This window comes from Sciurus carolinensis, chromosome 10, assembly GCF_902686445.1.
Source record: "Sciurus carolinensis chromosome 10, mSciCar1.2, whole genome shotgun sequence".
NCBI classification, from domain to species: Eukaryota; Metazoa; Chordata; class Mammalia; order Rodentia; family Sciuridae; genus Sciurus; species Sciurus carolinensis.
In genome coordinates, this window is record NC_062222.1 from 104,465,829 (window position 1) to 104,537,917 (window position 72,089).

The following is a 72,089-nucleotide window of genomic DNA, read 5'->3' on the forward strand; positions in this document are numbered from 1 at the left end:
AAGTAAACTCGGAGATCCTTGGAATTTTTTGTCTCTTGTAGGAACTACTGACTTTGAGAATAAAGCCATCACAGAGACAAGCACTGCTAAGAGGTGGGTAAAGATGGATTTTCAATGAATTCACTTGAGCATATGAGTCCAAACAAGCTTACTCCTGGCCTTTTCCGTAACCTTTTTATTCATGTAGGCCAGAATTTACCTTTACTTCTTTAAGCCACTTTTAATTGGGTTTCAATTCCTTGCAAATAAATCAGTGACATGCAAAATACTTAAGTAATAATATTAAATGATAAAAACCACATATATTAAGAATTTCTAGTATTATCTCAGATATTAAAATGTGCAAAGAGAAAAAATTTAAATGAAAACCAAATGTAATTTTCTTTGAGACATAGAATAATCATTTTATTAATGACTTTTTTGATCTTCAGATTTTCTATAATAAACAACTATTATGTTTATAATAGTAAAAGTTCTGAATCTAATTTTATTTAAAAACTATTTTATGAATTTTGTATTTTCTTAATATACTTTGTCTTAAATATGACTTTGCTTGAGAACTTAATCCATTGGATTTATTTTTGCTGCATGCATGATTCTGAGTTCATTCAAAATGACAAACAAAAACTTGGCTGGTAGCTTTTTATTCCATATTCACAAAGATTTATATTTTCTATCCCAGTTGCGAATTAAAAAAAATCTGCACCTCTAAAAACCTAAATTTCCTTTTCCTGTAGTTGCTTATAGATTATTTTTTTATCGCTTGTTTTGGGATATTCTTGTGCATATACCTTTTGATTTCCCTTTGCCTTTTAGAATGTAACAGCATGAATATACTGTTACCTTAAGTGCGTCAAAAGCAATAACTTGTGAATATCAAAATGAATAGTTGTGAAGGAAGTGGACAGTAATTGCTATTTTAAGTGCTACTACTACTATCTATGTAAAAAAAATCAGGTTTTTAAGACTTTGTGTTTTGAAAAAACTTGGAGAAGTCACAATCATGATGTGTATTGGTCCCTATTTTAGGGATGACCTACAATTTATTCAATCTTATATTACAATATAATCCAATATTGAATAAACTTTCAATAGATAGAAATAGAAATCTAAATAGATAGAAGCTGATACTGTCCAGCAGCGTCGATTTGGTGCGGGGGACAAACGAGTAGTGAGGCTCTTGAATTCGGAACGGTTTATTGTTGAATCAGGAAACCCAGGAACCCTGGCTCTCAAACCTGGAACCTCCAACCTCGAACCTGGAACTTGAACTCCGAACCCTGGTGCTGGAGGAGAGCCGGCTTATATCCATTCCAGGAGGTGAAGGGTAGGGCTGACGCCAATTATGCAAAGATTAGGCGAGGAGCTAGCTGCCCAATCATGGCAAAGGTTAAAACGAGCAAGCACAATCAGGAGCACTTGGGAACACTTGTGTACACGTTGTGTGCGTGGACTTAATTGAATACGGCCAATGATAAATCACCTGGGTGTGCTTATGTTAATCAACCTCCTCACTGCTGATGTGATCAAAACAACGTCTGGCTGGCCGCCAGGCGCCATCTTGGCAAGTCCGCATGGCATAGCCCCCAACAATTCCCCCTTCCTTATATGAAATGAAAAGGAAGCTGGCAGGGATCGTGCCTGTCTTAGGTCCCGGGAATCAACATCCTGTCCTTACCCGTCATCAAAGGATACCAAAGCAGGGTTGGCCCTTCTGTCTTAGGTTGGTACAGTGTTTTCCCGTGGTTACTAAGCATACTAAGCCATATACTGGGAGATTGTCCTGCTACAAGGGCAGCCATGGCCTGTTTTATGATCACATTATAAGCCTGTTGACTGGCTTTGAGGCGTTTGTAGATGTAGAATAGAATCAACACAAGCACACCCAAGCTTATTAGTGTGAGACTTAAGGGTCCCCCAGATTTGGTGCCAAATTGTGCTAGCCCGTCTAATGCTCCTGTGATAAGAAGCTGTATGATTCATTTTAAGTGAGGATTTTACACTATGTGAATATTGTAAATTTCTGTGCATGAATGGTTAATACATAAAAGTATATGGAACAGGGCTGGGGAGATAGCTCAGTTGGTAGAGTGCTTGCCTTGCAAGCAAAAGGCCCGGAGTTCAATTCCCCAGCACCGCAAAAAAAAAAAAAAAAAAAGTATATGGAACATTAATAAGCAAGAAGCATTTGGATGTTGTGATGCTATGTAACAACTTATTTTTTTTCCTTCTAGTACTGGGAAAAGAAATTTATTTAGCTTAAAAGTTATTTTCTTCTAAATATCAGAAAGCTCTTTAGTTAGATAAAGAAACTGAGTATTCTCTGGTAGCTTTTCAGGAATATTTGAAATAGGTGGAATTGGAAAAAACTGCACCTATGAAAATTTTGCAAACTACAAATCTGTATTAGAGTTACAGAAATATAGTTGCAAGAGTTTCTGTATTAACGTTAGCTTGGATCATTTCCCTGAGATCTGTATAGAAGTTCTTTTGCTCTTATAAAAAGAAGTAATTAGCCTGACATGAACCAGTTTGGGAATAGAACAAGGTTAGTGGGTGGTTTAGGAAAAAAGGGGGTAAAAATAGCACTAGCAGATCTGGACCAGACCTAGGACAGAAAGATCCCCTTGGGGATTCCAACCAAATCTCAGTGTATCTTAGAAAGTGAAGTGGCTGATCATTTACACTAGAACCATAGTCTTAATCATTCTTGAATTATTTGTAATTATTGTCTTAAGACCATATGGTTCATTTCATTGCATATGTTCCATCTTCTTTCTCTCTTTTCTCAATTAATAAAGCTTCAGGGATTGTTAAACTAACCAGGAAGAATTTAAATGCATTCAGTTCAATAGAAAAATATTTTTGAGAGCCTAGTAAATGTCGGGCACAGTACTCAATGAAAAAGGTGGTTTAGACATACATTGACTCTCACCTGAAGGCACCAAAGTAGTATAAAGCAATAAGGTTTAAGCAACAGGAAATGAGTTAATAGAAGGTCACTTTATTCAGTCCTCAGTGTTGCAGGATTCAAGGGCTGGGGAACAGTGGAAGATTGTTTAGGAGGCTGTGCTGGAACTGAACTTGATAAAGACAAAGAGTTTGTGATGCAAATAAAGAAAGTGGAAGTGATTGGGTCTGAAACAGGGATGAGGCTGGAGGAATATTCTAGAATCAGGGAGAGGGATTAATAAAGGCATGTCAAGATCCTGTTGCTGTTAGGGAACAGGCCAGATAAACAACTTGGCTTCTGTGATCCTGTTTCTTAACTTTAAAAGATAAATAGTATTTATTCCTCTTCATTCAACTCTATTCTTTGTTTAATTTAGAAGTTTGCAGTTTTTTTTAAAGACATTATATTTCTTTTACATTGAAAGCCTGGACTCAGACTGATAGTGATGGTTTGTAATGATTTGGTTATATAATCATCTGAAGTTTGAGATTCTTGATTAATTAAGTTTTCCTAAGCTTTCTTGAAGTGTCTCTGTGTGTTGCTATTTTCATATTTGTATATTTTTAAGTTGTGCTTCAAATATCTTAGCCCCCTTTATTACAATACCTAGATATCTTAGTAAACCAAAGTGTATGTGTATATTTTTAAATCTTATTTTTTTTCCTCTATTTTAATTAAAACTTTTGGTAGACTTTAAAAAGAGGTACGATTGCAAAAGAAAGATTAGGAACCAAACAAGTGAACCAATTGCCGAATAATTATAAATGTTCCCCTACTTTGAATATCATCTGTGACTTTAAAAATTTCAAAATATACTTGATATCATATGATGTCTTTTCATAAGTAAGTAGGACTCACTCCTAGCAGTACTAGTGGTAGAGAGAAGAAAGAAACTGGGTCAAATAATATGGGTACTTTTGTAATGTTAGTGAGCCAGAAATGTCAAAAATTATTACATATTTCTGAGTTTGCCCAAAGCAACAAATCTCTCAATCCCAGTTTGTCTTTTGCCAGGCTCTATGTTCTCCTTTTCTTTACTTTCTTCTTATAGCCAGTGCATAGGGGATATAACCTTGGCTGTTTTAGAATTTCACAGTTATCTGTGGATCTCTTTACAGATAAAGAAATTTTCTCTGGGTAACTTTGTGGAAGAGGTAATTCTCTATGGCCAGAGTGATGGCCACTGCTTTTATTTCGAACCATTTTTCCTAATACCTCAGATTCTATTTTCTGAATAATTTAATTACTTTGATACTGTAAGTGGTACTGATGGTGATGGGAATCAATCAAGGTTGAGTTTCTTTTCCCTGGATGTGAAGATTGAACCCAAGAAAAGCATAGAAATCAAGTTAAGGATGGAAACAGACTTCTCCTGGGAGGAAGAAGGGGACCCAGAGTTGGTATCCAATGCTGGTATTTATTGTAAAAGAAAAAGATCTGAATACAGCTTTGATTGGTAAGAATTTAAGGAAGACGGAATCAGGCAAGGGACCAGGGGAGAGTGATGGAGATTTAGGGGAGCTCAAGAGGGTGCTGAAAGGAATACTTCCTGGGCGGGGATCAAGAGCAGTGGTTCCATAGACAGGGCAGTGGTCATAAAAAAATGCAAGAATCTGTAGCCCCAGGGAAGGACCAGTGAGGGATAATATTCTGCTGAAAGTTGCTCCAGTCAAGTGCTGAGGATCTGCATTGCCCCAGGGGACCAACTCTAAACAGCAAGATTTGGAGTGCCATACCTGGAAGTGGTCTTGATCATGTTATTGAACTTGATTGTCTCAGCTGTGCTTTAATACTTCACCCAGGCTTCCTCAATTATTACTTGAATAGTATCAACAACCCACTGCATTTAGTGATCTAAAACCAAAGTCTGGGATATATACCTCAGGCTTTTCAGTTGTCTTATCTTGTTTACCAATATATCCTTATCGCTAAGCTCAGTGCATTGAACAGAGCAAATGTTTAACAAACACTTGTTAAATAAATGAATGAGAGACACTTTGGACATCTTGATGGGTGGGAGAAGGAAGAAAATCTCCTAATTATATTTTGGGATCATAATGAAAAATGCAGAAATCTCCAAGCTGAGCAGGGAAGGAAGGGGCCATCGCAGGAGCAGTTTAACTTGGGCTCTTTCTTCTCTCACCACACAGATTCTTTTCATCCCTCTTCCCAGGCCAGGCTGGCATGGTGTTATTCATCTTCACATCTGGACCATCCCAGCAAGTCCTTCCTGCTTACACCACTCTCTCCTATGGTCCTTTTAATTAAAACTTGCAAAATACCATTACTGAAAAGCTCTACAAACTAATTTACACTACCAGAAAGTGAGTTTGACATATTATTTTTGCCTAGATGTATAAAGAATTAGATTCTAACAAAAAAGATCAATCTCAGCAGATAAATTTGAGGACTCTGAGTAAAATACATGAGCAGGAAGTATATTCCAGAATCCTTAAGATATGTTAATTTTAAAAATTTAAATGATATGGAAAGTCTCAATTACCTATTGCTGCTATAGTATGGCTTCTTAATGTTTACAATATGGAAGTAGGAATAAAAAGTCAAAATCCTATTACTCAGAAATACTTGTATCATTTGGGGAACATTGTTAAAAACTTAGCTCTCTCTCTGTCTTTCTGTTTGTACAATATGCACATGTAATTTACTTACATATGTTAAGGAAATGATGTACTGTAAAATATATTTCTGTGTCAGAAGAAAAATAAATGGAATTAATTTGTTAGCATACATATTACAAGTTGGAATTCTAAGATTGATTATGATTTTCATAGAAATCTCATTATGTTCTTAATAGAAATTAATGTTCTCAAGCTTTATGCATGTACTGAAGGACTGTGTTGATCACTTGACACAGCTTACATTAAATTAAGAGAGTGTTATGCCTAGTAAAATTATTTTCATGGGCTATACATATTAAAGTTCACATTTATTAAGTTTGCAAGCCTCAGTGTTTCTGCTGAATTGAAATAAATCAGTAGTTCAAAAGTGATTTGTTGATGGGCATAAGAAGTGATGAACACAGGAACAGCAAAACTACCGTTTAGAACAATATAATAATTTTAAGTCCATCAGTTCAGTGTATTATTGTTTCACAAAACAACTTGGTCAATGTCTTTATTGTTGCAAGGAGTGCCCTTGAACGGGAGGGTGGTAGGACTCAAAGGAATTGTTTGAAGAGAATGGTAATGGAGACTGAGATCTTTGGAAGTGCTTCAGTTTCTGGTGATATAAAGGTCTGGCGGAGAGAAGAGAAGCGTCCCTGTAGATGAGAAGACTATTGACATCACTGAGAATAATGACAGAATTTGGAGGGAAGCACAGTGTTCTGAGGCAAGATATGAATTTCAATGCTTTGAATAGTTCCTCAAGAACAATGTTAAATAATATTGAAAGTTAGGGAAATACATTTTGTATTCCTAACTTTAATAGACATGCCCCCAGTGTCCCCTTTAAACATTGTGTGACATCTTTTAAAATCTTTTAAGAAAATATCTTATTTCTACTTTTTAAAAGTCAGATGGAGATATTGTTATTATCTATGACTTTTAGCATATAGTTATAAGATCACATATTTTTCTCTTTTGAACTTTTATATTCATTGATATTCAAAATATATTTCTGTAACACCAGTTCCTATCTTCCTAGTTTTATCTTCTTCCTTCCCTCAAAACCACTATATCAAGAATTTTCCTTTTTATTCTAATTTGTGATTTCAATTTTTCCACTTGGATATTTTCTTTTACTTCTTTAGGTTTACTCTATGATGAGATCTAAGTGAGTTCCATATTATACATAGGGTATTATTGAGTAATGTCAATTTTCATTAAAAATATTGTCATATACATGGTACTAAGTTACAGTTAGGAGAAAGAAGTTGTGGTGTTCTATTGCATAGTGACAACAGATAACAATAATATATTTCTAACTTTGAAAAAAGCTAGAAGGAAGGATTTTGAATGCTTTCATCATAAAGAAATGTGTTGAGAAAACAGGTTTATTCTGATTTGAATGTACAACAAATACATATACAGAAACATCACAGGTTGCCCTGAAAATATGTACAAGATTTTTGCCTGTTAAAATTTTAAATTTTTTAAAACTAAATTTTGAAATATCATATTATATTATTATTATTATTATTATTATTATTATTATTATTATTATTATTATTTTGTGGTGTTGGAGATTGAACCCAGGGCCTTATGCATGCAAGGCAAGCACTCTACCAATTGAGCTATCACCCCAGCTCAAAATAACATCTTATTAATTCGTTTGCAAAAGGAAAACCATGCACAGTAGTTATTTTTAAAATGTAAAAAAGTTAGTGAATAAAAATATTTTGAGGACATAGCACCATCACTTATATAACATGAAGGCGCATGGGGCATGCGCGCACACACACGCACACAGTTTTCCTTGGGGCTGGGGTTACAGCTTAGTGGTAGAGCATATGCTTAACGTGCATGCGCTCAATCAATCTTTAATACAAAAAAAAAAAAAAAGGTACAAGTTCGCCTCTTGTTTTATCAAGAAGCCTATTGCTAAATCTAGCCTTACAGGTAAAATTTTTGAATTATTGATTTTTTTTTGCAGATTTTGATTAATTATGTTTTCTCATTAACTTAAAGGAAGGCCTATTATAACATAAGAACATAGAGTAAGTATTCATGGGTCCAGGGCAAGAGTCTTTGTCTTACTTGTTTGCCAGTAATCAAAGCTGGGTAAAAGTATTCCAAATTTTCTTTAAACAAAAGGAAAAATTATAATATAAAATTCTGCCATCTTATGTTAACTTATAAATTACATGTTTATCTTTATTTCCTTTTATTCATTTATGGAAGTTTCAAAGACTTTACTTTTTATCATTAGTAGAATGTTAATGACAGCTCACAGTGTTTCAATGTTCAATATTCTTTTCATAATTATGTTCTTAATATTCAGAAATGAAGGCATTATATTCTTTTTTTAGTCCTTGTATTACTTTAAGAAGATATTTTTAAACATTTTATTGATGCATTAATTTTTCACATTTATGTAGTACAATGTAATATTTTGTAACATGTATACATTGTGTAATGATCAAATCACAATAATTGGTATATTTCACCATAAATATTTATCTTTTTAAAATTGTAAACACATTCAAAACCCTCTCTTCTAGCTATTGGAAATACATCCAGCATTGATGTTCATCCTACTTCTAAGCAATAGAGTACCAGAACTTACTCTTTCTATCAATCTGAGTGACCATTGGTGGACGAATGGATAAAGAAAATAGGAGATATCTATCTATCTATCTATACATACAATGAAATATAATTCAGTCATAAAAAATGAAATCCTGTCATTCAAGACACATAGATGAGCCTAGAGGACATTACATTAGTTGGAAGTAAGCCAGGCAGAGAAAGACAAATATTACATTATCTCACCCACATGAGGATTAAGTTAATCTTATAGAAGTTGAAAGAATAGTGGTTACCAGAGGCTGGAGAGAAGAAAGAGAGGGGAGTTGAGGAGAGATTGGTTAACAAGTGAAATATTACAGTAAGACATTTCTCTTAACATTTTGGTTGCATTTTGGTTTTTATAACTTTATATGTAGATTAATTGCCCTGACATCAGAGAATGTACTTTTCCCTTCCACTTTGGGGAATTACTTGACATTTTTTTGTAGCTTAATGCAGGGTCATGTTTGAAATTTTTTATAAGCATTTTAAAAAGTATATTCTTTATGCAGTACAAAATTTTCTCTCTCAGAGCTATCCAAATAATCTATTATTCAGATTTCTATGATCTCTTGGGTTATTCCACTTACTCGTTTTTATCAAAGACTGAAAAACATATCTCAATTATTCTACTAGCAGCCTGTTTTTCTGTTTCTCTTTTTATTTCCAGTAGTTTGTATTCAAATGTTTCAACTGAGGAATAATTTTACCTACCTTAGATACTAGATTTTCCTTGCTTTGCATAAAAATAGATGTATTTTTACCACAAGACCATGAAAAGTACTGGGCTTCACTTACCTTTCCTTCTCCATTGGCATCATATTTAGAAAACAATAGACAAGAGAAGTTTAAGTGCTTGGGAAATGGCAGAGTTCAGGGATAAAGTTTCTGTGGAATGGAAAACACTGCCCCCTGGAGGTAGGTTGAGGAGGAGACCTGGCCCTAAGCAGGTTTGCTACAGGTACTATATAAATGTAGTACCAGTCTTCAGTGTGCAAACATCTTCCATCTATCCCTCTTGTTTAGCAATCTCCTTTCAAAATCATGTATACAAAAAGTTTTATTTCATGAAAATAAGTATTCTTTGTAGATTTATAGTTAACCTTACTACACATAAATTTATAGCAAAACTTTCCAATCTTCAGAGTAAGAAACTTTGGCCTCTAAAATAGAAGGTGTCCTATTTGAGGAGATGTAACATCAGTTTCTATTATTTGTGCAGTCTGTTTTTATCTATGGCATAAATTGTTCATTTGGAAATTATTTAAAACCATGGATATATTTCTAGCACAATCATTATTTAATATTTACTGACTCGGTGCCAGGATCTATTAAAAAATTTTGATACCCTGAGCATATTAAACAGAGAAAACAGCAGCACTCAGCTAAATTTTAACTGCTATTCCCCTTTCCTTGGAAACTTACCAAAGCTTTGGGAAATGCCATAATTAGTCTTTAGCAATATATTTGTACTATTTAACTAAAACATATGTATATTACTTATTTATGAAGTATAACCAATAATCTAGGTTCTCCTTGGTATTAATGATGAAATTTTAAAAGCAGGATAAATATAATATTCAATAAGTATTTTGGACATAAAATCTAGCAAAAGCTTTCTCATACACCTTTTCCAAGTTAAGGGCAAGACTAACATGTCATTAACTGGTTCACAGTGGTTTAACAAACATATTTGCACATAACAAGCACTCTGGAGGTGAGAAGGTCATATTTGTGCAATATCTTCGTCATGATGCTGTTAGTGTCCTGGATCCTTTTGTCTTCCTGGTGTGCCTGTTAGTGGGAGGACTTTTATCATGTTTTCATATAATCACAAAATGACTGAGGCATCGCAGCATGCTACTTGCTTTGCAAACAAAGAGGGAAAGGAACAAAAGTAGGAAGGACTGGTACCCAGGAAGGGCAAAGTTTTCCTGAAAAGCCTCCATTATATCTCATGACCGAATTGTGAAGCACGTGCAATCCTAACTGTACTTTGCAGGAGGGAGAGGAGGGATATCTTTACATTGCCATCGTGAACAATACCAAGTTTTCTTAAGACGAAAGGAGATTTGGTAATCATTAGCAGTTTTCACAGGGACCTTTCTTCTTATATGAGATAGAGCACTGCTGAACATTAGGTAAATTTTTTTTCTTTTTTTAAATTTTTCTTTTCTTTTTTTTTTTTTTTTTTTTTTTTATCCTTGCCCTGTTAGAAATAGGCAAAACCGCTGTGAGTGCACAAAGCACCTTCATGAGAATACAGCAAAGACAGGTATCCCTGAGTGAATGCAGCCCTATATTAGGACACATAACTTTGGAAATGGAGCTTGCTTAGCTTTCAGCTCCCACTTATCTCTCTTTTTCAAAAAATATTTTATTAGTTGTCTATGGACTTTTATTTAATTCATTAATTTATATATGGTACTGAGGATGGAACCCAGTGCCTCACACGTGCTAGGCAAGTGCTCTACCACTGAGCCACAACCCCAGCCCCAACCTAACCTCTTATACAAGAAATCTTTGAACAGAAATCAACCCACACAGGTGTATGTTGAAACCCTAGGGACAGGATGGAAGTAAAATAGAAGGAGCTTAATTGTGATTGCTTCGGCTTCATTGACATAGATCCAGTTCTTTCTAAGTCTCTGCCATGCTCTCTTAGAAGATTTGGTGAGCATGCTCAACAGTAAAAAGGTTAGCAGTGACTGTGAAACACATATGAGAAGTATTTAGAGTTCTAAATGAAACCATCTTGTGCCTTGTAAACTTTTGAGAGCTGATGGAAAAAAGGGAGGGTATATAAGCAAAACTTGAAGTTTTGGAAAACGTTGTCAATGAGTAGGCTATTAAACAGACAGAAGAAACACACACTGTACAAGTATGCAAAAGATGCATCCTGAGGAGACAACATCCTCCTCTTCAGCTAGAAGGATGTTCTGTAGTCAACGCTGCTGAACAGGCAAACACTGAGGCTGTCATCACCCATCCTTCTCTGTCCTTCTGCCAGATCTGGGTTACTTTTTCTCTCGTATAGAATAATTTAACAATCCAAAGGAGGAACACATGATATCTCTCAGCTATGATTGTATTTACTCCATCTCCCGTGTTTGATCTTGATAAAGACTCTGTCACCATCATTCTAAATGTGATGGTGTTTGCAGAACATAAGATATGATCTGTCTTTAAATGGAATGCTTGCCAATCATCCTTAACTGCTTTCTCTTAAGGTACTCTGTCTTTTCGGCAGGGTTATCAAGAGTGAGCTCAGCTCATTCTTTGAAGGTGTCAGATCTTATATTACCTCATTACTCCTTACCCTGTCCTGCACTCAGCTATGGACATTTTGCTCTGTATTTTTTAAAAGAGAAATTCAACAAACAAAATACATTCTGAGTAAGGAAATATCCTTTATGATGATGGAACTTTATCATCAAAGAATCATAAAAGGAACTTTAAAAAGTCATTTGGCTCAGTTCTTATCCCACATTGCTCATTTGTCAAATGATCTGATAGACAATGTTCTTTTTAATATTTTTACAGTTGACACAAATCCTTATTGACAATCATTTTTGTGTTAATCATTCTTTTGGATGATGTTTTCCATATGTCCTTTCACTCATTTATTAGTCACTCATTAGTCAAGAGAATATTCAACATGTATTTGCTTATTTTTGCAGCATTGGGAATCAAATCCAGGGCCTTGTGCATATTGGGGAAGCACCCCACCACTGAACTATACCCAGAGCCCCTTCAACATTTATTTTGTCCCATGCAGGTTTCAAGGTACTGGTGTATGATCAAGGAATAACAAGTCACTTTTATACCTGAGGAAAAATTCCAGAAAGTTCAGTATCTTATCATGGATGAATATGGAGTAGTTTACAGGAATAAGAATGGCAAAGTGAAAGAAGTGTGAACAAGAATGGAGCTTACCCAGAATTGTCTTGCTCCATTTGCATACTTAGCTCTCACTTCAAGTTAGGTTTTCTGAAGCATTGAGGTGGGAATGAGCCAACATTCAGGAGCTCAAAGCTTTGTGAAGTGTATGGACAGCAAATTAGGAGAGGTAGGGGCCATTCCTTTCATTTCTGAAACTATACTCATAAACTTGATCCACGTTTACACCACTGCAGTTTCACACTCTCCTTATTAGCCATCTACATGTGTCTTTGCTTCCAAAGGGGTTAAATATGCTATTCTGGCATATTGATTATTTAAGTTAAGGACGTTTGGAACTAAAGTGGTAAAAAAAAAATATATCATTTTGACCTTTGGGCTGTTTCTTAAAAGCAGAAGACAAAACTTCCACATTTAAAAAAAAAAAAAAAATTCCCTACACTAAAAGAAAAGGCAACAACAACTTTACCTTCAAAGACAAGCAGTTGAAACTGAGAAAATACTGTAGATTTTGTTATCTTTAGTTTTAAAGCCTCCCCACATAACGTATTTGCTTCATCTGAGTACTTTTGTGCAATCCAGTACCGCAAACTTAGGACATAAGGAGGATTTGGTTCAAGACCACTGCAACAAAGTGCATATCATGATAAATCAAGCTACAAGAATTTTTTTTTTGTTTCCCAGAATAATACAAATGTTGCATTTATACTGTACTATAGTCAATTGATAATGCAACAGCATTGTGTTTTAAAAACAATAATTAAAATACTTCATTGTTAAAAATGCTAATACTCAATGGAGCCTTCAGTGAGTCATATTTTTTCTGGTTCAGGATTTCTTGTCAGTGTTGGTGGGTGCTCACTGATCAGAGTGGTGTTTGCTGAAGGTTGAGGTGATTCTGGCAATTTCTTATAATAAGACAATATTGAAGTTTACCACGCAGCTTGACTCTTCTTTACACACACACAAACACACACTTCTCTGTAGCAAGTAATACTCTTGGACAGCATTTTACCCACAATAGAACTTCTTTCAAAATTAGAGTTAACCTTCTCAAACCCTACCATTGCTTTATTACCTATATTCAGGTTACATTCTAAATACTTTATTGTCTTTTCAACAGTGTTCTCAGTATCTTTCCCAGGAATAGTTTTCATCTCAAGAAACCCCTTTCTTTGTTCATCCATAAATTGCAGAAATTTACTCTCATTTTAGGCATCACTTCTATTCCTAGTTCTTTTGCTGTTTCTACCCCATCTGCAGTTACTTCCTCCACTGAAATCTTGAATTCCCAAAATCATCCATGAAGGATGGAATCAACTTCTTCCAAACTCCTGCTAACATTGATATTTTGGCCTCCTTTCATTAATCACAAATATCCTTAATAACATCTGAAATGAATCCTTTCCAGAAGGCTGTCAATTTACTTCTTCCCAATCAATCAGAGAAATCACTATCTTGGCAGATAAAGCCTTATGAAATAGATATTTGAATAATAAAACTTGAATGTCAAAATTACTCCATGACCCATGGACTGCAGAATGGATTTTCTGTTTGCAAGTATGAAAGCATTAATCTTTTTCTACATCTCCATCATAGCTCTTGGATGACCAGATACACTGACAACATGCAGCAAGAGTTTGAAAGAAATTTTTTTTTTCAAGCAGTGTGTCTCCACAGTAGGCTTAAATACTCAGCAAACCATGTGTTGTCATCTAGGCTTTATTCCATTGGTAGAACAGAGACAGTGGATTTTGTATAATTCTAAAGGGTTCTAGGACTTTCAGAATGGTAAATGAGCATTGTTTTCAACCTAATTTTTTCCACTACATGTACCCCTAATACAAGAGTCAGCCTGTTGTTTCAGACTTTGAAGCCAGGCATTGACTTCTGCTCCCCAGCTGTGAAGGTCCTGGATGGCGTCTTCTTCCCACGGAAGGATGTTTTGATTACATTGAAAACCTGCAGTTTAGCGCTGCCACCTTCATCCACTGCCTTGACTAGATCTTCTCCATAACTTGCTGCGGCTTCTCCATCAGCACTTGCTGCTTCACCTTGTACTTTTCTTTTATAGACAGAACTCTCCTCTCTCATGAACCAACCTCTTCTAGCTTCAAACCTTTCCTCTGCAGCTTCCTTACCTTTCTCAGCTTCCACAGAATTGGAGAGAGTTGCTAGTCAGTCTTCAGTTTAAGGAATGTTGGGTCTGGTTTGATCTTCTATCCAGACAATTAAACTTTCTCATCTGTGAGGCTGATTAACATCCTTAACATTCCTGTGTGTTCACTAGAGTATCACTTTCAATTTCCTTCAGTAACTTTCCTATTGCATTCACAACTTAGCTACTCTGGCCCAAGAGGCCTAGCTTTCAGCCTGTCTCAGCTTTCAATATGCCTCCCTCACTAAGCTTAGTCACTTCTAGCTTTAGGCTTCAAGTGAGAGACTGTGACTCTTCCTTTCACATGAGCACTATAGGGTTATTAATTGGCTTAATTTTGATATTATGTCTTAGGGAATAGAGAGGCCTGAGGAGAGGGAGTGATAGAGCTGATCAGCAGAGCAGTCAGAACACATGCTACTTTCACTGATTAAGTTTGCCATTTCTCAATAATAACATCAAAGATCTCAGATAACTGTAACAGGCAATAATATTTAAAAAGTTAAGTAGTGTACAAATTACCAAAACACAACCCAGAGATAGAAAGTGAGCAAATGCTGCTGGGAAAATGATGCAATAGATTAGCTTCCTGCAGGATTGCCACGAACTTTCAGTTTTTATGGAAGGCCACAGTTCAGAAGCTGGGGAAATGAAGTGCAATAAAATGAAGTCTGGTCACATGTGAGTACATTCATGTGCCACATAGCAGTGCTTTGGTCAGCGATGGACTGCAGATAAGACATGGCTCTCAAGAGCCTCATACACCTCAGATTTCAACATCTCTTGACTACATTGTTTGCTCTTGTGCTTAAGTTCATCTCATCTTGCTTTGTCCATCATGGCTCCTAAACATAACAAATCCACTGCTAATGTTGCTGGTAAGAGGGCATGTTGGTGATTGACCTGAAAATGAAGTTAAAATTATTTAAGTATACAAAGGCGGGAAATCAGTGGGGGTTATTGTTGGACAGTCAGGGATGCTGTATTCCACCATAGCTTTGCTCTTGAAGAACAGAAACAAAGTGACAGGAGCAATTGTGTTTGCTTTGTTGAAGGCAATAAAACTTCACAAAAACTCGAAGACAGCCTACTTCAGATAGAGAGAAACTTCTAGTGACCTGGACTGAAGATCAGATATAGAGCATGTATCAATCAGCACCACGACAACCACAGACAAAGCAAAGGGGTTATTCATGATGTTGAAATAAAGGCTGAACTTGACTGTGGTGTTGAATTACTACCAGCTCTGGGTGACTTAAACTATTCAGAAATCACTATTCATCACCTAATGAAGGTGATTGGTGACACTATTACAAGTGCTGATGTAAAGACTAATGAAGATATTTTGGAAATTCTAAATAAACTGATTGTGGAAGAAAATTACTTGCCCGAGAAAATCTTGACTATAGATAAAAATTCACTATGTTCAAAATAGATGCCTGAAAGAACTTTATCTGTAAGGAGACCAAGTCAATGCCACATTTCAAAGCCTTTTAAAAAATTGCTTCAAGCATTTATTTATTGGTTCAGTTTAGTTATATGTAACATTAGAATTCATTTTGATGTAATTACAAATGCATGGAATATAATTTGCTCTAATTCAGTCCCCAATTCTTCCCTTTATCCTCCTCTTCCTCCCTCCCCCTGTTCCTTTTCTTCTACTCTACTGATCTTTCTGCTATTTATTTACAGTTTTTTTTTTAATTGTGTCTTCTGGATACACACAATGGTAAGATTCACTGCAGTATATTCATATATGTACATGGGAAGGTTAGGTCAGATTAATTCCCCTGTTTTTCTCTTATTCCATCCCTTCTCCCTCCCCCTAATTCCCTTCTCTCCCCCTAAGCTTTCTTCACAGATCTTTCTTCTATTTTGCTGGAATCTCTCCCACCCTACCCCCAATTCTCCCCCCAAGCCCCCTTATTTTGGACTAGCTTCCACATGTCAGAGAAAACATTTGACCTTTGACTTTCTGGGTCTGGCCTATTTCACTTCCATGCATTTACCTGCGAATACCATAATTTCATTTTTTTTTTTTTACGACTAAGTGAATAAAATTTAAGAAAGAAAGATAAATTGTGAAAACAGCAATGTGAAATGGATCAGAGTATACAATGAGACAACAACTTCAGCAATAGTGAAGGAAGTAAAAGCGATGGTAAAGTTAGGAGGGTACCATTTATTTTTAAGGACAGAAATCAGCATAAGCATTAGCTTAAGTGTAGGGTAAGCACAATTAGGGAGATAAATGAATACTTTTCTGAAAGCTTAAGAGTCAAATAAAAAATATGGGGTATAAACCAATCTTTTGGATAATTCCCACCATTATCCTCATTAAAAAAACAAACTGAGATTTGCAATTTTCTTAGTGTATGGGATCTTGTGGTTCTGAAAATGGCAAGATGGGTGTGTGTGTGTGTGTATGTGTGTGTGTGTGTGTGTGTGTTGGTTGCTGGGATCAAAGCCAGGGCCTCACATTTGCAAGGCGCTCACATTTGCCAGGCCAGCACTGTACTACTGAACAATATCTGTCCCCCCGCAAGTTGTATTATCTCCTTGAGAAGGACTGAGGAGCTGTGCTTCCTAAGATGAGTAAAGTACCAACTACTTTTGCATTTGCTGTGTAAGCCCAGAAAGCCTGCCCTATTGTTACTTGCATTGGCTCGAATCTTTCACCATTTTTTCTGCTGAACTGTTTTGGTTTGCCAATGAAACATAACATTTGAATTGTTTATGGAGTAAATTAATTATTAATTGTAAAATTATTATTTTCTATTGGTATATGACATTTAACTGTGACTATACCATACTTGTGGAAGTCATAAAGAAAATGGCAATCATGAATTCTGAAATTACCAGCATTGCATGGTTATCTAGATGATCTGGGTATGTTGTTCAAATATGTTATTATTATCATCAAACTAAAAATAATTTTTTAAAATTGGTTTAGATAACTGGAGAGCTTGCAAAGGTATGTCTGCTTCCCACTCACATCCCACATGGGCAAGGGATTAGGTAACCATTGGAGGGATGGGCTGGCTGGGAAATAAAAGCTATGAAAGGAGTATATTAAGAAATAAAGACTATGGAGAGCAGTGACAGAGGATGGGAAAGCAGTGACTGAGACTGGGGATCTCTGATGGCCTCATGGCTGTGGCATGCCCAGTGCCTGGGAATGTTTCTGTGCAAGGACACAGGATACTTAACTGCTGTGGCAATGCCCTGGATGAGGAGGCTCTGTGCAAGAGTCCTATCAGCTCTGACCTTGATCTCAGGCACATAACTCCTGGGAATAGAGGAATTCTTATGCCAGACAACCACAGTGATTCACCAGCTCTGCTTCTTCTGAGCCTGCCCACTTTACAGCAACTTTTAACAATGGACTTTCTTGAGAGCTACACAAAGCTCCTAACATTGTACTTTGCAACTGTGGATTGCAACTGTGGAAAAGCTACATAGATGTCCCAGTTTCTGTAACTTTCCTGAATACACAGAATTATGCTTGCATAGTCTTTAACCTGATAATGAGATGTATATAAATAAAAATTGCTGACGTAACTCTTTAGATCTGCATCTCCATCAGAGAGCAGAGCTCCACCCGATCCCAACTTTATCTTCAAAATCTTGTTTGTGAATCTTTATTTTTCTAATCCCCCTTTACCCCTCACCCAAACTGCAAGTTTGGCCATGAACAAAAAGGCAAAAATTACATGTTTTCAGAGCAGTGGCATGATGGGTTGAGCTGACCAAAGGGGTCTGACATCTAATTAAAAAAAAAAAAAAAGCTCACGCTTTCTTTATTTTTATCAGTACAGACCAAAGGAGATCAATAGGGATCTCCTTTAGGGGGACAGGATGAGAGTGGAGATGAACAGGTTGTTAATGCTTGGCAGGTCATATCCATCTGCAGCAGCTGTGTTTGAACTTGGAGCTGTACGCTAGGTCAGGGTGCCAACATGATCTGGGCTTTGTTGAACCCGGGAATTTCACCCAGGAGTTCCCAGAAGAGTGACTTCCCTGCCTTAATGACTCAAATATTGCCCATTGTTCACACAGGGCTCCCAACATCTACTAACATCTAGATATTGATGAAATCAAGTTAGAAAACCATTGAACTAAGAGAGATAAGAGTTGGTCAGGTTTACTTTTAGTCCCTCACCCTGTAATTTGGCAGCCAATTACACTTCTCCACAGTTATAATCATGTTGAATCTTTCTGCTTTGTAACCATGGGCAATTAAATTTCAGTTGTGACTGTTTCTTCAGGTTTTTTAATTAAGACCATAGTGTCTAATTCCATAGATGTTTCTATTTAAAATAGAGTATATATATATATATAAATATATATACAGAGAGAGTGTGTATATATATATATGTATATATATATATATATATATGATTTTTTTCATACGGTTTTTAAGTTGTGGCATAATTAATTTTCTTCTTAAACCAACCTCACTTTTTATAGCACTATAATTTGTATTCTGTGTTTTGCCACCTCCACAAATTACCATGTAATCTTGGGCACATCACTGAACCTTTCTCTATCTTGGATTCCTTCTGTGTAATATGGATATAGTAACAAATGCACTTCTTAAGATTTTTAGGACAATTCAATGAGTTACATCTTTGAAGCTGTCAGAATAGTGCCTCAGCACATAAACATTCAATAGGTTTCAATAGGTGCAGCTTCCTAAAATGCTGGATGCTTTACAGGGACCATTCTCAGGAGATGAAATAATTTCCCACTTCCCTTAGACACCCTTGTCTTATGTTTTTCTACCCAATTTTGCATAAGAATGGCTTTTCCATAATCACATCTAATAATTTCTCCATTTCAACAGAAATTGGCTACAATTTATAAAAGTGTGAAGGGATATAGAATTCGAAAATAATCTAAAAGTTTTAAAACAAATTATAGAATATTGAAAGTTTGTTTTTAGGACAAATAAAAATGCTTTTATATCATGTTGAACAAATCAAACCTAAGGAACAATATGCTCTACGAAAAAATTTAAATTTTCAGACATTTGAATAAATTCATCATGACTTACAGCTGTAAGATAAAAAAGTTTGAAGACATTCTTCAAAATTTATTTATACTTTCATCTCCTTAGGCTAACTTTACAGGTTTAATTTTAAAAGAATTTTTTTTTTCCCTCAAGGAATGGTAATGGGGGGAATAGAAAATGAAGCATCTTTCCTAGGACATCAAGAATTTGAGAAAATGAGCCACCATGGTTCCATAAAATGACAACACAAGGTCTTTATTAACAATGGGATTATCAGCTAGTGCGTATTACTTTTATAGTGAATACAGTACAACAACTCCCACTCTCATGAAATCCTCACATAATCCTACAATGTAAATATAAAGTATAAATGTACATATTTTGCAAATGAAGCCGCTGAGACTCAGTGAAGTTGAATAACTTGCTCAGGAACATGGTACTGCAGTCTACATCAATATGCATTTTCTTGCAGCATTTCAAGAACATTTTTCACAGGATTTTGTTTTTGTTTCTTATTACTTTCTTATAATCCTTAGAATTGTGCGGGGGACATAGCTCAGTTGGTAGAGTGCTTGCCTTGCAAGCACAAGGCCCAAGTTTCAATCCCCAGCACCGCAAAAAAAAAAAAAAAAAAAAAAAAAAAAAAATTGTGTTGACTTTTTAGCCTCGAAAGAACCAGGACTACTTCCTTTAGGGCACCATCTACATCACTTCCTAAATACTTTCTTGGGCAATGCCAGTAGCTAGAAGTCTACTTTCCTACAGTTCCTACAGTGTAAGATCACTTTCATTCCCCTTCAATCAACCAGTAGAGATCTTCCTGCAACATTGTCCTATGAGTTTGGTTCATTACAACCAAAAGAAACTAAAGTTACCCCCAACCTTGGAAGATTCATCAACATTGCTATATTTTAGACCTAGAATGTTCCTCAAAGAATCATGTGTTAAAGGCTTAGTCTCTAGTCCATGGCGCTACTGGAAGGTGATAGAACTCTTAAGAGGTGGAGCCTACACAGGTTTCAGGTCATTAGGGGAATGTCCTTAAAAAAGATGGCAGGATCTTGGTCTCTTTCACTTTCTGACCATGAGGTAAGAAGTTTTGTTCCGTCATGTGCTCCTCATTATGATGCCCCAGGTCCAGAAGCACAGGGACTAACTGATCTTGGACTGAACCCTCTAAAACTATAACCTGAAACAAGCCTGGTCTCTTTATAAGTTGATTATCTTAGATATTTGTTACAATAATGGAAATCTGAATAATAGTCACTTCCCAATGATCTAAGTTTTAAGATCTATACTGTGTCTTATTTATTTTTGTTTTGTTATTATTAATATGGTGTTTTGTGTGTCAAGAATGTTCAAAAATTTACAAATATTATTATTATTTTTCAGTCTTCATAAGTTAGTACTCTTATTAGTCCCATTTTAAAGGCAACAACACTTTAAAGGATATGGACTTGCCTGAAAATGCCAGAGCTTTGCAAATTAACAGGTATATACAACAGAATCACAACAGCACTAAAAAAGACAATTGGTGTAATTCCACAGCTTAGGCTAAAATCTGAGCACTAATGAACTGACAACTTCACACTAACAGTTTATCAGCTCTCACAATGAAATCTATAAATGAAATCTATAAATCTCCTGTACAGAAGTCTGTACAGGAGATTAAAGGAGAATATAGAAATAGTTCAATGAAAGAAAAGGAACTGGATCTTTAACATCATCCAAGACCCCTCTACTAGACTTTGCATATGTGTATATGTCAGGTAAATTGTAAGGAGAAATTTTATTGCCTCAATGAAATATGGAAAATTACATTGAAATATTGAACATTACATTGAAATGACTAATTTCTTTGCTATTAATCTACTTTTATTATTTTAATACTCAGAGTTAAAATAACCCCTTCAGGTGTCATTGGAAAGAATTTGTTTCTATTGGATATAACTAAATTATACTGAAAGTCATCTTGAAAGGGAAGATAAGTAGCCTTCTATTCTTGCCTATAACATATCACATCTCAATAACAAGATAATTATTTTATTATTTTTTTTGATAAGCTACTTCTTCTTTTTCAAATCAACTATGAGTATGAAACTGATTTTCTTCTCGGACAAACCAGGACCAGCCCCCCTCTACCCCACCTCCCCCCAAAAAAATCAGATGTAATTTCAGCAACTCAGAGATAACTTTTCGGGTCATCCTTCTGTTATTTACAATTATAGTTGATCCATTTCAGATACTTTCAGCAGCAAACAAAGCAGTTGACCTCTACAAATTGGGAAAAATGAAGATGAGAATTCTGTCTACTGAAATTATTTTCAATCTTTCCCCAATAAACAGTATTTCAGAGACTTTGAAAAAATTTGATATCTCAGCAGATGATACTTCAATTTTAATTGTTACATCGAAGACAATGAAAAAAAAAAAGAAAAATACCTATTATCTCAAGTACAAGGTCACCAGATTTCTCTAAAAAATCTTTCTGAAATAAGTATTTCAGAAATCAAAAAAATACATAAACTGTCTTCACAAGAGGAAAAGATTCAGACATTATTGAATGAGATCATTAGTATAATATCAATGAAAGATAGTTTATAAAATGTCAGAAATATTAACAGAAACTTTCAGCATTAAAGAAAACATGGATTTTTTTCTTTCCTGATCATAACATTAATATCTGCTCAACATAGAAAACAATTTTTTCATGAGATTGGGAATTGAACCCAGAGCCTTTGTGCATTCTAGGCAAGTGTTCTACCACTGAGTGATATTTTCAGCCCTATAAAAAAAATTTTAAGTCACAGAATGAGAGTTAAAAAAAAAAAGAAAACCCCTAGTCCTCCCTTTTTTATTATTTTAAAAAGATAACCAGTTACTGTTTTTGTTGTTGTCTTCTAGTCTTCTATTTCTATTCAAACATTTTATTTTTATATAGTTGAAATAAAAATTGCTGACACTTACTGAAAAAAACACATACAACCCTCTAAAACTATCCCAAAAAATTTTTATTTTAAGTGAAGTTCAATAATATCTAACAATCTGAGCATTCATTTTGTGCCAGGCCTTTTTTAAAGAATCTTTTGTTATCACCCCATTTAACCTCTATATTGGTGTAGATATTGCAATTACTCCCATTTTACAATTAAAGGAACAAAGGAAAGTTAAGTAATCAGCTCAAGATCATGCAGTTGTTATGTAGAGTAGAAATATCCTCTATGATAAAATTAGTTTCCAGAACACAATAATTACAAAGAATTTAGCATCCAGAAGTGTTGCCCATGTTCCCATTTTAATTTTTTCAAAAATCCCTGGTAGATTAGTGGCAATCATTTGTATTTAGAAATCCAAAATGGGGTGTCTCTCAAATACTCAGAGAAAAGAAATAAGGCTAACCTATAAAACAATTTCATTAATAAGCAACACAATGCTACCTGAGCTTGGATGTCTACAGAAGTCATTTTAAGGTTGTTGCTTTGTGACTTGTGATTACTACCCAACCAAAGATAAGATCTTCTGTTGGTTCTGTGAGCCTCACATTAGACTAAACTTTTGACACATCATCAATTTTATTTGTTTTTAAAATTCATAATGGAGACATTAAAATTCTGATGGTGTATATATCCAATTTTCAGTTGGTTTGAAATACCCTCTTTGCTTCCCCTAAGTTGAATTTTTTTTTTTTTTTTTGTGGTGCTGGGGATCGAAGCCCCTAAGTTGAATATTTTAACTTTCTTCTAACTGGCATATATAAGAACTAAAAATAAAAAGCAAATTTAATAGAAAGTATTTACACAGCTTTGTTATATGCCAGAGATAGTCCTAAGCACTTCACCTATTTTAACTCGTTTAAACCCATATTATATTAATGCTGTTAAACAAATACTATCATTATCATCAGCACTGTAGAGATAAAGTTGGCATGGCCCTGAGGATAAGTATCTTCAAGATCACTTGCCAGGGTAAAAGGTAGAGCCATTTGGTAGAATCACAACTAAACAGTCTGGACAAAGAAACCAAGTTCATAACCACAATGCCCTACAATCATAAAAAAAAAAAAATTATAATAAAAGATCATCAGAGTCACAGAATTATGTCAACTCTTAGGAGACTGATTCCACAATATTAACTCGTTCACTAAGTGTTACTGCATGCCAGTTTTCCTGGACACCAAAATCTGGGAAGTATGTAGATGGTTCATTACAGTGTGATGGGCCACATGCCAGTGTAGAATATATAGGAAGGACTTCAGGAGAAAAATTAGGACTAGTTTGGTCAAGAAAACTTTGTAAACTTTGTTGGGGGAGGTGGGGGTAGATTAGACAGGAGGAATATCTGAGGAAAATAAGTGAACTGCATGAAGGACCAACAAATTTACTTTTAAAAACCTGAATTCCAAGGAGAAATTGGTGATTTAATACTTCAAAAACATGAATCGTTTTATCAAGATCCTTGCAGGACACACAGAAGTGGTAATTGAGACCATTTAATATAGAAACTATTTTCAGAGATGTGGGGAGAGTTAAAGGCACCAAGAGAGATGAGAAGCATTAGGGACTCCAGCAACTAGTAGCGGTTACCATCTTCTATCTGAAGGGACAAAGTTGCTGTCCCTGGGTACCTGAAAAATCTGTAATAGTGTGAGAGGATTTGCCCAGTAGGAGCCTTGACTAGGTAGAGGAACACAGTCACTCCCAAATATGAAAGAGATAGTAAGAAATTGGCAAAATGAAGTCTTTTCTAGAACTTTCTATGAAATCACTAAAATTGGCAACATAAACATGGAAGTTGTAAAGATCTTGTGCAAAGCTGGAAACGCAAAATTCACATCACTTTTAGTAATCTCTTTAGTTGTGCCTACTGCTTTGAAAGTCCCAACTAAGGTTAACTTATTCCCATGTACAGAACCCACGCTTCATTACTTTTTTTCCAGAAAAGATGTTTTGGTTTTTGTCTTTAAAGCTAAGGTAAATAATTTTCAACCTTTGGACAACGCTGTGTCTAGTTCCTCCTCCTTTTCTTACTGCTACTGTTTTACTTCCATCTTTTATCAACCAAGGTTCCTGCTGGCCCTGACAATGAAATCCAGGCCTCTAAAATGGCAGACTGCTCTCTTCTCAGAGCCTGACTGGTCTCCCTTAACAAAACACAGCATATATTCAGATAGTGGCACCAGGAATTTCACAGAGGAAAATTCTTTACTGATGATATTTTCCTATTTGCATATGATTTGCAGTAATTTTAACTGTGTAAAATTAGCATTTAATTACCATTAAATCTTGTCTTTTTTAGCTTCTTTTAGGGAGACCTATTAATTAAGGTGAAAATTTAGATGAATTCGGTTTTGCTGAATAAGGAAAACTGACTTTGATCTTTTTGTATAAATTAGACATAGAAAGAAATTCATTAATCAGCATTATTTTTCTCATTGGTGGAATTTAGTTTCAAGTGTTTGGTAATGTGTCCCTTACTGAACTTTCTTTTATATGGTTCCAGTAAAGATTTAAATTGTGCAAGATTTCTTATGTATTATTTTTTATCTTTGATTATCATGGGAAAATGAAGCCTATTGTCAAAATTGTCCCAGGTGGTAAAATATAAGACAAGTGGTTCAAAAGTAGCAACTATAACTCTTTGTTTTTCTCTTCCCATGATACTCCACAAAATAGCATTTGGAACTTATTAATGGGGAGGGAATTGGGAAATGAATGGGAAATAGTTGTAACTGCAAAACTCCATACACATTCTTTCCTTTTAACTAGTCAAATAAAAAACAATCAAGTCCTTCGCTGTTATGGCCATTAACTAATGGTATAAAGTATTTGCTATCTAAGACTTAATCAGCTATATTTAAAACAACTGCAATACCAGAACACTGGTATTGCAAATAGGATATGTATGTTTGTGTATATATTTCATATATATATATATGATATATATACACAAACATACATATGTATATGCACACATATATATGTGTACATAATATCATATATGTTTTTTATACATTATCTATAAGACATATATGGTCCTAATTTAAATGGTTTGACTTTTTGACTTTAGAATAAGGCAAAAGTTATAGACAATCAGTAGAAATCATGCTTTAAATTTTGATCTTTTCCTGAACAGGCAGTGTGATCATCTCTCATGTTCTGGGTATGCCACGAGCCACACCTGTAGTCAACCAAGCAATCAGGGAAGCAAGCAACTGATATACTCTATAGTGGAACTGTGTTGCTAAGTTAGGATGCTCTGTAGGTTAGGAGTACTAAATGCATTTTAACTTATAATATTTCATCTTATGAGTTTATCAAGTTATAACTCCAACATAAACTCAGGAATAGCTGCCATTTCATATATAGCATAAAATATATGTTGATATATGTACTTATATACAAGTACAAACATGTTCATTCATATATATACATTTTTTAATACACAGGCTGCTTTTTCAGTTCGCATTAGGATACATGTAAAACTGATGCCAAATGAGACAGATCCATCTCCACTCTTGACACCTACAGCACAAACCTGGAAAACTCCTGAACTCTACTTCAAATATTCCATTGGCAAATATTTGAATGCTTAACCTTCACCACATCGTCTTTCATGTCTTTTTCTAAAAAGCACAGAAATTTGATACATGAGTACTATCAATAAATTTTAATAAAAATAAAACATTTTTAAAGAGAACAGCTAATATCACTGAATGTGTGATTAAATCATTTTATGAACTATCATTATTGTGGGAATTAAGAAATAGAAAAGCCACATTAGTTGAAACAGTCTTTATAAAAGGAATAAATCTGAAGCAGAGTTTATCCAGATAATTAAAAAGCAGAAGAGCTAAGTGGGAAGAGGGTAACAGCTAAGGCTTCATATAAAGTGTCAAGTGTTTTTAAACTTAACGCTAGTAAAAAAAAAAAAAAAATAGATAAATAAAATCAACACATGTATTGAGACTGTCTACTATCTTCCTTTATTTCAAATTCCATACAGCATATCAATGAGATAGTCACTGTACATTGTGATGGTGGCATAAGCTATTGATCGCAATATAGTGTGATCTTGCTAAATATGTCAGACTTCAATTTCTTTGTCAATGAGGAAGATCATGAACATGGCCTACAATATTTGGGGAGTTTTAATAAAATAATACATGTAAATTACTTTGAACAGCGTTCTAATTTCTCACAAATAGTAAATGGTGTAGGTGACAGTTTGAATCCATCTGAATCTAAACACTATTCTCTGAGTGAGAGAGGGTCATAGAAAGAAAGGATCCACATGGACCAAGGCAATGTTTCTCATAGTGGTCCAACCTACCTGTTATGGTTTGAATTTGTACTGTCCCACCAAAAGCGCAAGTGTTACACAGGAATGTTCAGAGGTAAAATTATTAAATTATGAGGGCTATAACCTCATCAGTGGATTGATCCATTTGATGAATTAATAATTTGAATAGACAACTGGGTGGTAAGTAACTATAGGCAGGTGGGGCACGGCTGGAGGAAGTAGGTCACTAGGGGAATGTCCTTGTGTTAGGTAGTAGCTAGCAATGAGCAGTGAAATGCATGGTAAGGTCATAAAGTGTTCAATTACTTTAACATTACTTTAGGGTCCTTCTTTCAACCATCTTAAGAAATCAAATAGTGGTAAGTTAATTTGTAAAAAATAAACAGAAGTAAGGGAGCTAGTTGGCCAACACGTCAAGAGAAAAGGATTAATGGGACTGACTCTTGACGGAGTCCACTGAAGTTGATATGAAGCTAGGAATTATAGCTATGTCTCCAATTGTCTGGGAAGAAGATTCCTTTAGCAGTGCAGGCACACTAAGGTAACTTCTGACCAGCTTTTGAACCCAGTGCTCACATTAACATGGGATTGACTTGTAGATGAAGCTCCCCTAAATCGGATGGCCACTATGACAGTTCTGGAGAGGATCATCTAAGGTCAAAAACTCCACTGCCCCATGTGAAGGAGAACTTGAATACCTGTTTGGCAAAGAGTACAGAAGGTGGTCCCCAGTGCTCCTGGTAAACATCAAATATTAATAAACTTGGAGATAGCGTTGTCTACTTTGCCATTCTGTGCTTGGAGACAGCCCACTCTTTCTCTTGAGAGTGCTCTCTGTTTAAGCCACACTTTGCTTTTATTTTACTTTCACCTATAATAAAGTTCTCTTGCATGACTTTTTGTTGTCTGACCTTAAATTTTCTTTCATCTGAACATAAGAACCAAGGTTTGGAGTTCTTGTTCCCTGCTTTCCTGTGACACTTAGATTATATCTGCACCTAGCTTCTTGTGCTTTCTGGCCCCCATGAGGTGAGCAGTCCTCTGCCATGTCCATCCACCATGATGATCCCCCATCATCTAGGGCTCTGAGCAATAAAGTCAGCTGAACATAAACTGACCCTCTGAAACTGTGAGCCTCCAATAAACATTGTCTCCTCTAAGTTGTTCTTGTCAGATATTTTGACCACAGTAACAAAAAGCGAACACACCACCTCTATTACAATTATTTTAATAACTTTGGTTTTTTTTTAACTATTATTCCACTGCTCAAAATGGTAATCCCAACTCATGAGCTTATTTTCTATTTTCCTCCTCGATCTCTCCAGAATGAAAAGAAAGGGAAAATGAACTTCTTTTTTAGTAAATGAAGATATATCTGGGGAAATTGAAAATCTGACAAATTTAAAAGGTAGAATGCTGATACTCATAAAACTTAGCAGAGTAACAAAAAAATAGCCTTCAGCAGAGAAGGTAGTCTGATGGAGAAAGCTGGAGACTCCAGTTTCAATGGAGGCCTACAGTGAGGTCTAAGTTATTTGAAACAGGCTGTATTTGGAGGTCATTTTATGTATCACTAGAGCCCTCTTGTCCTTTCTCCTACCCCAAAGCCCTCAAAACTTGGCAGGTATGTGTTTTCAGTCCCAGCAATAAATTTTCCTCTAAAGAAACTGGACAAATTGTTCAAAAGAGCAATGGAGGAGAGTTCATGAGTAGGAAGACAGAGAACAAGTGAGAAATGAAATTTTGCCTCTTTACTGGTTGAATATTGCAATCCTGGCATGAAGAGCACTCACAGAAATAGGGACATTTCTATTTTTATTAGTGTGAAGAGACTCCTTTATCCAGAGATGGTGTGTTTTGCTATTCCATGTACTCGGGGAGGATGGCTTTTTCTAGGTTCAACAAAGAGCAGTGTAAGTGAGCAGCTGTGTGTTGGAGTTAGAGAACAAAGATTCCACATGCAGGTATCTAAGGACTTTATCAGCTTATTCTGTACTGCAAGAAAGCAAGGCATGCCTTCAATAAACTCAAAGCATTGCCCACTTATCAGACCTCCACTACCAAGAGCAATTTTGTTTGGAAGTCATTCTGCCTCTGCATCAAATAAAGCTATATATAGGGCTAAAAAAATTTAAAAGATGAATAATATATTATTTATGTATGAACTATATAAAATCATATAAAGTTTTATCAGAACATAGCCACATTCATTCATTTACATATTATTAATGACTGTCTTAGCACTACCACAGCAGAATTCAGTATTTGCATATGACCTACAAAGCCTAAAATAATTATTTTCTGACTCTTGATAGAAAAATAAATTTGACAGAAAAGGAAATTTATATCCCTGCCACAAAATATTTATTTAAAAATTTTCCCTCTCCTTAAGCATTGGAAGAAATGGATTGGAAGGTTATGTTATTAAATTTCAGACTATCTTTATTCTCTTTTTTCTTTTCTATTTATTTTCTTTTGGGCTAGTGGATACCCAGCATTTTAATTTTCATGTTAAGTGTTGCCTCCATCTTTGATAAAAGACAGGAAGTTGAACAATATAAGCAAGATCAATGTCCATCTTCTGGTTTTGGAGGGTACACATGCCAACTAGAGATTTGGAAATGTCAGGCCAAATTTGTGCCTGGTATGAGGAAGTAAGGAGGTAAGGTCAGAACTTTCACTCCAATTTTCAGGACTCAACCTTTCAAGGCTGGAGTTATCTATAAACAACTCCAGAGAATCAGTAATTAAGAACTGATTGTTGTACTTTTATTTAACTATTTGCAGCCCCAAACCTATGCAATTATGTTTTATTCATATGCTTTTTCCTGAAACAGGTTTAAACAGAACCCACTAATCATTACCTTTTTACACATTCCTGTAGAATGGTCTTATTATAGCACTTTTCCTCGTTGTGCTTACAGTCTTTTACAGGTCCAAGAAATCAACTGTCAGTTCCTGAAACGAGACAAGAGCTGAATCTGGATAGAGAGCACTATTAAAGAAACCTATGGAGGTTGTACAGTGTTCTCCAAAGGACAGCAGTAACTCCTTAATATTCAGATCTTTACATGATATTTGACAGCCCTGAAGAAAACTTCACAGAGGACTGATATTCCAGAACTAGACAGAAATTCTATAGTTTTATCATGCTTTCTATTTATGCATGATAAAATTTGGGAATTTACATTTTCAGAGTAATTTGACATAAGTATATGAAGGCGACAGAGGCACACACAACACTGAAGGCGAAATCCAAAGAAACAGACTGAAGAACAAATGGGGTTGTCTGTGGATCTCTCCCTTCAGAATTCATCAACCAATGTCTTCTAGGGTGTTCAGAAATGGGATATCCCCTGTGGGCTTTGAGGTTGGACCAGAGGCTATATGAGTGCAAGGTTTGATTAGGGATCTGGTTATGCTTAAGGGATAAACATAAGCTAAATAAAAATTATCATTTGACCATCACATCTGTACTCACTAAGAGGAATTGTCTGTGGTGCTTTTCTTTAAAAGTACAGCAATCTTACTCTTATTCATGACAAAGCACAAAACGAAGAAACATAAGGAAAATCTACTTGAATGGATACATTTGCCTACTGGACACTACTAGGAAAATTGCCAGCCTATTTACCTTCAAAAACATAAAAACAAGATCCAAGATGGCAGACTATAGGGCTGCATTCCTTGTTGCTCCATAACTCGGGTTTTAAGCAGAGGATATCTGTTTCTCAGGGAGGCAGTTTTTGCTGCCAATCGATCCCCTGCTGTTTACCCCATTTGTCTACTGTGATCACCTGCCATCTGCCAGCATACGGACTACTTTTTGAGTGCAGATTGCTCATTGACTGGCACCTATCATTCGCAATTTGCCCACCTCTTGCTTGTCCATCGCCTGCCTTTCACCTACTCATCACCCAACGCCCGAGGTTCACCTGCCAATTGTCCAACAGCAGCCAGCAGACCGACCACAGACCACCATTGGATTGCCAGCTGCCTGCTGTTGCCTGGAAGTCCACTGTCATAGTATCTGTAGGCTTGGTTACACAAGGCTGCCGCCATTTTGAGACAACAGCCAGGACCTGCAGGATCCCTGACCAGACTGACTGAGCCCTGTCTCTAGGACTGCTCAGCCCTACTGACCACTCCCTGTCTCCAGGACCCCCAGACTGACTGCACACCGCCTCCAGGATCCATCAACGAGACCTACCACACCCCTCTTCCAGGACATCCAGTGAACAACGCCCACACCCCAAGCTGCAGCTCCCCATTTGCCAACACATTTGGAAGCCAGAGTGACCATCTTGGATTATCCTGGAAGTGGTAGCTCCCATCTTTAGGTGGGGCAAATCCCATCCTGAGATGCCTGCTAGAGACTAGAAGCTTATTGTCAGGTACCTCACATACATCATGCTACAGAAGATTAGGAGGTTTGAATACTATATGACTGTTAGAGTGTAGATTTTTTTCTTTTTTTTTTCTCCTTTTTGAAAATTTTTGTTTTTATTTCTTTACTTTTCTTGCTCTATTTTCCTTTTGTTTACCTGTTTCCTTAGTCTCTTTCTCCCTTTTGTCATGCTAACAACCAACATCTTTTGATTACATTTTCACTTTCTATGATCTAGAACTTCTATATACTCTTTTCTTATCCCATTAACAGTTACATCCTACACCCCTCCCCAACCTCTTTGTCCTCCATTAGAAACTGTAGACCTTATTGCAAAGCTATTTGTTATACTGTAGGTAATAATTGAACTCATTCTGTTTATTATGACAATATTGTTAATGTCTACATAGGGGCTATTTGGTCTAGGGTTGCATACTGTCTGCACTGGGCACTGTTAATATTGATCTCCCCCCTAAAGAAAAGGTTTTGGAAACCTATAGTGTCATTATAAGCCTATAGGGGGAAAACTGCAATACCCCAGATCTGCACTGCTAGAGGGGAAGATACATGAACAACATGAAAAAACAAGGAAAGAAAATGATCCAAACAAACCTAGATTTTATATTAATAGAATCCAGTGACAGTATGGTAGAAGAAATGTCAGAATAGGAGTTCAGAATATACATAATTAAAATGATTCATGAAGCAAAGGATGAGATAAGAGAGCAAATTCAGGAAATGAATGATCACTCCAATAAGCAGTTGAAAGAGCAACTGCAAGAAGCAAAAGATCATTTCAACAAAGAGATAGAGATTCTAAAAAAAAAAAAAAAAAAAAAAAAAAACAAATGGAAATCCTTGAAATGAAGGAAATAAGAAACCAAATAAAAACTCATTGGAAAGCATCACCAACAGACTAGAAAGACTTGGAAGACAGAATCTCAGACAATGAAGACAAAATATTTAATCTTTATTTAATAAATAAAGTTGCCCAAACAGAGAAGATGTTAAGAAATCATGAATAGAACCTCCAAGAACTATGGGACACCATGAAAAGACCAAATATAGGAATTATTGGGATGGAGGAAGGCATAGAGATACAAACTAAAGGAATGAACAACCTGTTCAATGAAATAAGAAAATTTCCCAGCCTGAAGATTGAAATGGAAAATCAAATACAAGAGGCTTACAGAACATCACATGCACAAAATCACAACAGATCCACACCAAGACACATTATAATGAAAATGCCTAACATACAAAATAAAGATAGGATTTTGAAAACTGTGAGAGAAAAGAATCAGATTACATATAGGGGGAAAACAATATGGATATCAGCAGATTTCTCAGCCCAGACTCTAAAAGCTAGAAGACCCTGGAACAACATATTTCAAGTTCTGAAAGAACATGGTTGCCAACCAAGAAACCAATATCCAGCAAAATTAATCTTCAGATTTGAAGATAAAATAAAATCCTTCCATGATAAACAAAAGTTAAAAGAATTTACAAATAGAAAGCCTGAACTACAGAATATTCTCAATAAAATATTCCATGAGGAGGAAATGAAAAACAACAATGTAGGTCAGCAAAGGGAGGAACTACCTTAAAGAAAAAACCAATCGAAGGATAAACCAAGTCAAGTTAAAAACCAAAATAAATCCAAATGACTGGGAATAAAAATCATCTCAATAATAACCCTGAATGTTAATGACCTAAACTCATCAATCAGAAGACATAGATTGGCAGATTTGATTAAAAAGAAAGACCCAACAATATGATGCCTTCAAGATACTCATCTCATAGATAAGGACATCCAAGACTAAAGGTGAAAGGATGGGAAAAAACATACCACGCACATGGACTCATTAAAAAAGCGGGGGTTTCCATCCTTATTTCAGATAAAGTGAACTTCAAGCCAAAGTTAGTCAGAAGGGATAAAGAAGGACATTTCATACTGCTTAAGGGAACCATAAATCAGGAAGACATAACAATTGTAAATATTTATGCCCCAAACAACGGTGCATCCAAGTACATCATACAAATCCTTCTCAATTCCAGAAATCAAATAGACTGCAACACAATAATTCTGGGTGAATTTAACACACCGCTGTCACCAGTGGATAGATCTTCCAAACAAAAACTGAACAAAGAAATCATAGAACTCAATAACACAATCAATAACTTAGACTTAACAGACACATATAGAATATTCCATCCATCAATGAGCGAATATACTTTCTTCTCAGCAGCATATGGAATCTTCTCGAAAATAGACCATATGTTATGCCCTTATGAAATGCAAAAAAATAGAGATACTACCTTGTGTTCTATCAGATCATAATGGAATGAAATTAGAAATCAATGACAAAATATAAAATAGAAATTACTCCAACTCCTGGAGATTAAATAATATGCTATTGAATGAAGCATGGATAACAGAAAACATCAGGGAAGTGATAAAAAAAAATTCTTAGAGGTAAATGAGAACAATGATACAACATATCAACATCTCTGTACACTATGAAAGCAGTACTAAGAGGAAAATTCATTGCATGGAGCACATTCAAGAAAAGATTAAACACTCAACAAAAAAATGACCTAACATTACAGCTCAAAGCCTAGGAAAAGAAGAACAAAACAACACCAAAAGTAGTAGAAGACAGGAAATATTAAAATCAATTTGAAATTATTGAAATTGAAACAAAAGAAGCAATTCCAAAAATTGACAAAACAAAAAGTTGGTTCTTTGAATAAATAAACAAAATAGACAAACCCTTAGCCACACTAACAAAGAGAAGGAGAGAGAAAACTCAAATTACTAAAATTCATGATGAAAAAGGAAATATCACGACAGACACCACTGAAATACAAAACATAATGAGAAGCTACTTTGAAAGTCCATATTCCAACAAAATAGAAAATATCGAAGACATCGACAAATTTCTAGAGACATATGATCCTCCCAAACTGAACCAGGAGGACATACACAATTTAAATAATAATATCAAGCAATGAAATAGAAGAAGCCATCAAAAGCCTACCAACCAAGAAAAGCCCAGGACTAGACAGATTCTCAGCTGAATTCTACAAGACCTTCAAAAAAGAACTCATTCCAACATTCTCAAAGTATTCCAGGAAATAGAAAAGGAGGCAACCCTACCAAGCTCATTCTATGAAGCCAATATCACCCTCATACCCATACCAGACAAATTCACATCAAGGAAAGAAAATTTTAGACCAATATCTCTGATGAATATGACACAAAAATTTTTTTTAAATCCTGGCAAACCACATTCAAAAACATATTAAGAAGATAGTGCACCATGATCAAGTGGGGTTCATCCTGGGAATGCAAGTTTGTTTCAACATCTGGAAATCAATAAATGTAATTCATCACATCAATAGACCTAAGGTTAAGAATCATATGGTTATTTCAATTGATGCAGAGAAAACGTTCAACAAATGTATAACACCCCTTCATGCGTAAAACACTAGAAAAAATAGGAATAGTAGGAACACACCTCAACATTATAAAGGCTATTTATGCTAAGCCCATGGTCAACATCATTCTAAATGGAGAAAAACTGAAAGCATTCCCTTTAAAAACTGGAATAAGACAGGGATGCGCTCTTTCACCATTGCAATTCAACATCATCCTTGAAATACTAGCCAGAGCAATTAGACAGACTAAAGAAATTAAAGGGATATGCATAGGAAAAGAGGAACTCAAGCTGTCACTATTTGCTGACGACATGATTCTCTATTTAGAGGATTCAAAAAACTCTAACAGAAAACTTCTAGACCTCATAAATGAATTCAGCAAAATAGTAGGATATAAATCAACACGCATAAATCTAAAGTATTTTTATACATAAGAGATGAAACATCTGAAAGGGAAATGAGGAAAACAACTCCGTTTGCAATCGCCTCAAAAAAAAAAAAAAAATACTTGGGAATCTATCTAACCAAAGAGGTGAAAGAGATCTACAAATGAAAACTACAAAACAGTAAAGAAAGAAATTTAAGAAGACCTTAGAAGATAGAAAGATCTCCCATGTTCTTGGATAGACAGAATTAATATTATCAAAATGGCCATACTTCCAAAAGTGCTATACAGATTTAATGCAATACCAAAAAAATCCCTATGACATTTCTCATAGAAACAGAAAAAGCAATCATGAAATTCATCTGGAAGAACAAAAGACCCAGAATAGCCAAAGCAATCCTGGGAAGGAAGAGTGATGTAGGAGGTATCACAATGCCAGACCTTAAACTCTACTAAAGAGCAATAGTAACAAAAATGGTTTGGTATTGGCACCGAAATAGACAGGTAGATCAATGGTACAGGATAGAAGACACGGAGACATACCCACATAAGTACAGTTATCTCATACTAGACAAAGTTGCCAAAAACTTACAATGGAGGAAAAATAGCCTCTTCAACAAATGGTGCTGGTAAAACTGGAAATTCATAGCTGTAAAATAAAATTAAACCCCTATCTCTCACCCTGTACGAAACTCAACTCAAAATGAATCAAGGATCTAGGAAATAGACCCAAGACTCTTCACCAAATAGAAGAAAAGTAGGCCCAAATTGCCATCATGTTGACTTAGGACCAGACTTCCTTAACAAGACCCCCATAGTGCAAGAAATGAAAGCAAGAATCAATAAATGGGATAGATTCAAACTAAAAAGTTTTTTTCTCAGCACAGGAAACAATCCAAAATGTGAAAAGAGAGCCTACAGAGTGGGAGAAAATCTTTTCCACACACACTTCAGACAGAGCACTAATCTTCAAAGTTTATAAAGAACTTAAAAAACTTTATCAGAACCCAATCAATAGATGTGCTAAGGAAATGGACAGACACTTCACAGAAGATATACAGGTGACCAACAAATATATGAAAAAGTGCTCATCATTCCTAGTAATTAGAGAAATGCAAATTAAAACCACCCTAAGACTTTACCTTACTCCAATTAGAATGGTTATTATCAAGAACACAAGCAATAATAAGTGTTGGTGTGAATGTGGGGGAAAAGGCACACTCATACATTGATGGTGGAGTTGCAAATTGGTGCAGCCACTCTGGAAAGCAGTATGGAGATTTCTCAGAAAGCTTTGAATGGACCTACCATTTGACCCAGCTATCCCACTCCTTGGTTTATACCCAAAGGACTTAAATCAGCATACTATACTGATGCAGCCACATCAATGTTCACAGCAGCTCAATTCACAATAGCTAGATTGTGGAATCAATCTAGATGCCCTTCAACTGATGAGTGGATAAAGAAACTGTGGTATATATACACAATGGAATATTACTCAGCCATAAACAGAATAAAATTATGGCATTTGCTGGTAAATGAATGAAGTTGGAAAATAGCATGCTAAGTGAAATAGGCCAAGCCCAAAAAATCAAAGGCCCAATGTATTCTCTGATAAGTGCATGACAATATGTAATGAGGGGGGATGATGGGGGAAGAGAAGAATGAAGGAACTTTGGATGGTGTAGAGGAAAATGGGGTGGGAGGGGTTGGGGGACAGAAAGATAGTAGAATGAAACAGATAGTATTACCCTATATATATGTATGATTACACGAATGGTGTGAATCTACATTGTGTAGAACCATAGAAATGAAAAGTTGTAAAACATAAAGACCAGGAAACTGAGGCAGGAGGATCACAAGTTCAAAGCCAGCCTCAGCAACCTAGCGAGGCCTGAAGCAACTTTGTGATACCCTGTTTCAAAATAAAAAATAAAAAGGGCTGGGGATGTGGCTCAGTAGTGAAGTGCCTCTGGGTTTAATTCTCTGCATAAAATGCCTCTGAGTTTAATCCTCTGTACAAAAATAAAGTAAAAAATATACAAAGACAAAACATTCTAAGACAAATTGGTGCTTGTAATGCATGGGGATTTATTACTAAACTCCAGTAAAGATGATATAAATACTATGCAATGAACATGAAAAGATAATGTTGTATCAAATTGAAGTTATTATAATTATAATCATGTACAATTAGGGAGACATCCACTATGTTTTAGTCATGTACTGGCTCTAGATATTAACATCAACACAACATTGTGCTATGCAGCAATTATGATAATGGACATTCAATTTATTATTCGATGGATTCACAATGGTAATGAAGAATCTCCATGAACAATTAATAAAGCATATTAACTCTTGTAACATATCAAATTCTATTTTTAACTTTCAGAAGAATGAAAACATTTAGGCTCCATGGAATAAAAAAGTACATTATTATAGATTATGCTGAAGAATGGATGACACAAAAGTGCAATTTATTATTCGTGACATATACTTACTACAATTATACTAAAGAAATGCTCTAATACATACATAACTCTGCTCAGGCTGCTATAACAAAATGCCACAGACTGGGTGACTTAATCAGTGTAAACACATCTTCTCATAATTCCAGAGACTGGAAGTGTCAAGGTGCCAAAAGAGTTGATTTCTGGTGAGTTCTCTCTTTCTGGCTTTCTGATGGCCATCTTCTTGCTGTGTCCTCATATAGTCTTTCCTATTTGTGATTACTGAGAGAACAAAATCTCTTGTCTCACTCTTCTTACAAGGACACCAGCCCAATCAAATTGAGGCCACTTATATAATCTCATTTAACTTTAAGGGTCTCCTTACAGGTTCTATATCTGACAACAGTCACACTGGGGTTGGGGTCTTCTATATACAAAACTTGAGGGGAAAACAGTTCTGTCAATAATACTATATAGCATTAATATTTTGTATTTATATGTCTAAATACATTTGCATGTATACTATATAAATAGAACATATATTCCCTTTTCACCCATTAAAAAATATTACGGAAATACACAATGTGAGCTTAGGTGTCTTGGTTTTTAGCCTATTAATAAGCAAGCAAAGAGCTAGCAAAATATGTTGATCCTTTCATGCCATAAGTGGTCTTTTGGGGAGCACTGTGTAAATAATATTAACCTAAAATGATACCTTTTAGTTGCAAGACAATTTCATCATAAGAGTCCTAATAGAAAGAAAGTCAATGTAACGACTGTTTTGGTCTGTTTAAGATCTTATAACAAAATGCCAGAAACTGAGCAACTTATAAATAACAGAAATTTATTTCTGGTAGTTCTGAAGTCTGGGAAGTCCAAGATCATCAAGGTGCCAGCTGATTCAGTCTCTACTGAGGGCCCATTCCTCCTAGATGGTAACTTCTTGCTATGTTCCCACATAGTAAAAGGGGCAAGGCAGCCCTTGGGGGCCTCTCTCATAATGGCACTAACCTCATTCATGAGGGCTCTACCCTCATGACCTAATCACCTCACAAGGCCCCACTCCTAATCCTATCAAGTTGGTGATTAGGGTTTAACAAATTTATTTAGGAGGACACAAACATTTAGATCACAGCAGTACCCCCTGAACACATATTGCACTTTATATACATCAATTATTTCTGTGATACTTTTGCTTAAAAAATATGGTGTGATAACTAGAACTGAGTTCTTATTTAATGAGATGCCAAACAATCTTCCTTAATCTTTAATATTCTTATTATTTTTAAATTAATAAGATTCTCCTCTGAAGTGTAGCAGTAGGTACAGCACTTGAATCTAGATCTTTAGAAAAACTCCCTTTTCCCAAATTCCTTACCACACATAATAAGAATACTATAAGATCTATGATGCCAAATGTTTGCTGTTGCTACTGTTTTTTGTTTTGTTTTGTTTTGTTTTTTTAGTGACGTGAAGCCTGAAAAAAAGTTTGGGTAATTCGTGGTAGGATGTTTTCCTACTTCCTTGTTTCAGATTTAGCAGAACAACTTTGGTTCATATGACAAAAGATCAAACATCCTCAAAGGGTCAAACGTGGGGAAAAAGATAAATAACTGGGGACAGTAGAGAATAGGAGGAGTGTGGAATTAGGAGTTGTCTTCCTGGGTTATGCCAAGGGGTAGGACACAATGTGCTACAGGTTGCTAAACAATATAATGGTATTAATAGACATCAGTCACCAAGTGACAATTGCTTGGCAGCAAGTATAATAGCCGGCAGACTTTTCATAGGCAGTATATCATTTTGTCTTAATTCTGTGCAGATAATAGAATTTCCCTTCATTTAACAGATGAGCGAAACTGAAGCTCAAAAAGGGTAATCAACCTAATCAAGGTTACATTGTAAGTGTGCATGACGGAACTCAGACTGAGGATTGCTTTCTAGACCCACATATGCTCCCCTTCTGCTCCAATTCCCACTCTTGTTTTAAGGAAAATGAAAAATGTTCTAGAGACCTCAGCTTACAGAATACTTTACAATATAAAACAGAAAGTCGATGGCTGTCTTCTCTCTCCAAAATGATGTAAAGAGAAGAAAATCAAATAAGTATGATATTACCACAAGACATGAAAAGGATTGGCACGATCTGGTGTCTGTGGCGATGTGCGCATGTGATGCTTTGTCTTGCATCTACGCTCCCACATGTACTACCTCGTTTCTACCTCTTTGTTTTTCCAAGTACCTTAGATTCTTATTCTTCCTTTAACTTATCAAATTCTACTAAATTCTGTAAGAAGCAACTGAAGTCTAACTCCTTCTGGGGAATTTTTATCTAGTATTTGAACCAAAAGATAACCTTTGCATTTATGGTCTATATGCCTATCTAAGCTCTTGATTATAAATTATATGGTACTCTTCTCTATTAACTTGTCTAAACTTGTCAGCATCGTTGGTTCCTCTATAGCATGTTTTTAGTGTATTACAAATGCTCAAAATCAAAATCAGTTAAGTAATTTATGAACCGTTAAATCAAATAAAATATGCCTTTTAAATTATGTATGTGGTAATCGGTTCATTTGTTGGAGCTAAGAATCAAGGGTATACTTTTATTCCTACCAAACACATGTTTTGTGCAAAACTGAACTATGTTCCAACTCTGGAGAGTGTTCTCAAATTCCAAATAGTCACTCCATAAAAGAGGAAATAGATGCCTCATTCACTTGAAGAGAAATTTATTGAGTAACTTTCCTGTCTTGGGTTCAGCACAGTATAGTCATAATCTAGAGCAGAACAGATCCAGTCCTGCTTTAACAAATGTAGTAACTTAGTATAGGAGACAGACTTATGTAAATAGAAAATTATTTTGTGAGTCTTACAGGAACTTGTAAAGAAATAGCTATGGCACCAGGGAAGAGCAGGCCAGCTAAACATCAAGAGGACCCACCAGTGGGCACCAACTTGGTTAAGGTGGACACAGCAAAGTTCTCATTCTGTTTGCCCAGAACTTTTCTCTTTATAATTCACACACACACACAAAAAAAGCCTGAATCTCTGGGACAATTTCCACCCAGGAAATCTAGAGAATCACACCATGTGTAAATTTATACATAAAAACAAGGTGAGCTTCTATCCTGTCTTGTGACTCATTTACCTGGTCATCAGATTGGTGGTGAGTATTTATTTAGGGTGATTATCTCTGTAGTTACTAGCATATGACTTGAAAAATTAATCCCTCTGTGTCTTGTTCACCCTGCTGTAACAGTGTGAACACCTACCTCTAGGATCATTGTGAGAGGTAAATTATTTAACATACAAAAAAAAGTTATAATTATTTCTTGCATAAGTATATGCATACTAATATTATTAGAACATTTAATAGTATGAATCATAGCAGCCTGATGTAACAATATTATAGCAGGGTTGTAGTAGCCAAGAGATATGAGTTAGAGGATTTAATTCTTTAGTCATTTAATCAGTTGTACGGATATCTATTAAGCACCTGTGTCTATTGAGCACCTAACCTTTCATTCATTCATTGTGCCTCGTGACTGTGATTTAACAGTCAACCAATCAAATTAATGTCTGTTTTAACAAGCTTACATCAAAATAATGTATTAAATAATTATGATAGGATGTGATGGTTGGCTGTTATTCTTTGGGATGGACTAGGATGTGATGATTAATTTTGTGTGCTAAATTGACTGAGCCATAGGGTCCCAAACATTATTCTGGCTGTTTTTGTTATAGAGTTTTGGGATAAGATTAACATTAAAGTTGGTAGACTAAGTAGTGTTCTCCCCTACCCAGGGAGGGTAAGCCTCATCCAGACAGTTGAAGGTCTCAATAAAAGAAAAAGTTTAACCCTTCTCTGAGTAAGACACAGTTCCTCTAGTCTTATGTCTTTGAGGTGAGAAATTGTCTTCTTCCTTACCTTTGGACCTGAACTGCAATGTCAACTCTTCCAAGGTCTCAACCTATTAGTTTTGGATAGAATTACCTCATCGACAACTTAGTCCACTGTCCTTTGGACTTGGAATATAAGTAAAGCATTACCATCAGCTTTCTTGGGTCTCCAGCTTACCCATCAACCCTGCTAATGCTGGGACTTGCCTGTCTCCATAATCCTGTGAACCAGTTCTTTCTTTCTCTCTGTACACACACACACGCATACACACACACATTCTCTCTCTCTCTCTCTCTCTCTCTCTCTCTCTCTCTCTCTCTCTCTTTCTCTCTCCATTGATTCCTTTTCTCTAGAGAATCCTCATTTGAGGATTATCTACTTCCTCCTCACAACACCTCTTTTCATATGGAGGCAGCTTACCCTAGATTTCTCATGAGCATAACCCTGGATTTCTCTTTGACTTCTCACCCATTTTTCCCCTGGAGAGGATGATGATATTTCCTTAAAGGAGAGAATAGGACAAGAACACTGAGCACTCACTGTCCCCTGTCCCCTCTTCAGTCCTCCTCACCTGCTTGCACACCAGGAGAGTGGATGTCCTCTCCTCTGCCTGTTGAGAAATAGCTGTGCTCACGGATCCATCACTGCTGGGAATTGTATAGCTGGTCCCAATTCCACAGTTGAGGTTAGAAAGTGCACTTACTGGCAAATAAAAGCTATATTCTTCTATATTAATTTATTTGTAATGTGAGTGGTCATTTTGCCTCCATAATCATTTATCTAATTCTCATTTGATTCAGAACTCAAAGGGAGAAGAAAGGAATTAGTTATTGGGTGACTTGAACTCCAACATAGCTATGATATGTGAAGGAGTAAATCTAACTTGAGATTCAGTAAAGTTCTGCTGAAGGAAGTGATGTGTGGGCACTACTGTGCAGTCAAACTGACAGGGATGAGTTTGGGACACAGGGAATCCTTTTCCTTTTCCTGGAAGAGAGTGACTTAGGACTCTTTGTACTTCCCACTATGTGTTCTACAAATTCCCATTTTAGATACATTAATTATATTTTTATACTTCAAGAGCTTTAGAGGGGTGGCTGGTGGGGTAAGAGAAGAATGGAGAAACTTTGGATGGTAGAGAGGGAATGGGGCAGGAGGGGGAGGGAGAAGGAAAGATAGTGAACTGAGACAGACATCATTACCCTACGTATGATTACATGAATGGTGTACATCGTGTATAACCATAGAAATGAAAAGTTGTACTCCATTTGTGTACAATGAATCAAAATGCAGTTTGTAAAAATAAAAAAAGTAAAAAATAAATTAAAAACAAACAAAAAAGAGGTGGCTAACCTGTGGGCTGTAGATTTCCAACCCCTAGGTTAGATTATAGGAGAGATAAAGGTCCTTTTAGTTTTTATGTTTAAAAGGAATACTTTAATTTTTAAGTCTTTCCTTCTAGCTCTGTAGTATTTGTCAAATAACTTATTTTAAAGTAATATGTAGTCACTCAAACAAACAAAAAGAAGTTTTAGAAATGTCAAAGTAGTGAGTCTTCAACTTAGGTTATATCCTCACTTCTTGTTAAAAGAAAACTTTCAATAATGCAGTTAAATTATGGCCCTTTTTTCAAGATATGTTTCCATCATTTACTTAAACTAGTAATGGCTATAAATTGTGGAGTCTTTACTATCTGTACAGACCATGAGAAGAATTTTATATACATTATCTCATTTGATACTTCCGTAGGGTTGATGTTACCATCCCTGTATTCAGATGAGAAATTAAAGATTAGTAGGCCAAGCAACACATACCAAGGTCACAAAGCTAGTAAGAAGTGGAGTCTGGGTGGAGTCAAATAATTGCATCATTTTAACTCAAGTGTTCATATTCCTAACATTATAGTTCACTTCCTTAAAAGTTCATTTTATTTCAGAGTTCTGGATTACCTGTTTCATCCCTGACTAATTCTAACAAAGCCACACAAACAAATTTTATAGAACATTCACAATGATGAGACACTGGAGATTACCTAATCTGTTCCATGGATGCAGAGTAAAATGTACAGCTCTTGAGTGTAGAAAATTGCATATGTGTTTTTCTTTTCGATTCACTAAAATCCACATAGAATTAACCATAATGAGATGTCACATGATATAGGAAACACATTCGCACGTGTCAACATAAAATTTGATGACCAGATCAACAATGTTCTTCCTAAGACTTTCTTATGAACAGTTTAAAAACTCAGAAATATATACTTAGAAATTAATTAGGTTCTATAAGCAAAATTTTGCTAAGCACTAATAATATGCAAGGGCATTATATCAGAAACAATGTTGAATACAAATTCTATCTTCAAGGATATTTCAATGTCTTAGCTTGTGATTTCTTAGTTTCATTTATATTCACAGAAGCAATTTTATTATTTTTAAGTGAGCTCCTTTCTTTCCTTCCCCTATTTGTTTTGTTGCTCAATATAAATGAGAGATGGGTTTCTTCATAAACGATATTTTTATTGCTTTGTGCCAAGGTAAAGAGAAGACAGGTGAATAAGAGTTTTCTGTTTCTAACTAAAATTTTAATAGCATCTTGAACACCATAATCATAAAAAATAATTGATTATGGTGTTGATGCCAGCATTTATTTCCTTGGCATTTTATTTGATTGAAAGAGCATTACAATGAATGAGAAGCTGTATCCATTCTAAATATCACAAATGGCTGGCAAATCCCCTTGTATTGTGAAATCTTTCTGAGATATATACAATTAACTGCTCCAAATTAACAGCATCGGTAAGACACTTATGTTGCACCTGCTCCCCAGAGGTGGCGATAATAAAAGGAAAGAGAGCAGTAAGGCGAAATAAGAACACACTTAGCAAAAATCCCTCCTAACAGACAGCAGCATTTGGGGAAAGGTGTCTCACCTCTAATATCCTCCTATCTTTTTGTGGAATGACTTTAGTATAAGTTTCCAGAATGCGGGCTAGAATTTTGCTTTGCTACTTGGTACCTCACGTTACAGTCAAGGCCTACACCCTATCGACATGAAATTAGAATTCCTCAGTATGATGATTGATTCTGTGTGCACTTTTTGTGGCCTCAACCTTCAACATTTCAATCTGCACTGATAAGATGTTCATTTAAAAAGAAAACACAACCCTCTTAAAGAGCATCTGCAGAGATGAGCAAGCAGTAGAGGAAGAATGAACCAAGCGTTTTCACCTGTACAGTGAGTCCAGACTGAAGAGGGAACAATAAAGAATGACTTTCTGTATCAGCTTGTCTTTCTGTAATTACAACAATCAGTTTCAAGAACTGTCTGGATATTAAAGTGGTAAAACTAAAATCAATCTAATTATCCATGGTGAAGCTTCCTTCCATCAATTTCCATTATAGAGGAAACAAAATTGGCCATTACTTACCATTTCAATATTAATGCTGGCTGCAGCCCCAAGGAGAGGTACTTAGATGCACACCATTTGTTAGAAATCTGAAAGTGATTCTTTTGACTATTACCACACACATAGCAAGAAAGAATAGACAGAGAAATTGCCAATTTATTTTTTTTTCTTTCAACAAGTTAGTACTGGACTTAGCCCTCTCACTATAAACATGTATAAGATATTTTTTTTTTATCCAAGGAACTTAAAACCCATAAATAGATAATAATGAAACAATGTGATGAAAGTAATGGGAGTGCGATTCACACAGCATGAAGGACGAACAACTAGCCAAGTCAGAATGTTGTAAAAGATAGCATAAGAGATGTTACCCAGAGACAGAGACGAGCTGTTTCTTGGAAGGAGTTGAGGGGAGGAACAGAGAATTTCCTCTAAAAGGAAAGTACTGAGCAAAAATTATGAGGTGAGAAATCCTAGGAGAAGAATACAGAACCACAGCAATTTGCATTCTATAACCCAGCAAACCAGGCACAGACTACCAGGCAAAAGACAGGGATGCTTTGTGTACCTTTTTTTTTTGGTACCAGAGAGTAAACCCAGGCATGCTTAACCACTAAGCCACATCCTCAGCCCTTCTTATATTTTATTTAGAGACAGGGTCTCACTAACTTCTTAGGGCCTTGCTAAGTTGCTGAGGTTGGCTTTGAACTCATGATCCTCCTGCCTTAGCCTCCTAAACCGCGGGGATTACAGGCATGTGCCACCATGCCCAGTCTTTGTGTTCCATTTTAAATAAATAAATGTTGTCTAATAGGAGAAGAGGGAGTCCAAATGTTCACAAACATTGGAGTGCCATTGTGTGATTTGTGCACTGGACGGTCTCCGCTGCCCTTCCAGAGCTATTCTCCATCCTTTTAATTCATTGCTCTGCCTAGAAGACTGATACATTTAGATTAAATCAAGGGTGTGTTAGTCAGATTTTTATTGCTGAGAAAAACTACCTGAGAAAAACAACTTAAAGGGGGAAAGATTTATTTTGGTTCATGGTTTCAGAGATTTAGTTCACAGCCGACTGGCTCCAAGGCAGAACGTCATGGCAAAAGGGCATGGCAGAGGAAAGCTGTTCACCTCACAGAAGACAGAAAACCGAGAGGAAGGGGTTGAAAACAAAAGACAGTCCCCAATGACATGTCCCTAATAACCCACTCCCTTCAACTAGGTCCCATCTCCTACAGTCTCCACCACCTCCCGATAGTCCGTCCAAGTTAAAAATGTGTCAAGGGCCTAATGCATTAATGAGGTCAGAGCCCTCTTGATCTAGTCATTTCCTAAAAGCCCCACCTCAGAATATTGCTGCATTGGGGACCAAGCCTTCAACATGTGAGGGACATTCCAGATCCAAACCATAAAAAAGGGGTTCTCTTGAATTTTAATTTCCAGTTTGCTTACCATAGAGTCAGCCAGGCAGGAGATCAGACACTAGTGCTAGTACTGGCTTCCTCCCTGTGAGGGCATCTTCAGCTAAAGTGTCCTTGATTAACCAAAGTTCTTTGCTTCTTTCAAAGCAGCCGGTTCTTTCTAATTTTTCTATATTCTGGTAACCCTTCTCTTACTTCATCCCATAGATCCCAGAGATGGTGATTATTACACTGCATGTTGTGGTCACCCAAACTTGTGGATATTTTCTCTTTGTGAATAAAACTTCCTTGAATTATCCTATTTTGAAAATGTCCACGTTTCCTGTTGGAACCTCAGTTGACACATTTTGCATTTGCATAAACCAAACTGGAGGCTTTAACAGGAGTTGGAGAGAGGTTTTAAAACAAGAGAGGATGTGCCGCCTCTAAGACAGGGTGAAGGTCTAAACTATGTCAATGACTATTGAAACAGAAATGTTAAAAACATGTGAGAAATGCTTGGTGGTAGAATTGAAACTGGAATTTTGAGATGAAACTGGATTTTCTGCTTCACCAGTTGTTTCTGGGTTCTTCTCTTGCAAATTTGAAGAATAAATTTCAGGGACAATAACTGGAGGAAAGAGTAAATGGAGTACAATTTTTTTTTAAGTGAGAAAAGAACTTCCTTAATGCAGAAGGGAACCTGATAGAAGGAGAATCAGTTTTGCTGTGTGAGCCAAAGGACTTATTGTTTTTTGGGGGGATGGTATGAGCATTGATCAAAATATATGTTAAACAGTCATTGAAGAAAGTACCAAAGTCGTTGGCTGCATCCTTCAGGATTCATCCCCACCTTCCATTTTCCCATCACTCTTGGACAAAGTAGTTGGCTGGAACGTCCCCATCGTTAAGCCTCATGCTCTTTATATATGATGGAGCCCATTAATGTTTCTACTGGTTAGTCTGTTATGGTCTTTGCATTTGAACAAGACCTTAATTAGGATCCATTACCCTGATTTCCTGACCATCACCTATTCTTATTCAGAATAAGTTAAATCTGCTAATTGATTATTTGGGGAGGAAGGGAAAGGACAGGGAAAATTAAGGATTATTTCCAATTTTCTAACTTTCAAGCATTCAACTTCAGAGACTAGAAAGATGGTAGGGGTACTAGTAAAGGCTACTGTTGAAGGAGCATTTTATTGGTCAAAGGTAAGTTTACTTCTACATGTGTTGATTTTGAGGTGTCTAGAAAACAGAAGTCAGAATGGACAGTAATGCCTTTGAAAGTGTCAGCATTGCTGCAGGTGGGGTATAAACCTTGAACTGCAAATAGTGACTTCAGAAAACCCTGGGAAGCACCAAAATTTAAAGAAATATTTCTGAAGGAGGAATGGTCCAGGTCTATAATTGTAGCAACTCCTTAAGTGTTACTGAAAACTCAGTCTTTGTCCCTGATGCCAATCCAATAACAAGGACGTGGTTTTGAGAAAAATGAAAAAGAAGTTTTATTGCTTTTCCAGCAAAGGAGAAACACAGAAGACTCCTGTCCCAGAGGCTGTGATTCTGCTTATCAAGGAAAGAAAGGGGTTTTTTAAGAGATGGTTCAAAGGCTACATTTACATTCCACATGTTCTCTGAGTTGTAATTCACTTGTTCATTTGGGAGATAGTCATTTCTGAGACCTTCTGGGGTACCACCTCAAAGTCTGAATTACTTCATTCCTGTGGTGGGTGTGTGCTCAAGGATAGATAACTCTGCCTAATGGGGAAGAAAGGTAATCCTGTTTCCCTTGAGATTAGGGTGGGGAGAGATTAGGGAGAATCAGGGAGAGAGGAAGAGAAAGAAACATGAGCATTTAAAAAATAAGTCACAGTGGCAGAGCAGCAAGGACTATATTCAAAGCATAAAATGGACCACTGTTACATTGCCCCACTGTCAATTTCTGCATTTTGTTTCTGTGGGAAAATGGGTGATGATGTCTCCAATCTGCTTCCTGCTGAAAGAGTGCAAAGTTGGGAGAAGTAACCCAAAATTCCTTGTTCTCTATGAGGTGGGATCTGGACAGTTAAGGTATTCAGCATCAGAGCAGTTCAGAAGTCCAGAGTGGCAGATGGCAGGTCATACATAGGTCAGGGTTCAGGCTAAGATATCTATAACCAAGACAGCAAAGCATCACTTTTTTGTAAATAATTACCAATACAGCAATTAGCGTTTCAGCCAGTCTCTGAAACCTATGAGAACAGTAACTTATAATCATACCAGTGAAAAACAAATCAAGTTTATCTATGTAGAAGTTTAGGAATATTTGAAGTCCAGGTGATTAAGCTTGAATTGACTAAGTACAAACCTATGACTCTAGAGTTCTTTGTGATAATTATTAAATACTCTCACATACGAGCACTTCCTTTATAGCCTCCAGTTTTGGTAGGTCTGACACAAGTTTACATCTTCAGTTACATTTTTAAAAAATTATCTTTGCTTTAAAATATTCCAGGAGAACTGTGCTTTGGCTATACTCTCCTGCCAGGTGTTTAAGACCAAGTTGGTCAAAAACAACCTTGTTCTTATCTACTGTTAAGAGCCAGTTTAGATTCTTCAGAGAGCATTCTTGGGAACTTGGGTGAAGCCTCTTGGCTCCTTTAGCTTTCCTCTACCAGTGGCACTGTCAGGTTGGGTCAAGGTATTACTGAAGCATTAGGGACATTTCCCTCTCCCATGACCCTCCTTTTTATTTGGTTTCCTGTTCTTTGGGATCCTCTCCATCTCCCTGACTGATACATTAGGTGACTCACCAAAGTTGCAGGGCCCAGAGAGGGGTGCTGTCATCCTCTGGGTCCTGGCTGACCTTAGAAGGCAAGGACCAAAATGTTAGCTGATTTTTCACTGGCCTATTTACTTCCTTGACTTTGGTCTCCAAGTTCTTGGTTTCAAACAAGAGGCCAGTTTTACCAATTTTGAAGTGGGAATAATGGGCTTTCACTTTATGTCTATAATTTTAATTACCCCTTCCACTTAATTGGTACACTAGAAGACAGCCTATATCCTGTCTATCCTGTAGGTAATAGCCTATTATTTCAAATTAACTCAGATTGTTTTATTAGAAGCAGTACCTCTGCAAAACACTAACAGGCAATGGTTGTAAAGTTTACAAGGAAAATACAAAATGAAATTAACAGAGCAAAAACATGTTCAATTTATGTAATTGCTATGAACCAAGAAAATGATTTTTATAATCTTAAACCTTTACTTAGTTATGCATTATATTCTCTATTTGTTTTGAGATCATAGTAATCTTTTTAACAAAAGTCTATCTTTTGAACATAACTTTAAATGAGCTTAAGTCTAGCCTATTTGGAGTCATTCTAACATGGAGTAAGGTGAGAGACAGAGCCTTATCTCAGGTAAGATAGGGCTATTGAGAAATAATACAATACAATATTACATCTGATACGTGAATCAAACAAAGGTTAAGAGAGTCTTTAACTTTTTGTGGAAAAAGTAGCAAATGCTTCCATGTTTTACAATATCACCTTTAAACAGATCAAGCTTTCCTTATTACCTTCCAAAAATACATTTAAATTTCTATTCCAGTGTGAAGAGTAACACAAAATTGTATTTATCTTATTGACAACAGGTTACATTTTTATAATTATAAAACTTTAAATGACATGAATAATACCAATGAAATTTCTTATTTCTATATACATCTGAAGGAGGCTATCACTAAAGATAATTTTAATTTGGAGAACATCAACTTGGTAAAGTGCTTTCCCCTAAGCTTTACATTTAACTAATTTTAACTTTTAAAGTACAATTTAGAATCCATAGTGTATGGTAAAAATAATCACAGGTCTGTATGGGTTAGCAGTACTAGCAAAAATCAAAGGATAGCCTTAAATCCCTTATACATTTAGGAAATAGTGTTAATGATCAGAAATAGACTTAGTCAAAGCAAACAGATAAAATATAGGTCTTTCTTAAATTCATATTCTGAAATAATTTCTTATCAATATTATTTGTGCATTAATTTACACAACAAATTTCTCCCCAGGAGAGGAATCAGATAATCTGGCATATACAAAAAGTATGCCTTTATCTTTTTCTTCCAGGTGATATTCAAGGGGTTGGATCTTGGGATATTTTTGAGCCTGATCAGTCTCCCTTATCATTATCACAATGCCATCAACTTTAAGTGAGTTTCCCACTGTCAATTGTACCCAGAGTCTCTTTGGGGCCTTTTTCTTATACTAGGCATATTGATATTTGATGGAGGGGCCCTTTCCATTTTCTATAGGCTTTCTTGATGATCCCTCTGCAGAGGCTGCCGAAAAAACAGGTTGGCTTTAGTTTCTGTTATTTTTTTTTTCTTTTCTGTATGCAGTGTTTACCCTGCCAGCCTCCCCATGCATTTAGTTTGATGGGATATTATTATAGCAAGAATTGCTATGCCCCAGTGACAGGTATCTGCAGGTCAAATAGAGTGTGTCCTGTCAGATCTTAAAAGGGGAGACTATGCCTGTCCCCAGGTCTTAGTTGAACAGTGCTAAAACCTACTGCCACATCCTTTGTGGCCAACAGCCTACACCCCCATGGGAAAAGGGGGATGTAAGGCAGGGCAGAGGTCAATTCTCTTTACTCATTTTGTTACAGCCCAGGCATTTTTCCTAGATTGTTTTCCCAGCCCTGGGTTGGTGTCCTTGACCCACAGTGAGATAATCTTTGGCTGCCTGGGGCCAGTTGCCAGCACTGGGTTTAAAGGATTTAAATCTTTTTTAAACCTATCTTTGGTGTCCTGTTATCCTTCTACACTAAACAATGTCTTTTTGTATCCTCAGTTTAGTTCCTGACTGTTCTTATCATGCAAATGCATAAAAGAATCTTTTCTACATACTTTACCTCTGATAGAAACTCCAACTTCAAGATTACACAAAAATCCAGAAAAAACATTCAAAGGCCAAATTGTGATACAGTAAAACACCGTTTTCTTAGTCAGGCTTATACTTATAGGTGGCCCATTCAGTCAAGATTTTTCTTCCCAAGAGACTACTGGTAGGATCAATGTAACATGGCCCATTTTCTAAAGGGACAGTAACAGATACGAAAAACAGAGACAACAAGAGAGGGTCACTGTAATCAGGGCTGATAGAAACATTTAAAACAGTCAGACCAGAATTTCTTTCACTTACTTTACCTCTGACAGACCAACACCAACTGCAAGATTGTATAATAATTCAGAAAGCTATTCAAAAGCTATATCATTACAGTAAAATATTATCTTAGCCTGGTTTATACCTACAGGTGGCCCTTTCTTCAACTTACTTTACCTCTGACAGACCAACTCCAATTACAAGATTGTACAATAAGGAAACAGACGTAACCAGTGAGGATCCCCAAAACTATGGCTGAAAGACCAGTCAACCTTTTTTCCAAGACACTACCTATAGGATCAAGGCAGTACTGCCCATGTTAAAAGAGATAGTAAGAAAAAAAAAAAAATCATAGTCAACCAGAGGGAATTCCTGAACCTAAGGCCAACAAACAAAAGAGAACCTAGAACAGACCAGAAGGGAGTAAATATCCCTAGATTCTCAAGTCCCAAATAAGTGGTGCCACAGATGTCCCCACAAAGAGGAACCAGATGTTCCCATGGAGAGGAACCAGATGTGTGGAATCAAGGGTCTTGGCATTTACGCTGGGGAACTTACCAGATGGCCAAGGGTGTCATGATTTTACTGAGTTCAGTTTCCTTTTTCTCAAAGTGCACCATGATGGAGCAACCTGTACTGTTTATGGAGGGAAGGTGTGAGTTCCCTGAAGCAAAAGGAGCTTCAGCAGCTAGTGGGATGTTCCCTCAGTCCCCTCTTTACTCACAGGAACAGTTCCTCCAGTTCAACCAGAGGCAAATTCACCTGTCTCTGAACCTTTCCGCAGTCAGCTTTCAACAAGTTTGCCGTCTACCTTGCATCCTCAGCATGGAAGTGGGTTCCTTGGAGAACCAGGGCTGCCCAAGAAAGTGGGAATGATGACTGTTCTTGGGTCCCGTCTGGGTTATCAAATTTGCTACAGTCCTAGTCCCTGATGATGATCCAATAATGGGACATGGTTTTGAGAAAAAGGAAAAAGAAGCCTTATTGCTTTGCTAGCAAAGGAGAAACAGAAGACTTCTGTCCCAGAGGTTGTGATTCTGTCCATCAAGGAGAGTAAGGGGTTTTTAAAGAGGTGGTTCAAAGGCTACATTTACATTTCACATATTCTCTGAGTAGTAATTCACTCATTCATTTGGAAGATAGTCATTTCTGAGTTCTTCTGGTGCCATCCCCAAAGTCTGAATTACTTCATTCCTCTGATGAGTGTGTACTCAAGTACAGATAAATCTGGTAAGATGGGGAAGAAGGGTAATCCTGTTTCCCTTGAGATAAGGGAAGAGAAGAGATTAGGGAGAAGCAGGGAGAGAGGAAGAGAAAGAAGCGGGAGTATTTAAAGAATAAGTCACAGTGGCAGAGTAGCAAGGGCTATAATCAAAGCATAAAGTGAATGACTGTTACATAGGAAGGAGGTAGAAGGGGGAGGAATACAAGTTCTAAACTAACCTGGGCAAATTAGCAAGACCCCATCTCAAAAATTTCAAAAAAGTTTTTAAAAGGAATGATTAGAATATAACTCAAAAGGCCTGCATTTGACCTCCAACTCCACCAAAAAATTTTTTCAAATTTTAATGCTTGCAAGTTCCGCTCAGAACATGTATTAGTATGCACCATCGAAGGTCCCTAATTTAGTCTTTCTTTCAAAAGGTAGAGTGATGGATTCAGAGACTGTGCATTCCAGACACATATCCCAAGTGATTCTGATTTTAGTTTGCAGACCACACCTAGAGAAATACTAATTTAAGGATGGAGCAAGGAATATATTTGCATAAAAGAGAGAAAAACAGAATTTCTAGAACATATAAAGAGTTTGAAAACTTAACAATAAATGACCCAATTTTCAAAATGGGCAAAAGACTTCAATGGACATTCTCCGAAGAAAAAGATACATGATGAAAAAAGCACAAGAAGATGGTCAATATAAATGTTCTTTGGGGAAATGCAAACCAAACCCACAAGGAAATACCATTTCATGTGCATTGGAATGACTACTATTAAAACCACTGAAAACAAGTAAGTGTTGGCAAATTTGTAAAGCAAATTGGAAGCTTTGTGCACTGTTGGGGGGAATAAAACAAGGTAGAACTCCTGTGGAACATAGTATGGGAGTTTCTTATAAAACTAAAATTATCATGTAATTCAGAAATTCCACTTCTAAATAATTGCAAACAGAGTCTTGAAGATACGATTGTACTCCCAAGTTTCTCACAGCATTATCAACAGATAAAATGCGGGGGCCATCCAAGATGAATGAATAAATGAAATGTGCTATGCACATATAATGAAATATTATTTCACCCTTAAAAAGGAAGGAAATTCTAATGTGTACTTAAAAGAAAGGACATTCTAATACAACATGGATGAGGCTTGATGTGCTTGCATCATATAAGACAAATAATGTATAATTCTATTTAGATGAGGTAACTACAGCAATCAAAATCATGAAGAGAGAAAATAGAATGGTGATTGCCAGGGGTTGGTTGGGTGCAAGGAAGAACAGGGAGTTATTGTTTAATGGACATACAGCTTTAGTCTCAGAGGTGAAAAGAAATGGGGAGACGGATGGTGCTGATGGTTGCATATCAATGTAATGTACTTAATACTATAAATGTACTTAATACTTCTGAGCTGTGTACTTTAAGATGGTTAGGATGATAAACGTTATGTTGTGTATTTTCTTTCACAACAAAACAAATTTAAAATAAAAATATCCTAAATATACAATTCTATTCATGAGAGCCAGACAGACAAAGATAGAGAGACTACCAGAGCAGGCAATATGTAACAGCAATCCTGACTTCACTCTAAGTGGCAAGAAATTGTTGTTCTTAAATTTCAACACGTTTTTCATATAACTCTCCAGTAAAATCTTGCTTTCATTTGAGGAAGAACAGAATTCAAATATTGCTGATGTTTGCTATTCCAAGAATTAGATTTGTTTACCAAGAAATGTAGTTTTTGGTCTTTATGAGTGAAGCATTCATTGAGTTTGTAAGTATGGATAGAAGAAACATTTCCTTGATGTAAAATAAAACACTAAAACATGAAACAAATGAAAGGATATTGTCTGCCTGCTTGTTCCACCAGTTCACATTCCCTCTGAAAGGAATATGAAAGTCACAAAGAAGCAGCTAAACATTAAAAGCTTAGGCTAGTTTGCCAGCAACATACCAGATGGGCGTTAGAAAGTACGAAACCAGGCAGTCTGCAGTTAAATCTCAGTCATGCTACTTACTGGAAGCGTGATTCTGGGAAAATTCAGTGAACTTCTCTGTTTCAGTTTTATCATCTGAAATATACGGCTTGTTATTTTCCTTACTTCAAAAGATTGGTTCAGGGTGTACATTAACATGTCACAGAGAACAGTATCTGCAATGTAGTAAGCTCTAACTTTAAAAAGCTATTGTTATCAAAAATTAAATTCACCTTTACAATAGTTTTTATGAAGATAAAATCAACAGAAAATAAAATGCACATATTTCAACAATGTGTTAAATTTTGACAGGTAAAAAGACTCAAGGAACTATCATCAAAATCTAGCAAATGGCACTCTCTTCCTCGGCGCTGCCTATGGAGGTGGCTGCCATCTGTATTCGGCATCATGGCTGCCCTCAGACCTCTCGTGAAGCCCAAAATCATCAAAAAGAGGACCAAGAAGTTCATCCAGCACCAGTCAGACCATATGTCAAAATTAAACGCAACTGGCGGAAACCCAGAGGTATTGACAACAGGGTGCCAAGAAGATTCATGGGCCAGATCTTGATGCCCAACATTGGTTATGGGAACAACAAGAAGACAAAGCACATGCTGCCCAGTGACTTCCGGAAGTTCCTGGTCCACAATGTCAAGGAGCTGGAAGTGCTGCTCTTGTGCAACAAATCTTACTGTGCTGAGATTGCTCACAACGTTTCCTCCAAGAATCGCAAAGCCATCGTGGAAAGAGCAGCCCAACTGGCCATCAGAGTCACCAATCCCAACGCCAGGCTGTGCAGTGAAGAAAATGAATAGACAGTTCATGGGCACATTTTTTGTGTGCTTAAATAAAACCATAAAAACCGTCAAAAAAAAAAAAATCTAGCAAATGCAAATATCTAACGCCCCTCCCCCACCACAGATTTTCCTGGGGACCTTTTGTTATGTATCCCTATTCTTCCAATATGCCACATTCCCAGGCAACCACTTCTTAGCTATTTAATTGGTGCACTTTCTGGGATTTTTATGGAGTATGCATTGTTTTTGTCTGAATTCTCTCACTCAACATAATTTCTTTAGATTGTATGTGCTTTTATATTTCTCAATAGTTCTATAAGTTTTATTGCTAAGTCTTTCCTAACTAAATGGATACATCACAATTTATTTGTTCTTTCACCTATTGATGAAATATGGATTGATTTTTGTTTTGTTTATTATAAATAAGGCTGCTATAAATACTTGTGTTTTAGTCAGTTATTTTGCTGCTCTTACTATAGGACCTGACCAGAACAAGTGTAGGGCAGGAAAGTTTATTTGAGGGCTCATGGTTTCAGAGGTCTTAGTCCATAGAAGGCCGGCTCCATCACTTGGGGCTTGAGGTGAGGTAGAACATCATGGTGGAAGAGTGTGGCAGAGGGAAGCAGCCCAAGTCATCAGGAAGCAGAGAGAGAGACTCCTCTCACCAGATACAAATATATATACCCCCAAACCACATCCCAATTCCCACTTCATCCAGTAACACCCTACTTGTCTTCAGTTACCACTCAGTTAATTCCATCAGGGATTAATTCACTGATTAGGTTAAATCTCTCAAAACCTGATCATATCTCCTCTGAACCTTCTTGTGTTGTCTCACACACGAGCTTTTGGGGACATCTCACATCCAAACCACAATAACTTGCATGTATTATAAATACTTGCATGCATATGTCCCATACTTTGTATGGGATATACTTCCATTTTTTTCACATGCAATAGCTAGATAATATAATACCTGTATATTTATTATTTTACAACACTTCAAAACTCTTCCAGAGTGAGTCATATCAACTTACTTTCCCACCTGCAGTGAGTGTAAGTTTCAGCTCCTCTATATCGTTTCTACCTTTCATATGTTCCATTCCCTTTTATTTCAGCCATCCTGATAAGTTTGGAATAACTCATTATGGTTTTCATTTGCATCTCTCTCAGTGGTGGGGTTGGGGGTGAAAGAAGAATGGAGGAAATTTAGATTACGTAGAGGGAAATGAGAGGAGGGTGGGGTATGAAAAATGGTGGAATGAGACAGACATCATTACCTTATGTACATTTATGATTACACGAAAGGTATGAATCTACATCATGCATAACCATAGAAATGAAAAGATGTACCCCATTTGTGTACTATGAATCAAAATGCAGTCTGTAAAAATAAAAAGATCATTAAAAAAGAGGATGCTGAGTATTTTTTCGAGTATTTAATTGTTATCCATGTATCTTCATTGGTGAAGTGATAAAACATAAAATTATTTTTCCCATTTTTTGGTTTTGTATCCTTATTTTGAATTTAAAAAATTTTTAAAAACTATTCAGAATTAAAATATTTTATCAAAAACAAGATTTGCAAATATGTTCTTTAAGTCTGTATCTTGCATTTTCATTCTCTCAACAGTGGGCATTAGAGTACAGAGTTCTTAATTTTCATGAAGTCCAATACATTGATTTTTTATATAGCTCATGAACTTCATATTGTATCTAAGAAAAGGCACAAAGATTTTCTCCTAAGTTTTCTGCGAGAAATTCTATTATTTTGTTTTATTTTTAAGTTGGGAGAAAATTCTATTTTTAATTATTATTATTTTAATTGTGCCTTTCTAGAATGCAGTGTGATAATTTGACAGAGGTATATAATGTGTATTGATCAAATTAGTTAATGTTTTCATCTCCATGGACCCTCTTTGAAAAATTATTATTGTACCTCTTAGTGAGGTACAGTGTGATATTTCAATATATGCACACAATGTATACTGATCAAATAAGGGTAGTTAACATTTACACCTCTTTATCATTACTTTGTGTTTGAAATCTACATGCTCCTTTCTTCTGGTTGTTCATGAAATATAATTTGTTGTAAACTATAGTCATCCTACCGTCCTGTGGAACACAGAACTTATTACTTCTATCAAATTGTGTTTTGGTATCCATTATCCTACCTCCTTCTATCCCACCTCCCACCCTTCCCAGCCTCACATAATCCCTAGTGTACATCCAGATGCTTTTCTCTCTTTTATTAGCATCAACATATGAGAGGGAACATGCAGTATTTGTCTTTCTGTGTCTGACTTATTTCACTTAACATGTCCTCCAGTTCCATCCATTTTGCAATGAATGATAGACTATCATTCCTTTGTATCTCTGTACATATAACACATTTCCATATCCATTATCAGTTGATGGGCATCTAGGTGGGGTCCACACCTTAGCCCTTGTGAATAGTGAAGCAACAAACTTGGTGGTGGACAGGTATTTCTTTGATATATTTATATGATTTCCTTTGTATATATATAAATGGAAGTGGGATAGCTGCATTATATGGTAGATCTAACTCAAAACATACAAAGATAGGACTTTGAGTAATATATTTCATCTTAGACAAGTTGACAAGTTGCAAAGCCTCCTAAGCAGTTTACATTGGTTGATTTACAAGTGTTACACCAACTTTGTAGACTGGGACAGAACCTATTTGTTCATATTATATTAGTGATTTAATATATTGTTGGATTTATTTGCTGAAAGTTTTTTCAAGATTTTTTTTTAAATTGGTCTGTAGTTATTATCTTTTTCTGGTTTTAGTATTAAAGTAATACTGATCTCATAGAACAAATTGATAAGTACTACATCCTCTTTACATTTGTGATTATTTCTTCCTTAAAGAAAAATTCAGTTTGAATCAGTCTGAACCTTAAGTTTCCTATGTAAAAAACTTTTTACTATAAATTCACATCTTTTATAAGATAGAGCTTATATTCATCCATTTTTATTTCTATTACAAAATATCTGAAGCAAGATAATTTGTGAAGAAAAGAGATTTATGTAGCTCACCATTCTGGTGATTCAAGACATAGTGCTGGCTTCTGCTCAACTTTAATGAGAGATTTATGGCGGCATCAAAACAGTGGGATCCCATTTAAATAAAGGTAGAGATCCAATGGCAAGATAGGAAGTCAGAGAACGGGAAGGGACCAGGCTTATTCTTTTATAACTCACTGTCATGAGAATTAATTCACTTCATGAGGTCAGCATTAAACCTTTCCACATGATGACCTTAATGACACACCACTTTCCACTAGGATCCACCTTTTAAAGTTTCCACAATTTCTATGCACCACACTGGGGACTCAATTTTTACCACATGAACCCTTAGGATAAAAGTCAAATCATATTTAAACCATAGCAGGGCTCCTCGGGTTATTTTTTTTTTCTTTAGTTAGCTTTGTAATTCGTGTCTTTCAAGGAATTTTTTCATTTTATATGTTGAAGAATTCAATGAAAATGTATTAGAATAATGTTGCTCATATCTTCTTAATATCTATAATAATATTCTCTTATCCTCTTAATATCTATAAAGTAACAATGTCATCTCTCTCATTTCTGACATTGGCAAATTAGTATCTTCTTAGTTATTTTTTTTCCCTGCTACAGCTAGCTAGATATTTATCAAATTTATTGTTTTCTCAAAGAGCCACATTTTGATTTCATTGATTTTTCTCAGTTGCTGTTTTTTTTTTTTTTAATGTGTTCTTCATTCTGACCTCTATTATTTCTTTTGATGTTTCTTTGGTTTTAATTTGATGTTTTTGTAGTTACATCAAAATGGAAGCTAAGATACTTTCTGCTGAGACCGTCTTTTTAAATAATATAAAAATTTAATGCTATACATTTCTAAGTCCTATTTAAGCTACATATATCAAATACTGATATGCTGTCTTTTAATTTTTATTCAGTTAGAAATAACTTCTAACTGTCTTAATTTCAAGTGTGACATATAATTAGTTGTTTAGAAGTTTGTTGTTTAGATTCCAAATATTTAGATTTTCCAGATGTTTCTGTTATTGATTTCTAATTAATTTCTATTGTGTTCAGGGAACATAATTTGTATGGTAAGAATACTTTAAAATTTAGTGAATTTAGTTCTATTATATGACATATCTTGGTAAGTGTTCCATGGACACTAGAAAAGTAGGTGTATTTTGCTGTCATTGGGTAGAATATTTTAATAGGCATCCATTAGGTTAAGGTATTTAAGATATCAAAATCATCTGTATACTTACTAATGTTTTTCTAATGATTTTGCCAATAATAGAAATATGTGCATTGAAATCTACAACTATAATTATTGATTTTTAAATTTCTTCTTGTGCTTTTTCAGTTTGCTTTATAAGCTTAGAAGTTCTGATGTTAACCACATAAGTATTTAGAATTTCTTTGTCTTCTTGAAGAAATTTTCAAATTAACATTATGAAATCAATATCTTTGTCTCTGTTATTCTTGCTCTAAATTCTTCTTTTTTACATATCAGTATTTTTTGGTTAATACTAACATGCTATAACTTTTCCCATTTCCTTTTATAAGCTGCATCATCAAAGTTAGTTTCTAAATGACAAATTTGTTGAATCTTGCTTTTTATCCAATCTAACATTTTTTGGCATTTAATTGGGTTGTTAAGGTCATTTATAGGTGATTCTCTATAGATAAGGTAGTAGAGTTATATTTTATAAAGTCACCACAATCACTGCATTTGTGAATACATAAAGCATTGTTCCTTAGGAAAATACAGTGTTAGGTTCCTGGAGTCCATAGATGACTGCAAAAAAAACAACAAATATTGATTTGGGGATTGCATGTCCACTTTAATGAGTTGATGAATTTGTAAATACAGAATGTACAAGTAATGAGGATTGAATGTCTATTTAATGTGATAATTGATATGATTGGTTTAAATTTACTATTTTGCTATTTCTTTTCTATTTTCTTCCTTCTTTTGCATTATCCTATTTTTTCTTAATGTATCTTCTTAGCTTATTAGATGTAACTCATTTTTTCTCGTTGGTAATTTAGAATTGATAGTATACATCTTTAATATAGAACTGTCAATGACTTGATATAATACCATTTAACAGATAGTAAATGTACACTTTCCTCCCTGTTACTTTATCTTGGTCAAAATCAAAAGTTCTCATTAGTGTTTTAATTAAATGCTTTGTTTACATTTAAATTTTAATTTTATTTTGAATCTTATAATACCTATGAGCATAAGAAATGTATCACTGCTTTTATGATTCTAATAAAACTAATACAATAACTAAATCTATTCATGGCTCTGGTACACTATTGCTATTCCCAATAATTACTGGATGACCTAGACCATACTTTCAAGAGCAAACAAATCTTATACATATATATAGATATATATTTTCTTGTTGCATTCCTAGGACCTACTACATGTATAACACAGAATAATGGACACTCAACACAAATGAAAGAGGACCTACTATTTAAAATGTGAGCTAACTCTGAATTGTCATGTGATTTTGAAGGGAAGCTGAGAGAGTTGTTCCTTGCAGGTAGATATCAAAAGAGACTCAAGTTGGGCTGTCTACAGTGGAATACACATTTAGCACTTTGGACCCAAAAAGAGATGGGTTTAACAGAGGAAAGGACCATTTTTCATTTTCTATATATGTAGATCACTTTTGCCCAGCTTATCACTTGTTCCTATTTAATTTCACTCTGTGTGCTCTGTCATCTTGTCCATTCCTTAAAATACATTGAACTTAAATCCTGCCCTTTAAAGAAGTAGTTATGCTCCATATTGATTGAAAAAGTGACCTTGAATAAGGCACTTAAATTTTTGATGCCTTAGGAAGGCCACTCCTATTTTCCTTACTGGGATGGTATGATTATTAATATTTGAAATGCTCTTTCTGGTATTTGGTCTGACCAAGAAACTAAGATGACTTTGATGGTTGATTAAATTTCAATGGCAGTCACAGTGGGAAAAAGGTAAGGAGAATGCAAATAGTGCAGTGGTAGAATTTCAGTAGAGAAAAGGACAAGTCAAAAGTTATGTTAAACTCTAAAGAATGTGATGAAAAGAGTGGGGAGAACTCCACTAACTCTATCATCACTTATTTATTAATTCATTCGACATACAAGTATGCCTACTATGACCTAGAGACTTTTCAAGAAAAATGATCCTATCCATGAACAAATTATTCCTACTCTCATTGTTCTTACATTCTTTCACTTATGGGGGCAAATAGAAAGGAAGGTAGAAAATGAAAAAGTAGGTATAATGAATAAATAAATTATATACTATATTATAAGGTGATACATGCTTTGAGAAAAGGAAAAAAATAGAACAGGGTAAAGGAGTACAAGGATGAGTAAATGCAGGACCTTCTAATTGCAGTTTTAAATAGGTGAGATTTAATAAAAGCTTGAAGGAGTTAAGGAATTTAGACACACAGATTTCTGTGGGAAGGTTTTCCAGGGTGAAATAATAGATAAAACAGAAGCCAAAGACTGAAATGCTGCTGGTGTGGTGAAGTGAATGTTGAAGCTTGGGCAGAATGGTCAACAGGAACCAGAGTTGAAGACAGAGTCAGAAAACAAGGGGCCAGATTACGTCTAACATCTTGGGTCATTGCATGGATTCTGGTTTTTGCTCTTAGTAAAATGGGAGGTGCTCTATGGTTTTGAGCAAAGGAGTAAGCTGACCTGATTTTGGCTTTCGATTGTTGACTTTGCTGTGTTGAGAGTAGACCACATTGGGGCATCTCTTCAGGGCAGGGATATTTCTTTAAAATTTTTACAGTAATTCATGTGAGAGATGATGGATTGGTCCAGGATGGGAGGAATGCAGATGGTAAACGATCAGATTCTTCTTCTAGCTTTAAGGTAGATAGAGCAGGATATATAAAGAGATATGGATTAAAACTATAAAATGAGTGAGAAATGCCTCCAAGGCTTGTCTTATGTGAATATCTAGAAGGATGAAGTTTCCATTAACCAAGAACAGAAACTCTGCTGATACAGAAGGACTGGATTATTGTTACTACCTAACTGCACCTCTATATTTACCTCCCTTTTGCCCTCAGCCTTTTTGAAATGCAAATATGACAGCATCCTTAGCCAATTAAAACATTATTTTTTTTCCAGATTCACCATCTCTTTCAGGATAAAGTCCTAACATTTCATGACCTGATTTTATTTATTTATTTGCATATTTCTCTCCCTGTTCTTTTTTCTTCCATACTCAACATACCCTTCTCCATAGAGACTATTAGAAAGACATGCTGCTTTTCTATCTCTAAAATATGCAACATCCATTTCTTATTCATTTTCCATTCAGCACTATAATTCATCCCCCAACATACCTGTGCATTAATATGTTTCTGTTATTAGAAGTATATCATAGTTGCTTATTTAATTTTCATCACCATTCACTACAAGCTTCAGAAGCAGGCAAATCTGCTTGATGTCTCATTGTTCCAGTTAGCTATTGCTGTGTAACACACCATCCCCAAATAGCTTAATACAACAACAATCACTTATTTTGCTCACAAATCTACAGTAGAAGGAATCTTGGTGGGAAAAGGTTATTTCTGCTCCATGTGGTATTAATTGAGATGGCTTGAGATCCTCTTTAAGGTGATTCATGTGCATAGCTGGCAAGTTGGGGCTAGCTCTCATTTCTTCCCCATGTGGGCCTCTTCAGAGTCCTTTTAAAGAGAAGGCTTTCTAAGAAATCCAGGCAGAAGCTGTATCCTCTTTTATGACTGAACCTCACAAGTTTCATAGTCTTGTTCTTGTCATAGTCAAAACATAGATACTACCTCTCTGTGAGAAAAATGGCAAAGTCATATTTTAAGAAGAATATGTAGAATAGGAACTATTGTTACCATTTTGAAGCTAAAAAAAAAAAAAACCTTCATCCTCACAATCATGTGTACCATATAATAAACTCTCTGGCATGTATTAAATGCTTAGTAAATATCCTTAGAATAATTTAAATGTCTTTCTCAATAGCTTCTTTCTTCAACCACAATAAGAAACTAACTTTATGATGAAAAACTCAGTAGCAGAATTATCCACAGAAATCAGTGTGGCTGGGTTTTGCTTCAATAGTGAGGCGCACACTAGAAAGAGCAAGTTCATGTAACTAACTCTTTGTTTTACTTGAATAGAACCTTTAGTTCCTCCATCGGAGTCATTTAATCTATAAAATATTTATTTTCAGAGTACAAGAGTTCCCAATATATTTTAGTTATTGCTCATTAGGATATTACCACATTTCTTTGAAAAACTGTACATGAAACAGAGGCCATTATAATGCCAGGCAGTATAGTTTTTCATTTGGAAACAAACTGACTCGTTCTTTGCATTTGGCCTTCCAATAAAACTTTGGTCTAGACATTAATGTTTAGCTGTTACAGTAACAGAGCCAATACACATATTGATTTGTGAAGCACCTTTCTTCTGCAAAGTCCAGTATTTACTAAAAATATATACTTTTAAAGTAATAAATTGAGAACATTCTTTACTAGTCCTAGAATGGTAGCCATTATATGTAATTAAACAGAAGTGCTCTTACTGTAAATTCTATAAAGTATTGTTTCAAATTTGTGATCAATTATCCCTCTATCTACATCTATACATATAGATTATTAATATGTCATAATAGGATAAAAACACCATAACTTCAATTCCTGAATACTTTGGAAGATGGGTAATATCTTTTACTGAACTCAGTGGAACTCCAGACTATGTAATTTATAGATGCACAAACCTGAGTCTCAGAGAGGATATAACTTTGTCAATGTTTATCTGATGCTATAGGTTGAGCTTTTTCCACAAGCTGTACTTAATAGTTCTTAACAATTCCACTCCTAGTTGCTAATTTTGAGAAAGGCACTGGATGTATCTTATGTTTTGATCATAATCTATTATGCAACTTTCAATACAAGATTTCAATATTTACCAGGAAGGTTTTCTTAATTTCCTTAGCCAAAGATGATCCTTTCCTTTTCAATATTCACATAATGCCTGGAGCCAATTTTTTTTTACTATAACAGTATCACTTTATATAATATTATTTTTAAAATATGTCTTCCAAATCAACCCGAAAGCTCCAAAACAAAACACTGCATGCAAACACACAGACACGTAGAGTTGGTAGTTGGAGTGGTCCTGAAAGATGTCTTTCTGTTTGCGCTGGCACCAAGAGCCCTAAGGCATTTGTGGTTTCCTTAAGACTAATGCCAAATTGCACAGATCTGTTAAAGGTAACGAACTTGAGCCAGAAAAAGTCTGGTCAACCTTGGGCATTGGAAGAGACTGAGAGGGTTGGAACATGGAGGACAGAGGAGGCAAAAGGGACATAAAGAAAGCCAAAGAGAGAATGGTGTGGCACTCAGGAGTCATTCCAATTATCAAGAATTTGACTACCAGAAAATGTCAGATTCCTACACTCTAAAAATTTTTTGGAAGACTCTGCCCACATACAATACTTTATTATTGATCCTGTCCAAAACCTCTCTAACTCCCTTCTTCCCTTGGTCACTTCTCTCTAGCCTCAGTGGCCTCCTGTGGGTTCTTTGGAGAAACCAAGCATGTTCCTACACCATGCTCCTGGACCTGTCCATCTGCTCCGACTTCCTTGAGGGATCAACTCAAATATCCCCAGCAAAGTCAACTTGATTTCTGATTTAAATAACCCTGTGCCCCTTTTCACCAAGTTTTGTTTTTCTCTATATTTATTTTGGTAGACAAGATATGCATATATTTGTTTATCATCTCTCCCTCCCCACCAGGGTTTAAGTTCAGAAGAGCAAGGATTTTAAAATTTCATTTAATTCTATAGCTCCAACACATAAAACAGCATCTGATACAGAATGGGTACCCTTTACATACTTGTTGAATTAATAAATTTTAAATCTACTGACTGTAGGGTACATTTTACTTTGTATTTCCACTGAAGTCTGCTAACCAAGCAAATACATCATAAGCATGTTTTGGAGAACAAATCAAGGAAAGAGGTGAGTTCCCCTTTTAGACTGGCAAAGAGCAGAGAGAAATGAAAGCTCCAAGGGTATGAGACATGAATCAGTTCAAGATTTCCATTGATATTTGAATTTTGAGCTAGAGATGACTATAAATATTTAAGTGGCTTGCCAAATTCATAGAAATCTTTGTGAGGCCATTGCATTCTCCACAGGATACAGGACAAGGAGCTCAATCTAATTTTATTTAAATTCCAAAAGATAAGGTGACCTCAAGGGACCTCTACTTTGTAATTAACAATGTTGGCTGTATCATATCGTCCATTATTTGCATTATGTCTTGTGGTTTACTGGGGTTGGGGTGAGAGGTGATTAGTGAATAAAAAAATTCTACTTAATCATCCATTCTGCTTCTTTATTGATGGACTTGTCCATTTCATTCTTTTATCATACTTTTGAAAAAACAAGAAAGTATTGACTATGAAAGACCACTGCCTGCTAATTTCAGTGAGGCAGTATTCCTTCCTAAAAGACATTAATCATTACTGGGAAAAACGGGCTGATTCTACCTCTCCAGCTGTGATGTGACCTTCTTACAGATGCAGAACTCTGCAAAGGGCGGAACCCCTGCTAGAGGCACAGGGGTACTTTCTCTTGCTTCACTGACACATGTAATGTTCCTGACCCAAGATCTTTAGGGATGAATTCTCATAATCAAACCACTATGTCAGACAAGCTAAGCCTAACTCCAAAAACTTTATCTTAGGTTTCTGGTGATCATTTGTAAGCAATTACCTACTCATCTGAGGCATCATAAAATTAAACGACTTGAGTTTCCTGTGCTTCTCTCTGGAAGGAGGAATTATTTTTGCAGTATTTCCTAGGTTAATACTCTCTAGTCTCTTAGATATTTTGTACATCAATGAAAATAAGAACCCAAAATGAGAATGAGTTTGAGAAGTTAGACTTCTCTCTTGATCCCCTATTGAGCCTTAAAGCTCTTTAATCATGATATTCAAAAATTGTGCTAAATGATTTAAAATATACGAATCAAACACTTTGCAAGTCCAGAGAGTTATTCTAAATCATTGGAACATTAATATTGAGTAGTAAAAAGTGAGAACTTGATCTATTACAGGAAATATCATTTGTGAAAATAAGGTAATCTAGTCCTTTTGAATAGGTCAAAAGAAGTTTTATTATAAGCCTTTATTTAATAGTACTAAAAGCATAATCAGAAGGCATTAATTCTTTAAGGCCTACAGTCCTCAATATTTATCAAAGCAAAAGTAGGTAAATTCTCCAAAGCTTTATATTAAATCAGCAGCATCTATTTGTAATTCAAACTATAGGTATCTGTGGAACACATTTTTCTTAAGTTCGAAATTTAGAATCAGTTTAAGCAAGTGATAATTTCTGCTTTCTCAGAACCTGAATCCTAATTTAGAGGTAAACGCCTCACATGCCCTTTTATTCCAAAAGGATATACTTCAATGTAAGTTTGATGAAGAGAGGCAAAATAGGAGATGGAAAGCTCTCACTGTCTATTTTTATGGTTAAGTATTCTAATCTTTACCAAGAAAGTCATCATCCTGAACATGCCACATGTAGAAATTGTTATTTCCCGATTTCTCTCTCAAGTAGGTGGCAATATCTTGGCAAATTATAAGTTAATACTTTGTTTCTCTAAGCAAAGTCTAGAGTGAGACACACCTGTGTCAGAAGCTTCATGCCTGTGTGGACTGGAAAAGTCAGCCTCAGGGCATTCGAGATGGGACACCAGGCAGGAATGTGGAGAGCTCTAGTGAACACCTCTGTATGGCATCAGGATAAGAAAAGAGTGAACATTGACTCAAGATTCCCTTGTCTCTCTGACTCCAGATAGAGCAAGATCAACAAGCAATATCCTGCTCAATTGCTCCTATTTTTTTCTCTCTCACAGACTCTCTTCTCCCCATCCAAGAGTCTTTCAATAATACATAATAAAGCTTCAGTGACAAACTTTGATGACTTTAATGGCTGAAATGAATTATAAATCATCAACTCATTTAGAATTGGTTTTCTTTTTTTTTTTTTATTGTGAACAAATGGGATACATGTTCTTTCTCTGTTTGTACATAGAGTAAAGGCATACCATTTGTGTAATCATACGTTTACATAGGGTGATGTTGGTTGATTCATTCTGTTATTTTTTTCCCCTTCCCCCCACCCCTCCCATCCCTCTTTTCCCTCTATACAGTCCTTCCTTCCCCCATTCTTGCCCCCCTCCCTAACCCTCACTCTAACCCTAAAACTAACCCCTCCCACGCCCCATTATGTATCATCATCCACTTATCAGCAAGATCATTCTTCCTTTGGTTTTTTGAGATTGGCTTATCTCACTTAGCATGATATTCTCCAATTTCATCCATTTGCTTGCAAATGCCATAATTTTATCATTCTTTATGGCTGAGTAATATTCCATTGTATATATATGCCACAGTTTCTTTATCCATTCATCAACTGAAGGGCATCTAGGTTGGTTCCACAATCTGGCTATGGTGAATTGAGCAGCAATGAACATTGATGTGGCTGTATCTCTGTAGTATGCTGATTTTAAGTCCTTTGGGTATAGGCCAAGGAGTGGGATAGCTGGGTCAAATGGTAGTTCCATTCCAAGTTTTTTAAGGAATCTCCATACTGCCTTCCAGAGTGGTTGCACTAATTTGCAACCCCACAGCAATGTATGAGTGTACCTTTTTCCCCACATCCTTGTCAACACCTGTTGTTGCTTGTGTTCTTGATAATCGCCATTCTGATTGGGGTGAGATGGAATCTTAGGGTGGTTTTGATTTGCATTTCTTTTATTACTAGAGATGTTGAACATTTTTCCATATGTTTGTTGATTGTTTGTAGGTCTTCTTCTGTGAAGTGTCTGTTCATTTCCTTAGACCATTTGTCGATTGGATTATTTGTAGTCTTGGTGTTGAGTTTTTTGAGTTCTTTATAGATTCTGGAGATTAGTGCTCTATCTGAAGTATGATTGGCAAAGATTTTCTCCCACTCTGTAGGCTCTTTCTTCACATTGCTGATAGTTTCCTTTGCTGAGAGAAAGCTTTTTAGTTTGAATCTATCCCAGTTGTTGATTCTTGCTTTTATTTCTTGTGCTATGGGAGTCCTGTTGAGAAAGTCTGGTCCTAAGCCGACATGGTGAAGATCTGGACCTACTTTTTCTTCTATAAGATGCAGAGTCTCTGGTCTGATTCCAAGGTCCTTAATCCATTTTGAGTTTAGTTTTGTGCACGGTGAGAGATATGGGTTTATTTTCATTTTGTTGCATATGGATTTCCAATTTTCCCAGCACCATTTATTGAAGAGGTCATCTTTTCTCCATTGCATATTTTTGGCCCCTTTGTCTAGTATGAGGAAATTATACTTGTTTGGGTTTGTGTCCGTGTCCTCTATTCTGTACCATTGATCTACCTGTCTATTTTGGTACCAATACCATGCCGTTTTTGTTACTATTGCTTTGTAGTACAGTTGAAGTTCAGGTATTGCAATACCCCCTGCTTCATTTTTCCTGCGAAGGATTGCTTTAGCAATTCTGGGTTTCTTATTCTTCCAGATGAATTTCATGATTGCTTGTTCTACTTCTGTAAGGTACATCATTGGGATTTTAATTGGAATTGCATTGAATCTGTATAGCACTTTTGGTAGTATGGCCATTTTGACAATATTAAATCTGCCTATCCAGGAACATGGGAGATCTTTCCATCTTCTAAGGTGTTCCTTAATTTCTTTCTTTAGTGTTCTGTAGTTCTGATTGTAGAGGTCTTTCACCTCTTTTGTGAGATTGATTCCCAAGTATTTTATTTTTTTCAAGGCTATTGTGAATGGAGTAGTTTTCCTAACTTCTCTTTCTGAAGATTCATCACTTATGTATAAAATGCATTGGATTTATGAGCATTGATCTTGTATCCTGCTACTTTACTGAATTCACTTATGAGTTCTAAGAGTTTTCTGGTGGAATTTCCTGGTTCCTCTAAGTATATAATCATATCATCAGCAAATAGGGATAGTTTGAGTTCTTCTTTTCCAATTCGTATCCCTTTAATTTCTTTGGTCTGTCTAATTGCTCTGGCTAGAGTTTCAAGGACGATATTGAATAGGAGTGGTGAGAGAGGGCATCCCTGCCTTGTTCCAGATTTTAGGGGGAATGCTTTCAGTTTTTCACCATTAAGAATAATATTAACCATGGGCTTAGCATAGATGGCCTTTACAATGTTAAGGAACGTTCCCACTATCCCTATTTTTTCTAGTGTTTTGAGCATGAAGGGGTGCTGTATTTTATCAAATGCTTTTTCTGCATCTATTGAAATAATCATGTGATTCTTGACTTTAAGTCTGTTGATATGGTGAATTACATTTATTGATTTCCTGATGTTGAACCAACCTTGCATCCCTGGGATGAAACCCACTTGATCATGGTGCACTATCTTTTTAATACATTTTTGTATGCGATTTGCTAAAATTTTGTTGAGAATTTTTGCGTCAATGTTCATTAAGGATATTGGTCTGAAATTTTCTTTCCTCGATGTGTCTCTGTCTGGTTTAGGTATCAGGGTGATATTGGCTTTGTAGAATGAGTTTGGGAGGGTTCCCTCCTCTTCTATTTCATGGAATACTTTGAAAAGTATTGGAATGAGCTCTTCTTTAAAGGTTTTGTAGAACTTGGCTGAGAAACCATCTGGTCCTGGACTTTTCTTTGTTGGTAGGCTTTTGATGACTTCTTCTATTTCATTACTTGAAATTGGTCTATTTAAATTGTGTATGTCCTCCTCGTTTAGTTTAGGCAATTCATAGGTCTCTAGAAACTTGTTGATATCTTCGAAATTTTCTATTTTGTTGGAATATAGATTTTCAAAATAGCTTCTAATTATGTTTTGTATTTCAGTCGTGTCTGTTGTGATATTTCCTTGTTCATTCCGAATTTTGGTGATTTGGGTTTTCTCTTGTCTTCTCTTTGTTAGTGTGGCTAAAGGACCATCAATTTTGTTTATTTTTTCGAAGAACCAACCATTTATTTTGTCAATTTTTTGTATTGTTTCTTTCGTTTCAATTTCGTTGATTTCAGCTCTGAGTTTAACTATTTCCTGTCTTCTACTACTTTTGGTGTTGGTCTGTTCTTCTTTTTCTAGGGCTTTGAGCTGTAGTGTTAGGTCATTTATTTTTTGAGTTTTACTTCTTTTATTAAATGCGCTCCATGAAATAAATCTTCCTCTAAGTACCGCTTTCATAGTGTCCCAGAGATTTTGATACGATGTTTCTTTGTTCTCGTTTACCTCTAAGAATTTTTTAATTTCCTTCCTAATATCTTCTGTTATCCATTCCTCATATAATAGCATATTGTTTAATCTCCAGGTGTTGGAGTAGTTTCTGTTTTTTGCTCTTTCATTTATTTCTAGTTTCAATCCATTATGGTCTGATAAAATACAAGGAAGTGTCTCTATCTTCTTGTATTTGCTGACATTAGCTTTGTGGCATAATATATGGTCTATTTTAGAGAAGGATCCATGTGCTGCTGAGAAGAAAGTGTATTCACTCTTCGTTGGATGGTATATTCTATAAATGTCTGTTAAGTCTAAATTATTGATTGTGTTATTGAGATCTATGGTTTCTTTGTTCAATTTTTGTTTGGAAGATCTGTCCAGTGGTGAGAGAGGCGTGTTGAAATCACGTAGTATTATTGTATTGTGGTCTATTGGTTTCTGAGATTGAGAAGGATTTGTTTGACATACATGGGTGAGCCACTGTTTGGGGCATAGATATTTATGATTGTTATGTCTTGCTGATTTATGGTTCCCTTAAGCATTATGAAATGTCCTTCTTTATCCCTTCTGATTAACTTTGGCTTGAAGTCCACTTTATCTGAAATGAGGATGGATACCCCAGCTTTTTTGCTGGGTCCATGTGCATGGTAAGTTTTTTCCCTTCCTTTCACCTTTAGTCTATGGGTATCTCTTTCTAAGAGATGAGTCTCTTGCAGGCAACATATTGTTGGATCTTTCTTTTTATCCAATCTGCCAGTCTATGTCTTTTGATTGATGAATTCAGACCGTTAATATTCAGGGTTATTATTGAGATATGATTTGTATTCCCGGTCATTTGACTCATTTTATTCATTTATTTGCTTATTTTTGACACAACTTGGTTCCTCTTTATTTGAGAGTTCCTTTAGGATATCTCCTCCCTTTGCTGATTTGCTTCTTTGTTTTTCATATCTTCTTCATGGAATATTTTGCTGAGAATGTTCTGTAATGCTGGCTTTCTTTTTGTATATTCTTTAGCTTTTGTTTATCATGGAAGGATTTTATTTCGTCGTCAAATCTGAAGGTAAGTTTTGCTGGGTATAAGATTCTTGGTTGGCATCCATTTTCTTTTAGGGCTTGAAAATGTTATTCCAGGCCCTTCTAGCTTTTAGGGTCTGGATTGAAAAATCTGCTGATATCCGTATTGGTTTCCCCTGAATGTAATTTGGTTCTTTTCTCTCACAGCCTTTAAGATTCTGTCTTTATTTTGTATGTTAGGTATTTTCATTATAATGTGCCTTGGTGTGGGTCTGTTGTAATTTTGTGTATTTGGAGTCCTATAAGCCTCTTGAACTTGATTTTCCATTTCGTTCTTCAGATTTGGAAATTTTCAGAAATTATCTCATTGAATAGGTTGTTCATTCCTTTGGTTTGTTTCTCTAAGCCTTCCTCAATCCCAATAATTCTCAAATTTGGCCTTTTCATGATATCCCATAGTTCTTGGAGATTCTGTTCATGATTTCTTACCATCTTCTCTGTTTGTTCGACTTTGTTTTCGAGGTTAAATATTTTGTCTTCGATATCTGAGGTTCTGTCTTCCAGGTGTTCTATCCTATTGGTTGTGCTTTCTATGGAGTTCTTAATTTGGTTTATTGTTTCCTTCATTTCAAGGATTTCTGTTTGTTTTTTTTTC

The 72,089-nt window shown here is 35.8% G+C and overlaps 2 pseudogenes; one reads left to right on the forward strand and one right to left on the reverse strand.

Moving 5' to 3' along the window:
- Window positions 1-12,914: 12,914 nt before the first annotated feature.
- LOC124994296 (tigger transposable element-derived protein 1-like) lies at window positions 12,915-30,635 on the reverse strand (annotated as a pseudogene).
- A 24,059-nt stretch (window positions 30,636-54,694) lies between these two features.
- Window positions 54,695-55,145, forward strand: LOC124994840 (60S ribosomal protein L32-like; annotated as a pseudogene).
- The last annotated feature ends 16,944 nt before the right edge of the window (window positions 55,146-72,089 follow it).